The sequence below is a fragment of the Lycium ferocissimum genome, chromosome 3, assembly GCF_029784015.1.
Source record: "Lycium ferocissimum isolate CSIRO_LF1 chromosome 3, AGI_CSIRO_Lferr_CH_V1, whole genome shotgun sequence".
NCBI classification, from domain to species: domain Eukaryota; kingdom Viridiplantae; phylum Streptophyta; class Magnoliopsida; order Solanales; family Solanaceae; genus Lycium; species Lycium ferocissimum.
In genome coordinates, this window is record NC_081344.1 from 11899821 (window position 1) to 11971909 (window position 72089).

General features: G+C 36.2%; 1 protein-coding gene and 1 pseudogene across 2 annotated transcripts; both read left to right on the forward strand.

Annotated features, from left to right (window-relative positions):
• Window positions 1-3296: 3296 nt before the first annotated feature.
• LOC132049733 (scarecrow-like protein 9) lies at window positions 3297-15218 on the forward strand (annotated as a pseudogene).
• A 4276-nt stretch (window positions 15219-19494) lies between these two features.
• On the forward strand, window positions 19495-22739 carry LOC132049734 (scarecrow-like protein 9). 2 transcript variants are annotated; one of them, XM_059440651.1, is made up of 3 exons: window positions 19495-19648; window positions 20035-22466; window positions 22563-22739. In XM_059440651.1, exon 2 carries the CDS (start codon window positions 20097-20099, stop codon window positions 22377-22379), a length of 2283 nt encoding a protein of 760 aa, XP_059296634.1. In that variant the 5' UTR covers window positions 19495-19648; window positions 20035-20096; the 3' UTR covers window positions 22380-22466; window positions 22563-22739. The 2 variants fall into 2 exon arrangements, with proteins under 2 accessions (XP_059296634.1, XP_059296635.1); XM_059440652.1 differs by having other exon boundaries at window positions 19498-22466.
• The last annotated feature ends 49350 nt before the right edge of the window (window positions 22740-72089 follow it).

Sequence of the window (72089 nt, forward strand, 5' to 3'; positions counted from 1 at the left end):
CTCTGAATACTTTCATATAGTCTTTTGGTTCCCCAATTAATCTTTCGAATAATAATGAGCTTTTTTCATGAATGAATGTCGCTTATTGCTGTGTCTGAGTTGATGCTAATACATTTACAGTATTTCTTATTGATCCTGAAATACATTTACTAATATTTCTCACGATTGTGAATTGTGAGATAATATATGCTACATACAATCTAAATGAAAAGAAAAGGAATAGCTTTATGACAAATAATATTGAAAATGTTGTAGTCAGCAAAGTCTAACACCAGAATTTTTGGCATGGTCAATGACAGATTCTTATACAATTTGCTTTGCTTTCTTTCTTTTTTTGTTTCTTAATAGAAAAGGATTAGTATTAAATTCAGCGAGGTTTAATAAGGCCGCGCGAAGCGCGGGCAATTTTACTAGTATAGTTCTAAAAATAGTCTAAATATAACAAATGGAAAAGAGCATGAATCAGGTGTCCTCTTGGATGTTCCAAACCAATTGATCCTTTTTATTTATTTTAAATCCATACATATAAAAATTGAATCTATATATAATATAAAGCTAGGCATAGATAAAGTGATGTGGCACCTCTCTATGGCCACCAATGGTATTTATCTTTTTTCTCCTTTTTTTGGCTTTTTCCCTATTTTTTCCCGTTTATGTGCTATGTAAAAAAAAAAACAACACCAATTACTCATTAAACTCTCTTTACTATGGTAAATGTGCTGAAGTTTTTACTTCCACAGATGAATGAATCGTTTTGCAACAACTAAATGGCACATCACTTAAGGTAGAAAATAGAAGTTACGTCACCAATTTTTTCTTTCATATTGTGCAGTTCCTTACCCATTAATCTTGAGTATTTACTTGCCCATTAATTTTTGAGTATTTAGTTGCCCATAAAGATTCATCTTTGCTCTGCCTAATAAAGCTAACCGTTTGATTTTGAACTGGAAAGCCCACGCAGAAATATTAGCACAAACACATTCTTTCAATTAGTATGGAAAATGGAAGGACTCCATTCTTAATTATGGAATTTCAAAGGGTTTTTAGCATCAAATCTTGAACATGTTATATATACAAACTTATCTTTCAGCTTGTTTTGATACGCGCGAGTAAGTGGATTTCATCCCTTTTTTGTTTTCAGCTTAAATTCTTATAAAGTGTAAATTTTCTATTTGTTTCATTTCAACTAATGGTCATTTTATGCTTTCTTATAGGTGCAAGATATGCGTAGAGTGGTACATGTATCTTTTAAAATTCAGCTCACAAACTCATGCGCTCCAATTGTGTTTCTATCTCAGATTTCAAATGTTTTGAATGAGCAATAATCATTGTGGCATTGCACTCGCTAAATACTTATCCACTCGATGTTTACACCAAATCATGTAATTTACTGTAGTTAAGTGATTTAATGAGCTAAGAATGCATTTAGTTAATCATGTTAAACTTCTATATGCAAAAACATCATGCATCGATTAACTTGGTCTAAACACTGAGTACTGATGAATTTTTTACCTTTGTACATATGGTGATTACTTGGTTCATGGATAAGTTATAGATGGATTCTAATACTGATTTTACGGTCAAAGAGCAATATTAATTATTGTGTTTCAAAAATTGATTTTGTCATGTTCTATAATTTTTTACAACTTATGCTTACAATAGTCGTGATGAAAGATTGTTGATATTGTTTCCTAGACTTAAAAGATAAAGTCAGTTTACCCTTTCTTTTTTCTTTAGGAAAAAAAGGTAATAAAAAGAATGGTTGAAAAGAGTAAGAAAAAAGAAGCAAAAAAGAAAGTAAAACACAGAAGGGAAATAGCAAATTTCCTAGAGTAGGAGCTTATTTATGAATGGAGAATTGAGAGGGAGATCAAGAAATACGAAGAGAAAGAAAAAAATAACAATATATAGAGAAGGAAAAAGAATATGAAAAGAAGTGGTTTTCTTTCATAAAGCAAATGCATATTTTTTTCTTATGACCGCGCGAAGTGCGGGCTATTTTACTAGTTTAATAGTAAGACTAATAACGATTGGGTTCCACATAGTGTACCTTTTCCTTAAAAAGAATTATACTGACAAAATAAGCCACATAACAGCTTTAAAATATTCTCTCTCTCTGTTTTAAATCTGAATTTATAGATATCGGATCTTTGGTGTAATTATTTAGAAGTATAATTTAGGTGGAACTTTTCCTTTTTGAGAATGAATCCCACGAATCCCATTTTTTAATGATATTGGTGCTCAAAAGTAGTTTATTTTTCGTCATGCTAATCAATGAGATTATAAGTGCTACAAAAGTTTCTTATATTGTTGTGCTACAAGAATTAGGTGCGACAAGCAAGCCATTGTGTTTCAAGTGACGAATTTGGTATGGTACTCTTATAAGTAAAAATAAATAACGTTGAGTGTTGAATCCCAACATCATTTTGAATATAAAATATTTTTATTTATTTAATTGTATTTTTAACACGAGAACCATTACCAACTAAGAAAAATGTCAATATGCCATAGTGCAAAAGAGATTCCCTGTTCCTATGACTTTTCTGGAGCTGCAGACAAAATATTGGAGTATTTAAAGTTGAAACAAACATTTAATATCTGGTTTTGAAACCTGACAAAGGTAAACTAATCATTTTCATAACGATCAATAATTGGCTATTTCTTTAGTAAGCTGACCAAGACTCATAAATTTCTACAAATTTGAACTCACTTCTTCCAAATTTTTCCCAGTCAATCTATCACTCTGTTCCCTAAGGCTTGTTCCTTTTAGGTTTGAGATATGTCCTTTTATCATTTCCTTCATATTCTTCATCTTGAAATAATACCATAGTTCTTATATGTGAGCTCAATTATATGCTGAAATCATTAACTAAGGCTGCTTATGGAATGTAGAATTGATAGAGTGATGCATGTTTTATCTACCCTCTTTATTTTTCTTAAATCTTATGTAAGGCGAAGCTAGAGTTCAAAGTTTATGGGTTCTGAAATTGCCACTGAACCCATAGTTCCTTTTAGTAACCGGATTAAATATTTATGCATATTTAATGGATTTTTAATACAAAAATAAGGTCTAAGCAAAAGCTATTGGGTTCGTCTTAACCTGTATTGTAGCTCCGCTCCAGAACCTATATTGGACAAATATTCGATCTTGTTTATGCATTATTTGAAGTTTTTTTTTTTTTCCCGTGAATTAATCTTGTTAATGTCTTTATCTTTTCTTTTGATGACCCTGTAGAGCAATTACCTGTGTTTATTACCTTTATAGCTTAGAATTTATAGTTTAACTTAGATAAATGTACCACCAGTTACAATTGGCACCTTTGACATTATAAATCTTTACTTAAGAGATTGAGCTTATGAATTACTAGGTTAAAATGGATCCTAAGTTATCACCAAGTTCTCGGAATCCGTTGAAGAGTAATGAACCCAGATTTGAAGCTATTGATCCAGACCAGACACTAGTCAATAGTCCAAAACCTGAAAATAGTGAAAAAGCAGCAGTTTATACAGAATCAACAGTTCGTTCCGAGGAGTTTGATAGGGTCTTGTTGCATAGCACAGGCAAGGGGTGGGATGAAGTAGCTGCTTATCGCGAGAGTTTGAAGAATGCTGCAAGTATACAAGCTAGTAAGAAGGATGTCGTAGATTTAAATGCTCTTCTGATAAGTTGTGCAGAGGCTGTTGCTGCTGACGATTGCACGAATGCTACTGAACTATTGAAATCGATCAGGCAGCATTCGTCTCCTAGCGGAGACGGAAGCCAGAGATTGGCTCATTACTTCGCGAATGGTCTGGAAGCACGCTTAACTGGCGCTGACAGCGATATTTATAAGGCCCTTATCGATAAAAGAACATCAGCCGCTGATTTCTTGAAAGCCTATCATTTGTGTCTTGCATCGTGCCCGTTTTGGAAGATTTCGAATTTCTATCATTTGTGTCTTGCATCGTGCCCGTTTTGGAAGATTTCGAATTTCATGTCAAACAAGACGATCTTGACAAAAGCAAAAAGCGCTACGAGGGTCCATATCATTGACTTTGGTATCCTCTATGGCTTTCAGTGGCCTGCATTTATTCAACGTATTACAGCAAGAGTAGGTGGGCCACCAAAGCTTCGCATTACTGGTATAGAGTTTCCCCAATCTGGCTTTAAGGCCAGGAGAAAGGATTGAGGAAACAGGACGCCGTTTGGCTAATTATGCTGAGAGCTTTAATGTTCCATTTGAGTTCCAAGCAACTGCAAAGAAATGGGAAACCAGTACACTTGAGGATCTAAAGCTTGAAAAGGATGAGTTTCTTGTTGTCAATTGTTTGTATAGATCTAAAAACTTACATGATGAGACTGAATTAGAAGAGAATTCGAGAACTATTGTTCTCAATCTCATAAGGAAGATCAATCCAGATATTTTCATCCACGGGATTGTCAATGGGGGCCTATACTGCTCCAACTTTTTTCACGCGGTTTGGTGAAGTCTTGTTCCACTTTTCAAAGACTTTTTTGTGATATCTTAGAAACTAGAAACCGCTAAGAGATTCCGAGAAGAATGTTAATTGAGAGAGAGATATTTGGGAAGGAAGCCATGAATGTCATAGCTTACAAGGGGTGGGAAAGAGTCGAAAGGCCGAAAGGCGGATAGACCAATGTCATGACCTAAACCGATAGGCGATACGGGAGTTTGACCTCTAGGACATAATCATGCGCGAATATCAAAAGCCCATAAATGGCTTAAACTATTCTTTTAAGAGGAATCAACATACACATACACAACATGCGGAAGAACACGTAACTGCGACAATCAACATACACATACACAACATGAAGCTAGGCTGCTACATAAACTGTACACAAAAGAATAGAAGCCGACAAGGCTACATCATCTGACTACTACATACAACTGTCTACAGACCTCTACTGGAATAAAAGCTGTAGAAAAGACGGGACAGGGCCCCGTCATACCCATATGTACACATCCAAAAAGGGGCATACCAAAACTGACTGTAGCTCCGGATCAAATGGAGCGTACTGACCACTGCTAGATCTAGAGGTCCTACTGAGCTAGACCACCTGTCTGTCTCCCTATACCTGCGGGCATGAACGCAGCCCCCCGAGCAACGGGGAGTCAGTACAGATAATGTACCGAGTATGTAAGGCATAAGAACAACATATAAACATAAGAATCATGGATAAGATCTGAACTCATAACTGAAATGACTGACTGCATGATCTTGTATGAACTAGTATCTTCCTAAATCTGCATAACTGACAATGCCTCTGTGGGCACATGATATGCATGCTCATACCTATCAATGATGGTCGTGCATCTATATGAGTGCGTATATAACGCCTGATGTATGTGCGTATATAACGCCTGTAAGCCTCTATGGCATCTCGTCATATCATATTGGCTCCTCTGTGGCCATAATCAATATCATCATCATAGTAGTAATGCGTATATAACGCCTATATCTCTTCTCATACTTTACATATATCTAATATTCGCGTATATAACGCCTGATATGTGTGCGTATATAACGCCTTCTAGTCACGGGTCAATATACATAATATATAATAAATGTAATGCATGAATAAACTGTATGCACAGAACTGGCTACATAAGACTGGACCCATGAACAGAAGGATTACTCATAAATGGGGTAAATGAACATCAAAGACTGAAGTACTCCTAATACTTCTAAGAGTAGAGTAATATGGAATCTCGCTTACTCGCTTGTTGGATCATATCATTGGATCATGCCAAAATGAAGGAAAGGTTAGCCTTAACATACCTTGAAGTATACGCAATCACCCAACTTCTACCTCTTGAACTTGCAAGTCTACAATTAAGATAACATAGGGCTTAATTAGGCTATTTACTTCGCTTACTAACCATCCTCAAATGCGTATAAAGCTCAACGAACTATAGACAATAATTTCCTTGTAAGCTTACAACTCTCCAACTTCTCATTCGATCCCACATCAACTAACACACACACACACACACACACACACACACACACATATATATATATATATATATATATATATATATATATATATATATATATATATATATATATAAATCCATTTCCAATCATCTCTTAAAATAGCCCTATATCACTACATTGTCTTTCATCAACTTAACACTTCCACAATTACCTTCTCTTCACTTAACATCACTAAACTCTTGATAACCAACTTAAATATAAGGGTAGAAATCATGTACATACCTTGAGGGGTCAAGAATCCCAAGAATCACTCCAACTTCAACTCCCCAAACTTTACAACCTTGAAGAAACCCTAGAAGCAACCTTCCTCTTCACCATCTCGGGTTTACGGGGTCCGGGTCTTGTCAAATCTTCACTAATATGATGGAAAATATTGGGAGAGAATATCTTAGGGTTTTTCTGATTTTGGAAGGAGGAAAATATGAAATAGGGTCGTGGACCACCTATTTATACTTGGAAGCCAAAAAGGCTACAGCGTCCGGTTCGACGAGCGGGTCGACGGCCCGTCGACATGTCGACGGTCCGTCGACTTGCTCCGTCGACCTCGTTGCCTGCGCGCGGATGCAAGGCTGCGGGATCCCATCGACGCCGCACATCGACGGTCCGTCGAGCATGTCGACGACCCGTCGATGATGACTGGTGTTCTGCAGATTTTCTGATTCAGTTCCGATCGCGTCGATTCGATTCGCTCAACTTTTAACTCTATAAATTGCCAGTTGGTACCCTTGTACACGGGGTAAGACATTTTCTACCTCCAAACTCGAGCTCGGGTCTCTATTCCAAGGGCATACCCGACTAGAAAATCATAGGTTCTACCACTACGAACACGAGGGGTGTAACATTCTCTCCCCCTTAGGAACATTCGTCCTCGAATGTTCGAACAATCCTGGGTTATAAAAATTTTGGCAGAGTTTCCCCTGTACTTATACCAATCCACCCTGCACGCAACAACCCAAAATAATACCACAGAAGGCCACATACTATAACAAACAATGCCATGGCCTCACAAGACCAATCACGACAACTACAATGAAATAATACCTGGGGGCGATAATGCCTTAGATTGAACCTCTTGTACTGCTGGGAACAAATGCGGGTACTCAATCTTCATTGCCTCTTCCGCTTCCCAAGTCACTTCCTCAACATTCTTATTCCTCCACAAGACTTTAACCGAAGCTACATCCTTGGTCCGCAACCGACGGACCTGTCTGTCCAATATAGCCACTGGAACTTCTTCGTATGATAACTGCTCGGTCACCTGGATGTCATTCACTGGTATCACTCTTGAAGGATCTCCGATACACTTACGAAGCATTGATACATGAAATACTGGATGTACCGATTCTAACTCAGAAGGCAATTCTAGCTCATATGCCACTGTACCCACTATACGAATGATCTTATATGGCCCAATATATCGAGGGCTCAACTTACCCTTCTTACCAAACCTCATCACTCCCTTCATAGGCGAAACTTTCAGGAACACCCAGTCGCCTATCTCGAACTCTAGCTTACGTCGCCGATTATCCGCATAGGATTTCTGTCGGCTCTGAGCTGTTAGCAACCTCTCTCTAATCACTTTCACCTTATCAACTGCTTGCTGAATTAAGTCTGGGCCTAGTAACTGATTCTCCCCGACATCGAACCACCCTATGGGCGATCTACATCTCCGCCCATATAAGGCCTCATAAGGAGCCATCTGAATACTGGAATGGTAACTGTTGTTATATGCAAACTCGATAAGAGGCAAATGATCATCCCAACTGCCTTGAAAGTCAAGTACACAAGCTCTAAGCATATCCTCAAGGGTCTGTATAGTACGCTCCGCTTGTCCATCTGTCTGGGGGTGAAACGCCGTACTAAGACTCACCTGAGTCCCCAATCCCTGCTGAAAAGATTTCCAGAATTTAGCTGTGAACTGTGCTCCCCTATCTGAAATAATGGCTGAAGGAACACCATGAAGTCGTACAATCTCCTTAAGGTAAAGCTTTGCATAATCCTCGGCTGCATAAGTAGTTCTGCACCGGCAAAAAGTGAGCTGACTTTGTAAGCCTATCAACTATGACCCATATCGAATCACACTTCCGCTGAGTACGGGGCAACCCTGTAATAAAGTCCATATTAATTACCTCCCACTTCCATGTCGGAATCTCCATAGCCTGCAATAGACCTCCAGGCTTCTGGTGCTCTATTTTGACCTGCTGACAATTTGAACACTGAGCGACAAATTCTGCTATATCTCTTTTCATACCATCCCACCAATAAACTTCCTTGAGATCATGGTACATCTTTGTTGAGCCTGGATGAATAGAATAGCGGGAGTAATGTGCCTCTCCCATAACCTGCTGACGGAGTCCTGCAACACTAGGGACACACAATCTACCTCGATACCTGAGTACTCCATCACCTGTGATCACAAAGGGTGTCTTTTCTTTCTGAGGGGTTGTATCTCGGTAATGAACTAGAACAGGATCCTCATACTGACGCTCCTTTATCTCTACTACCAAGGATGATACCGCTGTGTCTTGAACAGTAACTCCTGCATCACCTGAATCTATCAATCGAACTCCGAGGCTAGCCAATCGATGAACCTCACGGACCATTTCTCTTCTCTCTGGCGACACGTGAGACAAGCTACCCATAGATTTACGACTGAGGGCATCGGCTACTACATTAGCCTTCCCGGGATGATACAGAATATCCACATCATAATCTTTTAACCTCTCCAACCATCGCCTCTGACGCAAGTTCAAGTCCTTCTGCGTAAAGATGTACTGGAGACTCTTATGATCAGTATAGATATCAACATGGACACCGTATAAGTAGTGCCTCCATATCTTCAAGGCATGAATCACTGCCGCTAACTCAAGATCATGGGTTGGATAATTCTTCTCGTGCTTCTTCAACTATCTAGAAGCATAAGCGACAACCTTACCATGCTGCATCAACACACAGCCCAATCCAACACCTGAAGCATCACAATATACCACATAGCCATCTGCTCCTTCGGAAGAGTCAAAACTGGTGCTGAAGTTAACTTATCCTTCAACGTCGAAAACTCGCTCACAAGCATCCGTCCATTGGAACTTAGCTGATTTCTGAGTCAATTTGGTCAATGGGGCTGAAAGAGAGGAAAATCCTTCTACAAACCTTCTATAATAACTTGCCAAGCCCAAGAAACTACGTATCTCCGTTGGTGCCGTGGGCCTTGGCCAATTCTTCACAGCCTCAATCTTCTGGGCATCCACTCTAACGCCTTCCTCTGAAATAATGTGACCCAGAAAAGCCACAGAGTTCAACCAGAACTCACACTTAGAAAACTTGGCATACCACTCTTTACCTCGAAGAATTCCAAGCACTGTCCGCAGATGTTCTGCATGATCGGCCTCTGACGGCGAATAAACCAGAATATCATCTATGAACACAATCACGAACAAATCTAGAAAGGGCCTGAATACACGATTCATCAAATCCATGAATACAGATGGGGCATTAGTTAGCCCGAACGACATAACACGAAACTCATAGTGGCCATATCTAGTCCGGAATGCCGTCTTCGAATGTCCTCTTCCTTGACCCTGACCTGGTGATATCCTGATCTCAAGTCTATCTTCGAGAAATATTTAGCGCCTTGCAACTGATCGAACAAATCATCGATCCTCGGGAGCGGATACTTATTCTTTACAGTCACTTTATTCAATTGCCTATAATCAATACACATTCGCAAAGAGCCATCCTTCTTTCTTACAAATAACACCGGCGCTCCCCACGGTGATGTACTAGGCCTAATAAAGCCCTTCTCGAGCAAATCTTTCAACTGTTCCTTCAACTCTTTCAACTCCGCAGGTGCCATCCTATAAGGAGGGATAGATATTGGCTGAGTGTCTGGCAATAGGTCAATAGCAAAATCAATCTCCCTCTCTGGGGGAATGCCTGGAAGCTCATCTGGAAACACTTCTGGAACTCATTAACCACAGGAACAGACTGAAGAGTCGGCGACTCTGCTTGCACATCTTGAACTCGAACTAGGTGAAAAATATACCCTTTTCTGATCATCTTCTCTGCCTTAAGGTAGGAAATAAACCTACCTCTAGGCGAAACAACATTGCCCTTCCACTCTAGGACTGGCTCGCCTGGAAACTGGAATCGAACCATCTTTGCTCTACAATCAACATTAGCATAACAAGAAGCTAACCAGTCCATGCCCATAATAACATCAAAATCAATCATATCTAACTCAATTAGATCTGCTACGGTATGGCGGTCACAAACTATAACAACACAGTCTCGGTATACTCGCCTAGCTATAACCGGATCACCAACTGGCGTAGACACCTCAAAAGGTTTAATCAACTCGGGCTCTATCCCAAACTTTCCGGCAACAAAGGGCGTAACATATGATAAAGTGGAACCTGGATCAATCAGTGCATAAACATCATGGGAGGAAACTGATAATATACCTGTAACAACATCAGGAGACGTCTCGCGGTCCTGTCTACCAGCCAATGCATACACGCGGTGCTGAGGACCGCTCGAGCTGGATGCTCCACTCCTCCCCCTACCTCGCCCTGCTGGCGTCTGAAAAACCTGCCCTGGAGGGCGCACTGCGACCCTGTAGGCTGAACCATACCTGAACCAACCCCCATCGGGCACTCCCTCATCCTGTGGCCTGGCTGTCCACAAGCATAGCAAACATCTGAACCCAACCGACACTGACCTGCATGTAACTTGCCACACTGGGTACATCGCGGCAAAGGGGGCCTCATCTGGCCTGACTCTGGTCGGTACTGAGAACCTGACGCTCTAGAACTCTGGCCCGCTCCAGAATAAGAAGACCGGTCAAATCTCGGACCTGGGAACCGCGGAGGTGCACTCCCTGCCGGCTGATAAGAATACCTGGGATGCTGTTGTCTCTGTCCTCCCCTGAACTCACTAACCATATCAAAAGATCTAGCCCTCTTACCACGGCTCCGGTCACGCTCGCGCTCTATCCGCCGCTGGCGTTTACGATCCTCCAAATTCTGTGCATACGCCTGTATACGGGAGATATCCATGCCTGGCTGTAATGCAGCAGTCGTGCACTCATCTATCAAGTGTGGCCCTAACCCAGCCACGAAGCGATGAACTCTATCCTCCATCTCAGCCACCATAGATGGGGCATACCTAGCCAAGGAATCGAAGTGTACACAATACTCTTGCACATTCATACTACCCTGCTCAATACGTAGGAACCTATCTGCTCGGGCCCGTCGGACCTCTGGAGGCAAATAATGGCGAAGAAAAGCATCTGAGAACTCTCGCCACATTACTGAAGGAGCATTTTCTCCCCTAGATAACTCCCATGCCTGATACCACTGTATCGAAATATCCCGGAGTCTATATGAAGCCAACTCTACCGACTCAACCTCATCCGCGTGCATAACCCTCAAGGTCCTCTGCATACCATCAATGAAATCCTGGGGGTCCATATTTTGCTTTACCACAGAAAACTCAGGAGGACCTAACCCAAGGAAGGTCTTAACCCTCGAACTACTAGCCCTGTCTGCTGGGTCAACACCAACTCCCTGCCGCTGTGCCTGGGCGGCTACTAATCTGGTCAACAACCGTACAACATCCCGTACATCCTGGGCCTCTGCATCCGGCTGAGGAACTGGGGCTGGTGCTGGAGGCGGGGTATGCGATGTCTCAGACGGCCCCTCACTCTGAATCTCATCCTGGGCCCTCGTGGCCTGTCGAGTATGACTAGTGGCCTCACCGGCCACCTCTTTGCCCTTCTGGGCAGCTGTAGCTTTCTTGCGGGGCATCGCTGAAATCAGAACAATTCATCAGAAGCGAACGCTTAACACAGGGCTCTATCGCACAATCTAAGAGAGAAAGAATGACATCATCCTAAATGTCCTGTAGCCTCCTATTTATAAGTGTGGTGCACAACACGCCCATAAACAAGACTCTACTAGACACGGTCTGTAGACAACCCTAGGACGAAACTGCTCTGATACCACTTCTGTCACGACCCAAACCGATGAGCCGTGACGGGAGTCTGACCTCTAGCGACCAAACACCCCTAAACACTTATCTGAAACATACTGAACATCAAAAGCCCATAAATGGCATAAACTAATCTCATAAGAGGGAAACATCAGAACTCTGTACAATCTGCATATATATATATATATAATATGCGGAAGAACGATGTCAAGCCCGGCTAGGTCCTATATATATACTGTACACAAAAGAATAGAAGCCGACAAGGCTACATCATCTGACTACTACATACAACTATCTACAGACCTCTACTGGAATAAAAGCTATAGAAAGGACGGGACAGGGCCCCGTCATACCCATATGTATACACATCTCAAAAGGGGCATACCAAAACTGTAGCTCCGGATCAAATGGAGCGTACTGACCACTGCTAGATCTAGAGGTCCTACTGAGCTGGACCACCTGTCTGTCTCCCTGTACCTGCGGGCATGAACGCAGCCCCCCGAGCAACGGGGAGTCAGTACGGATAATGTACCGAGTATGTAAGGCATAAGAACAATATATATATATATATATATATATAATCATGAATAAGATCTGAACTCATAAACGAAATGACTAATCGCATGTACTTGTATGAACTAGTATCTGCCTAAATCGCATAAATCGCGAATCGACAATGCCTCGTATACATGGCACATAATATGCATGCTCATACCTATCAATGATGGTCGTGCATCTATATGAGTGCGTATATAACGCCCGATGTGTGTGCGTATATAACGCCCGTAAGCCTCTATGGCATCTCGTATATATATATTGGCTCCTCTAAGCCATAATCAATATCATCATCATAGTAGTAATCGTATATAACGCCTATATCTCTTCTCATACTTTACATATATCTAATATTCGCGTATATAACGCCCGATATGTAATGTGTATATAACGCCTTCTAGTCACGGTCAATGTACATAATATATATAATAAATGTAATGCATGAATAAACTATATGCAACGAATCGGCTACATAAGACTGGACCCATGAACAGAAGGATTACTCATAAATGGGGTAAATGAACATCAAAGACTGAAGTACTCCTAATACTTCTAAGAGTAGAGTAATATGGAATCTCGCTTACTCGCTTGTTGGATCATATCATGGGATCATGCCAAAAGAAGGAAAGGTTAGTCTTAACATACCTTGAAGTATACGCAATCGCCCAACTTCTACCTCTTGAACTTGCAAGTCTACAATTAAGATAACATAGGGCTTAATTAGGCTATTTACTTCGCTTACTAACCATCCTCAAATGCGTATAAAGCTCAACGAACTATAGACAATAATTTCCTTGTAAGCTTACAACTCTCCAACTTCTCATTCGATCCCACATCAACTACAATACTCACATCAACAATGACAACACACACACACACACACACACACACACACACACACACACACACACACACACATATATATATATATATATATATATATATATAATCCATTTCCAATCATCTCTTAAAATAACCCTATATCACTACATTGCTCTTCATCAACTTAGCACTTGCACAATTACTTTCTCTTCACTTAACATCACTAAAATCTTGATAACCAACTTAAATATAAGGGTAGAAATCATGTACATACCTTGAGGGGTCAAGAATCCCAAGAATCACTTCAACTTTAACTCCCTAAACTTCACAACCTTGAAGAAACCCTAGAAGCAACCTTTTTTTCACCATCTCGGGTTTACGGGGTCCGGGTCTTGTCAAATCTTCACTAATATGATGGAAAATATTGGGAGAGAATATATTAGGGTTTTCTGATTTTGGAAGGAGGAAAATATGAAATAGGGTCGTGGACCACCTATTTATACTTGGAAGCCAAAAAGGCTACAGCGGTTCGGTTCGACGAGCGGGTCGACGGCCGACATCGACGTCGATCCGTCGACTTGCCCGTCGACCCGCGCTCGACTTGATTCGCTCATGCAAATATCCGGGTACCTTGCGGGATCCCTATCGACGCCGCACATTCGACATACCCGTCCGTCGAACATGTCGATGACACACGTCGACGATGACCAATTTTAGGTGTCCCGCATTATTTATCTTTATCGATTTATATACACAAATCGGTAGATTTGTTTAGTAATGTTCTCTTTTAGATACTCCTAAGATTAAAGATCGCATCGAAATTTATTCTTTAAAACGATTCGCTCAACTTTTAACTCTATTTAACTATTTATAATTTGCTATTTAAAAGTTTTATTACTACTTGTGTGATGTTTTAAAATTTTGTACTCATTAATATTCGTGTGATGTTTTAAAATTTAGTACTCAAGAATATTTGATACGCACACAACGGGCGTATCAAGAAATTAGTACGTAAAGAAAGAGGAAGAAAAAAATGTCAAGAACTAATTATAGCAAAATAGAGTCAATTTGGATTAATATAGAATAGCAAGTAAAAAGATTTTAGAAGAAGACAAAAAATGAACTCTCGCAGCAAGCCAGCAAAAGATCAAGCAAAAATAAGTGTTGCAGACCAGATTCGAACTCCCGTCAATTTTGTGGCATGTTATGTCATTTGCCAGTGGCACTATCGCCTCATTTGTTATTCCGGGTGGCAAGATCTTTATATACTCTATTTCTTATACATATAAACCTATATACAAAGTTTCATCCGAGGCGTTCGGGTGCCTTGGCATCCCCACCCTTCCACATAGATCCGCCCCTGCCTATAAGCAGTGGCAAAGCCGTAATCTGAGGGCAATGTTTACAGATACCTTTTGAACGGTAGATCATGAATAGGGCAATAGATAAGGTGAGGTCGAGCTATCACAAAGACTTTGTAGTCAAAGAAGATGACCAGTGGCTACTGATGGGATGGAAAGGGAGAATAATCTATGCATTATCTTGTTGGACACCTACTTAAGAAACCTGCAAGGTAAGCTTTTTCATGAAACTAAAGTTACCATATATTTGGAGAATTCCACAACAGAAGTCTTCTTACCCGTTTACCATGTTCTCAGGTTTCCGTCTGTATTCTTGGCAAAGATGATGAAGTTGAATGACTAGAACATAATCATTGCCATACTGTGTTTCCGTCTATGTAGTATTGTCGTGAACCTGAAAGTTTGAGTACGAATCCGAATTGTATTTTGTTTGTTTCGTTTCTTTATCCATCATTTGGATTTGCATTATGAGAAGAGAGAAATTTTAGATATCCTTTATTTAGGCTGTCAAAGGGTGTGTTAACTGTCAAATAGCACAGATGCAGAATTAGATGCAACGAGATCCCTTCCCAGTTCAATCCACTGACCATATGAAAAAAGCTGTAAGTTCGAAGCACATAATCCTTTACATTTATTAAAGTTGATCACATATAGTCCACTTAACGGACGGCCTAACAGAATGGTTAAAAACGAATGGAGCCTGTTTCAAGAACTAACTATGGTATCATTTTAAGAGCTAACTATCAAATTTCACTGAAGCATCAAAGCTATATAATCAATTTTTAAAGAACCTTATCTTCTATCTTCAGACTAACAAAAGATGTAGAAGGAGAGTAAAAGTTAGTTGCTTTAATTGTTTCCTTTTGATCATTTGAAGATGGTTCATGATATTTTTAGCATAGACCATAGTAATATGAGTAAGATAATTACTTCATTTGGTCAAACTCTTTTCAGCTTCAAGCTTTTGTAGATTGGTTGCTTTTATTGATTCAGTCAAATCTCAGTCTGATAGCAAGATTGCTACTTGGTCCGGGAGTGCTTGGCAATTGTATCATATTCTGCTACATCTGTAAATGTTCTTTTTGTTTAAGTGTTTATGAATCCTCACTGAGCATATTCTAATTGTTTACTTATCATGGATTATAATGGGTTGGTGCTGCTAGTGCTCGCCACAAAAATGTTTTGGATGAACTAGCAAATCTTAGAAGCTCAGCATTAGGATATTAGAATTTGGACTTACTTTAATTGGTTATAGCTTGAGAAGGATAGTGGCTTCACCTAAGTGATGAATTTAATAAAAGGCATGATATCAAAATATTGTGTGTGCATATGTGCAGACTATTGATCGATGGATACACATTCTTTATAAATAGAGGTCCACCCCCTTTTTTCTAGCTGTGGGAATCACTGTGATAATAGTCTCGTCCCATCAATCGAGTTATTCGGCTTGTACAAGCGCGATAACTAGTAAATTGTAATAATTGGTTTTATGCTTAACCTCTGATCGCCACGATATAGTAGTAAATCGTAATAATTTGTCTTATGCTTAACCTCCGATTGCCACTATATGCTGAGTTAATGGAGATGAACAATAATTTTATTTAAACCTAAGTAGGTTCCTTTTTTGCCAGTGGACCAACAACATAATTTGTTAATGGATTCCCAATTCGTAATTCTTATATTTATTGAATTTCTCAATACAAATACAGAATCAACGCAAAAGTTACCGATTCCCTGAAACCCCTACCCAATACCCTAAATCCGCCCCTGCGTCTATGGTTGCAAATCTTACAAAGGAGTCAAAAAGAGCATTATGTGACTTCCAACTTTTTTGCTTCAATCTATACACTATACGCGTGGAAAGGACACTATCATAAACTGGTTGGAATTTATTCCAAAGGTAGTTTCTAACCAACGGACTGCTTTTCATGTGCATCTCCGTTAGGTTTAAACCAATAGAGTTTATGTTAAGTGCATTATATGTACTCAACTTTTTGCAAATTGAAAGCATACATGTGCTCATGATAATATAGTAAGGATTAACTTAGATAGAACCGTTCTCAAGGAAAAACTTCAGTTAAAAAGAGGTCGAGTGGGGTGGTCCCTTTCAACGTTTCTTTTTGCAAAGATCTCAAAAGTATAAATAAATTGTTAAAAACATAGAGAAATGTTAGAATTATGCGAGTGCCTAGGTTCAAAAATGAGTCTAGGTTCATTTAACTTGAATCTGATAACATCTCTATGCATTTGGAAACAATCCAACAACCTTATATCTGGAGAAAATAATTTCTTAGGAACATTTACAATTTGAACGGAAAAAAATAATTTTACAAATATCAACATTACTATATTTTAATTTGGAGATCGTCCATAAAAATGGTCATATAGCTAAAAGAACATTATTAACTCATCATAAAATTGATTTCCCCTTGCCTATAAGTATATGACCCTCATTAGATAAAGTCAGATGTCAATGGTAAAATTATTTTAGCGTGACCTATATGCTAAAGTTCGGTGGTGAAAGGAAATAATAATACTTACATTAGACAGACTCACAACATCACACCCTCAGATGCAAGCTTTTTCAAACCCTACTTATGTGGATGCTTTGCGTTCAGGCTGCCCTTTTATTTGGATACCTCAAACACCAAACATTAGACGACAACAAACAATCAAACCTACGACGCACAAACAAAAGAAGCAATATTTATTTCGTCTTAGTGGTCTCTGTGGCTAATCTCAATCTCCCACTTTTTTCCCCCTCTTTCTCCGTGCACTTGGAATCAAATATTCTAATCAGTTATATAAAATACCATACTATTGGATCTCAAATTCGTTGCCGACAATGAACATGTGGGAGTTATTAATATATACTTTTATTACAAGTTAAGTTTTATATGGAAACATTTACTAAGAAACACATCTATATAACTAAATCACTCAGAAGACAATAACAATTCATTTCTAAGAAATTAAGTATCTTTATGACCTAAAGAAATGAAAAATAATCTACTATAACTGATTAAATTACATAATAAGCTAATCACTTCACCTCTCTTTCTAACCCTCCTTGTTTAATACAGTAACAAGAAACCTTCGTTCTTGGTTTTCTTCCATTATGTGTGATTTCTTAGTAGATTGCCGTTCATTATCAATTTGCTAATTTACCTTTACTCATTTCTTTGATATACTTCACTTTCAGACAAGTGTAAAATATATTAAATCAAAACGAGCTATCTTTCTACTGAATATTGACATTGTTACAAACAAATTAAAAGGGATATAACGCAATTTGGTAGCATTTTGTGCTCCGTAAGAAAGTAAGGGGTTCAAATTTTGTCATCCCTACTTATTCTTGTCCATTGGAGTCTTGATAGGAACAATATCCCTTCTAATTTTTAATAAGCGGAATTACTCTGAACCTAAGGAAAAATCATTATCCAATCGGTATAACTTAAATCTTACTTCTTTCATTTCAATTCATTTATTTTACTTTCCTATTTAGTTTGTTTTTAAAAATAATCTCTATTTTGCTATTTAATGAATTTTTAATCTCGACATTTACATTTTACCCTTAATAATATTATCTTCTAAGAATGTTGTGCTATGTGTAAGATCACAAGTTTTAAAAATTTATTCTTGTTATATTATAAACATTTTTCTAGTTAATATCACAACATTCAAAAATAGCTTTTATATTCTTAAAATTTATAGGCTGCTCAAATTAAAACACTTAAAATGAATTCAAGTATACTCTTGAGGGGCAGGACATCTCAATGCACAAAGCATTCTCGCTTTAGTAGAGTCTGAGGAAGGGTGGCATTTTAAGGAGCGTAATGTAAATAATCTAACCTAATGCAAATTTTAATAGCTGCTTTCATAGCTCGAATAAATAACCCATAAGTCATATGGAGTAACTTTACAGTTGCTCTGGGCTTCCTTTCTCGAATATACTCTTGAGATTTATTGAAAGTTGAGCCAAACTTAAAAGTATGCATCAGGGTTTGTCAGCACCTTAAGACGTGCTGAATACAAAACAACATTTTGTATTGAGCACATGCACCCCACTTTCTGACACTACAATTAACGTGCCCACTCACCATTGCACCAATTTTCATATTACCATTTCCTACAATTCATTGTGAAGCTGAAAAAAGGAGAAGAAACGATTGGGTTCTTTGCTTACACGTGGCTTGCAGTCCTTGGTAAATCACAGCAGTTGATCTTCTTGTCTTTTTCTTCTTTTTCATTGTGCTCGTATTTGAAAGCTGACAACATTAAACATCATTTTCACGACCACAATTGCTGTCCTCCCGTTCCAATTTAAGATTCTTGCCCTTTTTTTTTCAATGTCTATCTTTTTCTATATTTATTAAGTTGATAATTAAATATTTTACATGACAAATTTAAAATCATAAAATTCAAAAAATATTTTAATACATTACATAAATCTTTAATTTAATATCATAAATTTCAAAAATCTCTTGTGTGACACTGTTTGGCTGAGCATAGAATTGGGATGGAGGAAGTATGAAGTATTTCCTCAGTTTCAATTTTATATGTCACTGTTTGTTTGAGCATGGAATTCGATGAAATTTTTTTAAAACTTTTTGTGGTCTTAAATTAGTCTTATACACTAAATTATCTCATTATGATAAAATAAAAGTTTCAAAATCAAATTATTTCTAAATATAAAAATATAACACTTTTCTTAGACATTAATGGAAAATGTGCTACGTAAATTGGGATGGTTGAGTAATACCACCTTTTTCAACTGTTGATTGCTCCCCTTTCCTTTCATAAAAGGTTGACACAGGCTTTTCAATTTTTTTAGTATAGTAACCTCTTCTTGCAGTGTTTCCCCATAGTGCATCTCTCTTTTTCTCCCAACAATTCTTGATCATCCATTAAAATTTGAGGTATGCCCTTTACATCTTTTCCTCCATATTAACTGCATTTTTTTTTTCCTTTTTGGTTTTATGCTTGCCTGTAAATTCTGAGGCTTTCTTGATCATTCAAGTACTTTATATATGACTCAATTTTAAGTCAAATTAGTAAGGTTGCACATAGAATATTGTACTGACTGATTAGTGATGCAAGTTTTTGTTACCCCTTTAACTTTTTTTGTGAAAAAAGAATATGATGGTGGCAAGAATCTGAAGATAGTCCAGATAATCTGTCATAAAAATTCAATCTTGTGTGAATGCTTGATTTTATGTTTGTTTTGTCCAATAGCCTTGTCTATTGTGTTTTTCTTGTGTATGTTTTTTGGAGAATCATGTGTTTCTGTTATAACCAATTACAGGTGGTAGTTGGTGTTATTGACATTGAACTTTAGTATGAGAACTTATGAATTACTAGGTTAAAATGGATCCAAGGTTCAATAGATTTTCAACTTCTGTGAATGGATTCACTCTGGAGAACCAATCCTTACTCAACTTTTCGGATAATTGGACGAATAATGAACCTATATATCCAGATCAGATGCTACTCAATGGTCCAAGATTTGAAAATAGTTTTGTCCAACACAATGTTGGTGGATTTCAATCTCTTTCAAATGACCCTTTACCAACAACAAGCAATATAGCATTGACTTCTGAAATTGGTCATGTTGAGGATGACTATAATGAAGACATTGATTTCTCCGATACGGTTTTGAGCTATATAAATCAAATGCTTATGGAAGAAGATATGGAGGACAAGACACATATGCTTCACGAATCATTAGAACTTCAAGCGAAAGAGAAGTCATTTTATGAGGCCCTCGGTAAAAAGTATCCCCCTTCACCTCAGCAGAACGGTGAGATACCGGATGACTATTGCTCGGGAAGTTTATATAATTGTACGAGTAATGGCATTGACAGTAGTGGTTACCTAATTGATCCGAGGGTGGTAAATATTTCCAATGATCATAGTTCTTCTTATGTACAAGGCCTTTCTGTTTGTAATGGTACTAACTCTTCAATTAGTTCATCGAATAGCCTAAATAATCCTGTAGACGGCTTCTTAGATTCTCCTGTAAGTCCTCTTCATATCCCTGATATATATAATGATAGCCATCCGATTTGGAACTTTAAGAAAGGAGTGGAAGAAGCAAGTAAATTCCTCCCAACTAATAATAATTTGTTGGACAATGTGGCCATCAATGACTTGCTGCCTCTTGAGGAAAGAGGCCAAATTGGTTGTGTGGAAGCTCAGGTGGAGAAAAGATATGACGGAGAGACATCACCTATAGGGCCGAGAGGGAGGAAAAATCCTCATAGAGATGATAAGGATTTAGAAGAAGAAAGAAGTAGCAAGCAAGCTGCAGTTTACACAGAATCAACAGTTCGTTCGGAGGAGTTTGATGTAATTTTGCTGCATAGCATGGGAAATGGAAGAGAAGCATTGACAGCTTATCGAAAGACCTTGAAGAATGCTAGAACGAAAACCACGGTGCAGAAGGGGCAATCAAAAGGATTTACTTTAGGGAAGGGAAACCGCGGAAAGAAACACAGTGGTAAAAAGGAAGTCATAGATTTAAGGACTCTTTTGATAAATTGTGCACAGGCTGTTGCTGCTGATGATTTTCGGAGCGCAACTGAACTGCTGAAACAGATCAGACTCCATTCATCTCCTTTTGGTGATGGCAATCAAAGATTGGCTCATTGCTTTGCGGATGGTTTGGAAGCACGCTTAGCTGGCACTGGTAGCCAGATATATAAGGCCCTTGTGAATAAAAAAACATCAGCAGCTGATTTTTTAAAGGCCTATCATTTGTATCTCGCATCGTGCCCATTCAGGAAGATTTCAGGTTTTGCCTCAAACAAGACAATCATAAGAAAAGCAGGAAATGCTACAAGGGTTCACGTCATTGACTTTGGTATCCTCTATGGTTTTCAATGGCCTACGCTTATTCAACGTATTGCAGCAAGAGAAGGTGGGCCACCACAGCTTCTTCGTATTACTGGTATAGAATTTCCTCAACCTGGCTTCAGGCCAGCAGAAAGGATCGAGGAAACAGGACGCCGTTTGACCGATTATGCCAAGTCCTTTAATGTTCCATTTGAGTACCATGCAATTGCAAAGAAATGGGAAACCATCAGACTTGAGGATCTAAAGCTTGAAAAAGATGAATTTCTTGTCGTCAATTGTTTGTATAGATTTAAGAACTTGCACGATGAGACTGTGTTAACTGAAAGTTCGAGAACTCTCGTTCTAGAACTTATAAGGGAGATCAATCCAGATATTTTCATCCATGGGATTGTCAATGGGGCCTATAGTGCCCCGTTCTTTGTCACAAGGTTCCGTGAGGTCCTGTTTCACTTTTCAGCACTTTTTGATATGCTGGAAGCTAATGTACCTCGTGAGTTTCCGGAAAGAATGTTGATTGAGAGAGAGATATTTGGGAGGGAAGCTTTGAATGTCATAGCTTGCGAGGGATGGGAAAGAGTTGAAAGGCCAGAGACGTATAAGCAGTGGAAAGTTCGACATCTAAGGGCAAGGTTTAGACAAATACCTTTTGATCAACAGGAGATCATGGATTGTGCAGTTGAAAAGGTGAGAACAAGTTATCACAAAGACTTTGTAATCGATGAAGATAACAAGTGGATGTTGCTGGGGTGGAAAGGGAGAACAATCTACGCCGTATCTTGTTGGACAGGTGTTTAAGAAACTGCCAGGATATGCTTTTTAACATGCTTTCTTTCGATAATGAAGTTGTCCTTCCACATCTTTGGAGAATTCAACAATACAGATGTAAGTCTCATAACCGATTTTTTCATCACATATTTTTCTTCTTATTCCGCTTCATCTCTTAACATTTAAAAGTGACAACTGTTTCCACCCATGCAGGCATCTGGTAAGCTCGCTCATTCTGTTATCAAAGCTAGCAGATATTGCTCAATACTCAATAGATGATCAGAATAGTGAAGACTCAGAACAGATTCTTGCCAATGATGATGAAGTTGAATGGCTAGCAGATAGTCATAACCGAAGAGTGTGTAACACGTTTTTTCTTTCTTTTATAACATAGTACTAGTTTTGTTTGGCCCAAGCTAAGCCCGGGCCCAAAATTAATATTAAAATTAAATTTGCAATTATTATTTTTCTCACTCTTTGTGATATTAAATTATTGAAAGATTAGTTTGACCTTTTCTGTAAATTCCAAAATACTAAAGGCTCTCCAAAAATTAAAATTGCACCCAAAGTATTTAAAAATTGAATAAAAGACTTTTTTGTCCTTATTTTAGACTTCTGTTTAGCATTATTTATATATTGAATTTTATTTAGATTTAGACTTTAGAAATTTCGAATCCAACTTAGTTGTGACATCTGTGTGATTAAAATCATCCATTATGAACTATACACTTTCTTTCAAAAAGAAGAAAAATAATTTGGTTCAAGAGACATCAATTATATATGCTACATTTATTTTTTCGTTGAGATGTTAGTAGATGCTATTTTCATTTAAGATATACAAAGTACAATGAAAATATGAAGAGTAATTGACTTTTCTTAATATAATTAAATCCTTTTGCTTTACAAAAACTTATACAAAAACTTATGTGATGAGAAAATGACATTTCTTCCTTTTGTTAGTTTATAAGTGGCACATTATTTTATAAAATGTACATTCTAATCATTTTTTAAACAAAAATAAAGCTTCAACACTTCATGCTTAATTTAATCATGTGTCCCTATGCTAAACAGACATCGCCTAATCCTTTTTTAACACCCCCCCCCCCCCCACCCCCGAAAGAAAAAAACGATACTCAAAAACCTTAAATATGATTGCTCCCTTTTGTTATAATTGTTTGATACTCCCTCCGTAAAGTGTCTTACTTTCCTTTTTTATTTGTGCCAAAAAAAGGTGTCTCTTTCTATATTTAGTAAGTTTGTACAAGTTTTAGACCACAAGATTTAAAAGATTACATACATCTTTAATTTCAGACCATAAGATTCAAAAGTCTCCCTTTATTTTTTAAACTTCGTGCCCAGTCAAACGAAGACACTTAAATTGGGACGGAGGGAGTATTACTATTGCTTGAAAAACTAAAAATTATGTAATATTTAGGTACACAGACATAAAATATGTCATTTTCTTTAATTATACACATCGATTATAGTTGGAACGATTCTAAAGATTTGCAGGTTATTGAGGCTAATACATATATTAAAGGAGGTGATAATTTTAAGTAGTTAACTTATCTATGTAATAGACATTTGACAATACATGCAAAAGTATTTTTAAAATTTAAATAGAAAATGTCTAATAGAAACATATTATCATGTGTTCGGGTGCTCAATTAAAACAAATCGTAATTTATGTGTTCATTTAAAATTTACTGAGAAATTTTTAAAAAATTATTAAGTCAATAAAGCAATATATAGTAGGAGAAAAATGAGGCATATAAAAAAAGCTATAGTAATTCCACATCACCCTCTCAAGTAGATAAGCAATAAAGGACAACTAAAAGGTTGAATTTGGAAGAGAAGCATTTTGGTTAGTAACCATTAGTTAGAATCTAACTAAGTGACTACAAAATCTTTAGATTCTTCCTTATTATAAGTAGTAATATTGACATTCGAGCTTGCATGTAATGGAACAATATCAACACCTTAAAGTTCATAGCTGAACAATATCAACAATTGATTACAGATCTAATTTTATTTTGTAAATATCTCATTTGATTGATTGCAATCTGTTAGTATCAGGAATGTATCTGTAATTTATTATCTTTCCTTATCTGTAATCTTGGGATTCAATTCCCAATCAGCTGTATAAATAGGAGACCATCATAATACAATCAACTAGCTTTTCACTCATTCATCTCCAACTCTTTTATGGTATCAGAGCCTCTTTAACACTCAAACGAGTTAGTTGATCCCCTTCATCTCAATGGATAACACTAACCAGTCTACAACTAAGGTCACCAACTCTTCAAACTTACCAACCATCAATGTCTCTCCAAACCAAAACAACCAGATTATCCAATTCAACCCGGCTTCACAACTGCCCATAAAGCTCACAGGCTCCAGTAACTTCGGCACTTGGAAAGCACAAGTTTATACTCTCATGTGCAAGTATGATCTTATTGATTATCTTGATGGTACTGTTGCCATCCCTCCAAAAACAATACGAAAAGATGATCAGGACATTCCAAATCCTGAGTACCGAATCTGGTTTCGTCAAGACAGCATGATTCAGAATGCTCTTATGGTGTCGGTTAATCCTACCATCGCTCCATCAAGTGCTACTTTTGCAAACTCCAAAGAAGCATGGGATCATTTGCATACCACTTATGCAAACAAATCCCAAACGCGCATATACAATTTGAGAGACATCCTCAGCAAAGTCTCATGAGATCATAAGACAATTACTGAATATCTTCATGAAATTCGCTCTATCGCTGATGAACTTGCAACTGCAGGAGCACCAATCACTAATGAAGAACTTGTGATCAAAATCCTCAATGGTTTAGGACCAAAATATCATGAAATTAGTGTTGCAATTCGAGCTCGTGACACCTCAATCACATACGAAGAAATGTTTGATAAACTTTCTGGTCATGAAATCTTCCTCAAACATGAGGAACAAAAAAAGGCGGCAAACCCCATCACAACTCAGGTTGCTCAACGGGCAACACCACAGAGCAACAATCAAAGTGTTGGTCCTAAGTCATCCCGCAAATGGAAAGGCCAAAATCAACAATGGCGCCAATTTGATATGCCCTTCAACAATTTGAACTTGAACAAGAACTTCGCAAACAACAATGGATTGTTTCCATCAACTTGGCATCCTACTTTTCCATCAAACTCTAAGTCATAAGTTAAATGCCAATTGTGTGGAAAGCTTGGACATGTGGCTAATGTGTGAAGATCCAAGTCTCACAATCACTTAGAAGCCGCCAAGGCGCATTATGCTGCTCGCACCATGACCAACACCGATCCTTGGATCCTGGATACCGAAGCCTCTCATCATATCACTCCTGATCCACAGACTTTAGTCTCACCACATGATTATTCTGGTTCTGAAGAAATCTCAATGGGTAACGGTAATAAGATCCCGATTACACACACAGGATCATCTCTTCTTCAAACTCCTACTTCTTCTTTTTTCCTCCATAATATTTTGTGTGCACCTTTGATTAAGAAAAATCTGATCTCTGTCTCTAAATTTTGTAAACAAAATAAAACTTCTATTGAGTTTTTTCCTTTTCATTTTGTTGTGAAGGCACTGAAAACGGGGGCACCATTGCTACGCAGCCAGAATAGGGATGACTTGTACGAGTGGCCAACTGCAAAACATGCACTTCAAGCCAATCCACCAGAAGCGCATTTAGCTAGCGTCACTCCTTCTCTTACTCTGTGGCATCAAAGATTAGGACATCCAAATAATCGTCTTTTAAATTTTATCCTACATAGTTGTCATTTGCCTTATTCCAATGCATCCAAGTTAGACTTTTGTAATTCTTGTCAGTGCAATAAAAGCCACAAACATCTTTTTTCTACTTCATCTTTACACAGTTCTAAACCACTTGATGTTATTTACACAGATGTGCGGGGCCTTTCTCCAGTGATCAAAAGTTATATTATGTTATTTTCGTCGATCATTTCACAAGGTACACATGGCTTTATACTATCAAAAATAAAAGTGATGTCTCAAAAGTTTTTTTAGAATTTAAACCATTAATTGAGAACTACTTTCAAACAAAACTTCTCACCCTCTATTCTGATGGTGGAGGAGAATTTCAAGCTCTCAAACCAATTTTAGCTCCCAATGGAATTCAACACTTAATTTCCCCTCCTTACACCCCCAGCGTGTAGCTTTGGCTGAACGTCGACATCGACATATCATTGAAACAGCTAGAACACTACTCCACCAAGCATCTTTGCCCCATTCTTTTTGGAGTTTCGCAGTTCAAGCAGCTATTTATCTAATTAATTGATTTCCTTCTTTCAAAAATACTAGAAGTAAACATTCTCCTTATCAAGCTTTATTTGGACAACAACCAAATTTCAAACTAATTCGTACTTTTGGTTGTCTTTGTTACCCATGGTTGAAGCCATATTCCAAAAATAAATTAGAATCTAGATCAACACCATGTGTCTACCTTGGCTTTTCAATAAAATATCACAGTTATTAATGTTTTGATCCAGTCAAATCCAAAGTTTATCTTTCCAGAGATATTAATTTTCAAGAAAATATCTTTCCTTACCAAAATATGTTTTCAAAATTCAAATCTTCAAACTCCAGAATATCATGGCATAATCTTCTCCCATCCAAAAATTCAAAAAACTCTGAATACTCAAATAATTTTCAAGACCCTGCACAATTTGATCTTACTCCACCGATTCCAGTCTCTACACGTGCATCTCCGCAAATGATTACTCCAACAAGTACACCAATGACTGCGTCCAATGCTTCTCCTGAACCTCCAGTGTCGACGCCATCTACTTCTCCAAGGGTAAGTCATTCTAACTCTACTTCTTCTTCTCATGTTAATTCCTCCAGTCCTAGTAATCCGACTACCTCCTCATCATCAGCTAGTTCCGTGCCTTCCCATCAATCTTCACCTCCACCTCCACCTCACCCTTCACATGTACGTATTACTACTCGATCACAAAATAATATCTTTAAACCCAAACATGTCTTTGACTATATGGCCGTCCTACCCTCCCTTCTTCTACCTTCCACGGAGAAGCAGGCATCCAAGGATCCAAAGTGGCGTTTGGCCATGCAAGAAGAGTTTGACGCCTTGATGAAAAACAAATTATGGTGTCACGACCCAAACCGATGAGCCGTGATGAGTGCCTGATCTCTAGTGACCAAACACCCCTATATCTTTGGTATTTGAATAACACTGAGCGACAAAGGCCCATAAATAACTCAATTTGGACCATACTGACTCAAGAAAGGATAATATCATGATCTCTGTACAATCTATATATATATATATATATATATATATATATATATATATATATATATATATATATTGACCGAAAGTGAAAAGCAAAAATATTCAAGCCTCAGTAATATCCACTCATATATATGTATATATATATATATATATATATATATATATATATATATATATAAGCCGACAAGGCTACATCACAAGTCAAATACATACAACCGTCTACAGACCTCTAATGGGATAGAAAACTATAGAAAGGACGGGACAAGGCCCCGCCATACCCATATATGCATATACATCTCAAAATATCATACCAAAATGAACTGCGGCTCCGAATCAAGTGGAGCGCACTGACCAACGCTAGATGAAAGTCCTACTGAGCGTCTGTCTACCTAAACCTGCGTGCATGAACGCAGCCCCCAAACAATAGGGGAGTCAGTACGGATAATGTACTGAGTATGTAAGGCATAAGAGCAACAAGCATATAAAAATCATGAGAGACATCTGAAACGTGGAAGCAATCTCAGTATCTGAATTAATCTGTGGCTGAACATCTGCATAAATCTATATAACATGACAATACACGCGTGAGAGCGCATGATATGCATAGGTCATAATATAACTGTTAGTGCTATGGAACGTATAGCCCAATCCATATCCCATATATTAGTGTTGAGGAATGTACGACCCGATCCATATATCATATAATAGTGCCGAGGAACGTACGGCCCGATCCATTCATCATCATCATCATTACTGTGCACTAGCTGATCAGGTGGTAATGCGTATATAACGCCTATCCCTTTCCCCATACCCCATATGCATATAATACGCGTATATAACGCCTTCTGGTCATAGGTTAATGTGCATATGAATATATATATGCAATGCATGAATAAACTGAATACATAGAACTCTCGGAGTGACATAAGGTCATACTACCTTCGATGAACATCTTTTGAGTTAACATCATCAAGATAAGAACTTTCAAGACCCATGAACAGAAGGAACAATCATAAAAGGGGTACAGGAACATCAATGACTGAAGTTCTCTTAGTGCTTCTAAGAGTAGAGTAATATGGAAGCTCGTTTACTCGCATGTTGGTTCATATCATAAGATCATGCCAAAAATGAAAGAAGGGATGGCCTTACCATACCTTAACGTCTCCTTAATCACTTAACGTCTCCTTCCAAGTTCACAAAGTCTACATTCAAAAGGAATTATACTAAGATTAGGTTTAGAAAGCACTACTTAAGTTCAAACTAGCGTAATTTAATGAATTAACGAAATTTGGGCAGCATTTCCCTTATTTTATCGATTCCCACTATATCATAAAACAGCTCCCAATCAACAATGACATTATCATCAATTTCATAATCAAGAGGCTTCATTAAATGTCCAAAACTCCTTTGCATAATCAACACATAACAACAATTCCAACACAACTCTATATACACTCGTATATCATACTTCCTCATCATCACTACCACCATTCATAACAAGATTATACTCAAAACATCCCAACAATTATAGCTCAAGTCAATTTATTACTCATAATATCATCAAACCCATATTTGAGCTTCCTCTTTTACTTTCTTCCCTCAATCAAGTTATTCAACAACTAGACATTCTTAATAACATGAAAGTAGATGTGAAAACTTACCTTGATCATACAAGAGCAAGCTTTAAATCCACTATCCCACTTGAGTGAAACCCCAACTTCAATACTAAAGAAATTCTTGAGTTCTACAAACCCTAGTGAGCCTCCACCACACTTGATCCTCTTGATTTACCTCTTGATCTTTGATTTCACTTGGGTTTGTTAAGTATAATAGGGAGAAAGTTCTAGAGCTCTCAAGAAGTTGGAAATTGTTGGAAATGAAATAAAATAAAGGAGGGTCGGGTATATATAAAAAAAAATAAAAAGCGGCCGACTTGGTTTTACGGTCAACTATACGGACCGTAAAAATTTATATGGTCCGTATAATTGGACTTTAAAACTTGACCAGTGATTCCCCTATTCTGGAATCACTTTACAATGGAAGCCAGCCAATTATACGATCCGTAAAACATTATACAGTCCGTATAATTGGACCATAAAATCTGACCAGTGGCTCACCCTCTCTGGAACCAATTTACGGTGGAGGTTAGCTAGATATACGGTCCGTAAAACATTATACCGTCCGTATATCAGGCCGTAAAACCCCCTTTTTCCCTAAAACATTTTCTCTTCAAATTGTTTAACTTTTAATCCGATCAATACCTGCTAAACATGAACTTAACCCTTTTATAGGTATGAGATAAACTTGCCCAATCTTATTTGACCTTGATAACCCCCATATCCAATTATTAGAACCACTAAGGCACGGCGAATCTCAAAGTATAAAGCCACGGGGTGTAACATTCTCCCCCTCCCCTTTGAAACATTCGTCCTCGAATGTTAGACTCTTAGGGATTCTACAGAAATTTCGCCAGAGTTTCTCCTATAAATGTATCAATCCAACCTGTACACAAAGAACCCAAAATAACGCCACACAGGGCCACATGCATACCATAGCCTCACACGACCAATCACAATATCTAAGAATAAAATCAGTTCCTGGGGAAGATAATGCCTCAGACTGAGCCTCCTGAGATGGCGAAAATAAATACGGATACTTAGGCTTCATCTCCTTTTCAACTTCCCAAGTCATTTCTTCAACTTTATCATTTCTCCAAAGCACTTTAACAGAAACCACATCCTTAGTCTGCAATCGACGAACTTGTCTATCCAATATAGCTATAGGGATCTCCTCATATGATAACTGCTCAGTTACTTGGATATTATCTATCGGTACAACTCTCGAAGGATCTCCTATACACACTTACGAAATGGACACACGAAATACGGATGCGCGTACTCCAACTCGTAAAAAATCTCTAACTCATATGCCACCTTACCTACTGTACTGCCCAATGTATCGAGGGCTCAACTTACCCTTCTTGCCAAATCTCATCACTCCCTTCATAGGTGAAACTTTCAGGAAGACCCAATCGCCTACCTCAAATTCTAGCTTACGACGCCGATTATCTGCATAGGATTTCTATCAACTCTGTGCTGCTAGTAATCTTTCTTGAATCACTTTCACTTTGTCAACTGCTTGTTGTATTAGGACTAGGCCTGCTAGATGATTTTCTCCAACATCAAACCATCCTATAGGAGATCTATATCTCCTCCCATATAAAGCCTCATAAAGAGCCATCTGGATACTGGAATGATAACTATTATTATAGGCAAACTCAATAAGAGGTAAATGATCATCCCAACTACTTTGAAAGTCAAGTACACAAGCTCTCAACATATCTTCAAGTGTCTCAGATAGTACGCTCGCCGCTTGGCCATCGCGCATGAAAGTGATATTAAGGCTCACCTGAGTCCCCATCCATTCTGAAAGGATTTCCAGAAATTAGCTGTGAACTGTGCCCCTCTATCTGAAATAATGGCTGTAGGAACACCATGAAGTAGCACAATCTCTTTAAGGTAGAGCTTCGCATAATCCTCAGCTGTATAAGTAGTTCTGACAGGTAGGAAATGAGCGGACTTTGCAAGCCTATCAACTATGACCCATATTGAATCATACTTCCGCTGAGTTCGGGGCAACCCTGTAATGAAATCCATATTAATTACCTCCCATTTCCATGTCGGAATCTCCATAGCTTGAAATAAACCTCTGAGCTTCTAGTGCTCTATCTTGACTTGCTGACAATTTAGACACTGAGCGACAAACTCGCTATATCTTTCTTCATACCATCCCACCAATACACTTTCTTGAGATCATGAAACATCTTTGTTGTGCCCGGATGGATAGAATAGCGAGAATAATCGGCTTCCCCTATAACTTGTTGGCGAAGGCCTGTAACATTAGGAACGCATAATCTACCTCGATACCTGAGTACTCCATCTGCTGTAATCACAAAGGGTGTCTTTTCTTTCTGAGAAGCTGTATCTCGGTAATAAACTATAACAGGATCCTCGTACTGACATTCCTTTATCTCGGCTGCCAAGGATGACATCGCTGTATCCTGAATTGTAACTCCTGTATCACTTGAATCTATCAGTCGAACTCCCAAACTGGCTAGCTGACATACATCACGGGCTAGCTCCCTTTTCTCCGACTGCACACATGACAGGCTACCCATGGATTTTCTACTAAGAGCATCAGCTACTACATTAGCTTTCCCAAGATGGTACAGAATATCAACGTCGTAATCTTTCAGCAACTCTAGCCATCGCCTCTTACATAAATTCAAGTCCTTCTGCTTAAAGATATACTGGAGGCTCTTATGGTCAGTATACATATCCACATGGACACCATATAAATAATGTATCCACATTTTCAAAGCATGGATCACCGCAGCTAATTCAAGATCATGGGTGGGATAGTTCTTCTCGTGCTTCTTCAGCTGTCTAGAAGCATAAGCGACAACCCTGCCGTGCTGCATTAATACACAACCCAAACCAATACCCAAAGCATCACAATATATCACATAGCTGTCTGTTCCTTCTGGAAGAGTCAAGACGGGTGCTGAGGTCAACTTGTCCTTCAATATCTGAAAACTCCACCCACATGCATCCGTCCACTGGAACTTAGCTGATTTCTGAGTTAGTTTGGTCAACAGGGCTGAAAGAGAGGAAAATCCTTCTACGAACCTTCTATAATACCCAGCCAAACCCAAAGCTACGTATCTCCGTTTGTCGCGGGCCTTGGCAATTCTTCACAACTTCAATCTTTGAGTATTTACTCTAATGCCTTCACGAAACAACGTGACCAACAAAAGCCACAGAGTTCAACCAGAACTCACACTTGGAGAACTTGGCATACAACTCTCTATCTCGAAGAACTCTAAGCACTGCTCGTAGATGTTCTGCATGTTTAGCCACTGACGGCGAATAAACTAGAATATCATCTATAAACACAATCACGAACATGTCTAGAAAGGGCTTGAATACGTGATTCATCAAGTCTATAAACACAGCTGGAGCATTAGTTAACCCGAATGACATAACATGAAACTCATAATGTCCATATCTAGTCCTAAATGCCATTTTCGGAATGTCTTCCTCCTTCACCCTGACCTGATGATACCCCGATCTCAAGTCTATCTTCGAGAAATATTTGGTACCTTGTAGTTGATCAAACAAGTTATCAATTCTCGGAAGTGGATATTTATTCTTTACAGTCACCTTATTAAATTGCCTATAATCAATACACATCCACAAGCAGCCATCCTTCTTTCTTACAAATAACACCGACGCTCTCCACGACGATGTACTAGATCTGATGAAGCCCTTCTCAAGTAAATCCTTCAATTGCTCCTTTAATTCTTTCAACTCTGCAGGTGCCATTCTATAAGGAGGAATAGATATTTGCTAAGTATCTGGTAATAAATTGATAGTGAAATCAATCTTCCGCTGCGAGCGACGTTCGGAAGCTCCTATAGAAACACCTCTGGGAACTCGTTAACCACAGGGACAGACTGAGGGTCGGTGACTCTGCGTGTACATCCTGAACCCGGACTAGGTGATAAATGTACCCTTTTCTAATCATCTTTCTTGCCTTAAGGTAGAAAATAAACCTACCCCTCGGCGAAGTAGTGTTACCCTTCCACTCAAGGACTGGCTCGCCCGGAAACTAGAATCGAACTATCTTCATTCTGCAATCAACATTTGCATAACAGGAGGCCAACCAATCCATACCCATAATAACATCAAAGTCAATCATATCTAACTTAATCAAATCGGCTAGGGTATAGAGATTACAAACTATTACTGAACAACTTCGATATACTCGCCTAACTATGACTGGATCACCAACTGGCGTGGACACCTCAAAAGGTTGGATCAACTCGGGCTCTATTTCAAACTTGCCAGCAATAAATGGAGTAACATATGATAAGGTAGAACCTGGATCAATCAGTGCGTATACATCATAGAAGGAAACTGAAAATATACCTGTGACAACATCAGGGGACAACTCCTAATCCTATCTACAGGCCAATCCATAGATGCGGTGCTGAGGCCCACTCGAGCTAGACGCTCCACTCCTCCCTCTACCACGTCCCCACCAAAGGCCCCGGAACCCTTGCCCGAAAGGCGTACTACGAAGAAAAACCGCCCATGGACCCCGCAGACCGAACGATGCCGCACCACCCCTCATCGGACACCCCTCATCTTATGGTTCGGCCGACCACAAGCATAACAAGCGTCTGATCCTAATCGACACTGTCCAGCGTGTAATTTACCACACTAGGCACATAGCGACAAAGGTGGTCTCACCTGGCCTGACTCCGATCTGTACTAAGAACCTGATGCTCTAGAACTCTGGCCCGCTCCGAAATAAGAAAACCGATCAAACCTAGGACCTGAGAACCCCGGGGGTGCACTTCCTACCGAATGAAATGGGTACCGGGAATGCTGTTGTCTCTGTTCTCCCCTGAACTCACCACCCATATCTAAAGATCTAGCCCTCTTACCTCGGTCTCGCTCACGCTCTGTCCTCCGCTGGCGCTTACGATCCTCTAAATTCTGTGCATATGCCTGTATACGGGAAATATCCATGCCCGGCTGTAATGCAGCGGTCGTACACTCATCAATCAAATGTGGCCCTAGACCTGTCACGAAACGATGAACTCTGTCCTCCATCTCAGCCACCATGGCTAGGGCATATCTAGCCAAAGAATCAAAATGCACACAATACTCCTGAACACTCATACTGCCCTGCCCAATATGCAAGAACCTATCTGCCAGGTCCCGACGGGCTTCTAGTGGCAAATAATGGCGAATAAAAGAATCTGAAAACTCTCGCCAAACGGCTGGAGGGGCATGCTCTCCCCTAGATAGCTCCCATGTCCTCATACCCCCGCACCGCAACATCACGCCTATAAGAAACCGCCCACCGACTCGACCTCATCGGCGTGCATAACCCTCAAAGTCCTCTGCATACCATCAATAAAGTCCTGAGGATCCATATTTTGCTTCAACACAGAAAACTCTGGAGGATCTAACCCAAGAAAAGTCTTAACTCTCGCACTACAAGCTCGGTCTACTTGATCAACACCAACTCTCTACCGCCGAGCCTGAGCGGCTACCAATCTAGTCAATAGCTATATAGCATCCCACATATCCTGGCCCGATGTATCTGGTTGAGGAACTGGAGGTACTGGGGAAAGTGCTGGAGGCGGGGTATGCGAAATCTGCGATGGGCTCTCACTCTGAGACTCACCCCGAGCCCTGGTAGCCCGCTGAGTACGACTAGTAGCCTCACCGATCGCTCTCTTGCCCTTCTGGGTAGCTGTAGCTTTCTTGCGAGGCATCGCTGAAATCAGAACAAATTATTAAAAGGCGAACTCTTAACACACGGCTCTATCGCACGATCTAAGGGAGAAGGAAGGACAATTTCCTAAATGGCCTGCAGCCACCTGCTTATAAGTGTGGTGCACAACACACCCATAAACAAGACTCTACTAGACATAGTATGTAGGCAACCCTAGGATGGAACTGCTCTGATACCACCCCATACGACCTAAATCGACGAGCCGTGACGAGTGCCTGATCTCTAGTGACCAAACACCCCTATACTCGTATCTGAATAACAATGAGCAACAAAGGCCCATAAGTAACTTAATCTGGACCATACTGACTCAAAAAATATAACATCATAATCTTTGTACAATCTGGATATATACATGTATATACTAAAAGAACAATGCAAGCCGACCATGCCCCTACATATGTTGTACACTAAAGAATAGAAGCCGACAAGGCTACATCACAAGTCAAATACATACAACTGTCTACAGACCTCTAATGGGATAGAAAACTGTAGAAAGGATGGGAAGGGCCCCGCTATAACCATATATGCATATACATCTCAAAATAGCATACTCAAATGAACTGCGGCTCCGAATCAAGTGGAGCGCACTGACCAACGGATAAAGTCCTGCGCCGGGACCGGACCCGAACCTCGTCGGTTCGACCGAACCAAACAATAGGGAGTCGGACGGACAATATACTGAGTATGTAAGGCATAAGAGCAACAAGCATATAAAAATCATGAGAGACATCTGAAACGTGGAAGCAATCTCAGTATCTGAATTAATCTGTGACTGAACATCTACATAAATCTATATAACATGACAGTACCTGTGAAGGCGCATGATATGCATAGGTCATAATATAACTGTTAGTGTTGTGGAAAGTACAGCCCGATCCATATCCCATATATTAGTGTCGAGGAACGTACGGCCCGATCCATATATCATATAATAGTGCCGAGGAACGTACGACCTGATCCATTCATCATCATCATCATTACGGTGCACCAGCTGATCAGGTGGTAATGCGTATATAATGCCTATCCCTTTCCCCATACCCCATATGCATATAATATACGCGTATATAATGTGCATATAAATATATATATGCAATGCATGAATAAACTGAATACATAGAACTCTCGGAGTGACATAAGGTCATACTACCTCCGATGAACATCTTTTGAGTTAACATCATCAATATAAGAACTTTCAAGACCCATGAACAGAAGGAACAATTATAAAAGGGGTACAGGAACATCAATGACTGAAGTTCTCCTAGTGCTTCTAAGAGTAGAGTAATATGGAAGCTCGTTTACTCGCTTGTTGGTTCATATCATATGATCATGCCAAAAATGATAAAAGAAGGGATAGCCTTAACATACCTTAACGTCTCCTTAATCACTTAACGTCTCCTTCCAAGTTCACAAAGTCTACATTCAAAAGGAATTATACTAAGATTAGGTTTAGAAAGCACTACTTAAGTTCAAACTAGCGTAATTTAATGAATTAACGAAATTTGGGCAGCATTTTCCTTATTTTATTGATTCGCACTATATCATAAAACAGCTCCCAATCAATAATGACATTATCATCAATTTCTTAATCAAGAGGCTTCATTAAATGTCCAAAACTCCTTTTCATAATCAACACATAACAACAATTCCAACACAACTCTATATACACTCGTATATCATACTTCCTCATCATCACTACCACCATTCATAACAAGATTATACTCAAAACATCCCAACAATTACAACTCAAGTCAATTTATTACTCATAATATCATCAAACCCACATTTGAGCTTCCTCTTTTACTTTCTTCCCTCAATCAAGTTGTTCAACAACTAGACATTCTTAATAACATGAAAATAGATGTGAAAACTTACCTTGATCATACAAGAGAAAGCTTTAAATCCACTATCCCAATTGAGTGAAATCCCAACTTCAATACAAAAGAAATTCTTGAGTTCTAAAAACCCTAGTGAGCCTCCCCCACACTTTATCCTCTTGATTTACCTCTTGATCTTTGATTTCACTTGGGTTTGTTAAGTATACTAGGGAGAAAGTTCTAGAGCTCTCAAGAAGTTGGGAATTGTTAGAAATGAAATAAAATGAAGGAGGGTCGGGTATATATCAAAAAATATAAAAACTGGGCCGACTCGATTTTACGGTCAACTATACGGACCGTAAAAATTTATACGATCCGTATAATTAGATCGTAAAATCTGACCAGTGATTCCCCTATTTTGAAATCACTGTACGATGGAAGCCAGCCAATTATACGGTCCGTAAAACATTATACGGTCCATATAATTGGATCGTAAATATCGACCATGGTTTACCCTCTCCGGAACCAACATGGAGGTAGTCGGATATACGTCCGTAAAACATTATACGGTCCGTATATCAGGCCATAAAACCCTTTTTTTCCCTAAAACATTTTCTCTTCAAATTGTTCAAATTTTAATCCGATCAATACCTGCTAAACATGAACTTAACCCTTTTATAGGTATGAGATAAACTTGCCCAATCTCTTTCGACCTTGATAACCCCCATATCCAATGATTAGAACCACTAAGGCATGGTGAATCTCAAAGTATAAAGCCACGGCGTGTAACACATTGGAGCTTATACCTCCTGATCCTAAGCACAACATTGTTGATAACAAATGGATATTTCGTATAAAACGAAAGGCTGATGGATCTATTGGTCGTTATAAAGCACAGTTAGTTGCCAAAGGATTTACACAACGTCCTGGTGTTGACTTTCATTCCACGTTCAATCCCGTAGTCAAGCCCACAACGATACGCATTGTGCTCTCTCTTGCCACTTGCTTTGGTTGGCCTCTTCATCAACTAGATGTCAACAACGCTTTCCTTCAAGGTCATCTTGAAGAAGATGTATACATGAAGCAACCAAAAGGTTTTGAACATCCAGACTATCCAAATCATATATGCCTCCTTCGAAAGGCTTTTTATGGGCTTAAACAAGCCCACGGGCGTGGTACAATGAACTCAAGGACTTCTTTGTCTTGCTTGGTTTTAAAAAGTGACACTCTGATATCTCCTTGTTTATTTTTCACTCAATGGGTATAATGATATATCTTCTTGTTTATGTCGATCATATTGTAGTAACAGGAAACAATGTGACAGCTATCAACAATATCAAGGATGCTTTATCTAAACGTTTTTCTCTTAAGGATCTTGGGCTACTGCATTATTTTCTAGGTGTTGAAGTCCTTCCAAATGCAGATGGTTTGATCCTTTCTCAGTCTAACTACATCAAGGATGTGCTCAAAGAATTCTCAATGCAAGAGAGCAAAGGTGTCCACTCACCACTATCTACCTCCACGCAACTTAAGTTGAATGATGGCTCTCCTCTCACTGATGCAAAGCAGTATCGCTCTGCTATCGAAAAATTGCAGTATTTGGCTTTTACACGCCCTGACATAAGTTATGTTGTGAACAAGCTTTCTCAGTTCATGCATCGTCCTACTGTAATTCATTGGACTGCTGTTAAACGTGTTCTACGCTATCTGAAACAAACAATAATGCATGGCCTTTTCTTTCGCAAGCAATCTGATTATGCACTCCATATTTATTCTGATGCTGATTAGGTCCTTACTGATCGATCATCCACCTCTGCTTATGTTATTTATCTTGGTCTAAATCCCATTAGTTGGTCCTCCAAGAAACAACGCTCTGTTGCTCGTTCATCCACAGAAGCCGAATATAGAGCAGTTGCTGGAGCGGTTGCTGAAGGAATTGGATAATGAATTTGTTGAATGAACTCTGGATTCCACTTCCCACTATTCCAAAAGTTTACTGCGACAACATTGGCACCACCGATCTCTGCCAAAATCCAAAGATTCCACAGCCGGATAAAGCACATTGCAATTGACTTTCACTTTGTTCGTGATCAAGTGCAACAACACCAGATCAACATTGTTCATGTTCACTCTGCTGATCAACTTGCTGATACACTCACTAAGCCACTTCCCACCTGCATCTTTTCAACGTAATCTCATCAAGTTAGGAGTTGTTGACACCTCTCCTAACTTGAGGGGGCATAAAGGAACAATATCAGCACCTTAATCAAAGTTCATATCTGAACAATATCAACAATTGATTACAGATCTTATTTTATTTTGTAAATATCTCATTTGATTGATTGCAATCTGTTAGTATCAGGAATGTATATGTAATTTATTATCTTTCCATATCTGTAATCTTGGGATTCAATTCCCAATCAACTGTATAAATAGGAGACCATCATAATACAATCAACAAGCTTTTCACTCATTCATCTCCAACTCTTTTTGCATGCACTTTGACTAATCTTCTGGATACAACCCACTAGTATTGGTACCCAACAACTCTACTCACCAAGACCTAGGCATATGCGAACAAATCACCTAGAGTATTTTTTTGTCCCTAGCGAGATTTGTTTCCTGGTTGTGGGCTTTTTCCTATCAAGTTTGTTATTGAACATTGCTTTCTTGTTTGTTTCGCTTCTTTGTCCATCGTTCATTCATTTGGATTTCCATTATGGAAAGAGAACAAGTTTTGGACATCCAAGTTTCTTCTCAAGATTTAATCACCTTGATCTTTTTGTTCACAATATGTAAAACTATGGAATTTAATAGTGTTGCATGTTGCAAGTAGGGTGGCCCCTTTTCTACCTTTCTTGCCAAATACCTCAAAAGCATAAAACTTTTAAAGATCAAGAATATTAAACAACCGTATAGAAATAAAGTATTTAGAAATAACGAAGAAACAACTTTATGATGTTATCATTTTTATTGATCATTTTTGGTGTTTGTGTAATACGACAGCTTCAAAAATAGTGACAGAGGATAGCATGAATGAAAATAGAGGTCATCCATTTAAGTGGAGTTAATTTTGCGTAATCAATTATTGTGACTCATTTAATCGAACATTTCCGCTATTATCCTTTATTGTTTCTTTTCAAGCTTTTGGCATTCCTCAAAGTATATATAAATTCATATGAACTTTGAAACAAAATTATATTCTTTTTAATTGCATTTTTCTTTGTTTATAGAACTTTGTTTTATTGAGAACAATTGTACATTCCGTGAAGTATTTAATCGAATCTCAAAAAGTTCCTTTTCTATTTGTTTAACTAGTAAATTTTCCCACGCTTTGCGCAGTCATAAAAGATCTCATTAGATTTATGATTTTATTTTTTTGGTACCAAAATTTAAATAGGAAAATTTTAGATACTTAATAACTAAATTAAAAGTAAAAACAAATTAAATCATCACTAACATTTTTAGTGAAAATAAAAAGATGTTAGTACGGCAGCACAGTAACAAAAAGTCCAATCTCAATGTATCTCTCATGTGACCAAAATATATCAGATGACCAATTTGTCATTGTTGGGCTTATGTTAGTGTAGCATTACCTAAAATGCAATTGACTTTCTAAAATATTCTATTCTTATTTCAGAAAATTTAGATGGTCCTTTTCAGATATTTCACAGAATCTCATTCTAAAAGCCTCACTGGATCAATTACGAACAATTCAAATTCATGGCAAAATATCATCAAAGGATGTGGTGCAGCGGATGAGGTTGCTCCTCCCTTAATCAGAGGTCTCGGATTCGAGCCCTGGGTATGAAAAAATCCTTGGTAGGAAGCGCTTCCCCCAGGGAATGGGGCCCTACGCGGCGCAAATCCAGATATAGTCGGGCTCCAATGCGAATACTAGACACCGGGTTGGAAAAAAAAAAAAAAAAATTCATGGCAAAATGGTTTAAAAAATTCAATGATAAAAGAATACTCATAAATCTAAAGTAAAATCGAAAATAAAAACTTCACTATGGAAAATTTCCTTGTGAGTCCATACCTTGGTTTATTGCCCTGGAGAGAACTATTGTAAATACATGAGTAATGGCAAGCAACCAAAATCCTCAAGAACTTTTCAAAAGTCTATTGCTTTCACTCGTCGATAGGGGCACATGGACCGGATTGGTTCGGATTTTTTAAATACCAAATCAAACCAAATGTGTCGGGTTTTTAAATTTATAAACCAAACCAAACCAATAAAATTCGGGTTTTTCAACTTTGGGTTTTCTCAGGTTATTCAGGTTTTCGGGTTTTTTTTCCGAAAAGTCTTCATATGACTTTTACTTCAAATATTTCTTTAGTCCTAATAAGATACAACTATATAACTAAGGTGTTTCTTAAGAAAATAACACAAATGTGAGATGGGTGATGACATCGTATTAAAATATTCAACAAAAAAATAATAAAATTGGTTAAAATAAGTATTGCTAATTAATAAGCCATAAAGAAAATGACTTTAATCTAAATACAAAGTTATGCTAAAATAAGTACGGCTAATAAGTATTAATTACATGACAAAGAAAAAAAGTAAGCTATGTATTTTTACGCTCTAAACCAATTATGCAAAACTAAATAATAGATATCCAACATTACTGTCATTCCTAGTGTTAGAATTGAATTTCTTTTATCCAACATTACTGTCATTCCTAGTGTTAGAATTGAATTTCTTTTGTTAGCATTAGTGTTTAGTTGATTTTGATTTGGACTTTATTTGAGTTACTAACATCCATGGGATGTAAAATTTATTGGCATTCAAAATTCTAAGTTCAAGCTTAAAATAATATGATAAAAGACAAAAAAACTATGAAAATTTTTAGGAAATATTTACAAATTACATTACAAATAATTATTTTTATGTATAAAATATTTTAAAAAATCAATACACGTAATGTCGGGTCGGTTTGCTCGTTTTGACTTTTTGCTAAAACCAAACCAAACTAATTATGGTCGATTTTTTTTCTTTTCAACACCAAACCAATAGTCGGATTTTTTCTCCTGTTTATCTGTTTGGTGCGGTTTGTCGGTTTGCTTTGTACACCCCTACTCGTCAAAAGTCACTTGATTGAGAGAGAGAGATAGGCTAGCAAACTCAGCAGGATAGAAATATCAAATCCTTTTTAAGTTTGAGGGGATTGTACAATAAGTGTACGCGATATTCAAATTATATAGCTACTATATATGTTGACGACATACAGAGGCGGATTCATGATTTAAACTTTATGGGTTTAACCTTTCAGGATTCTTAGTTGAAACCATTGTATTTTAAAATTTATGGGTTCATGTCTACTATTGATTGCGAATTTTAATAAATTCTTACACATAGATTTATGCTCCGTGTCAAAATTTAGGGGTTCAATTGAACTACCACCTTGAATGATATACACGCGTAATTAACTAATTTTCCATGTTTGATCTGTGATATTCAGAATTTGAAATAGAATGGTTTGAAAAATAAATAAATTGGCTTTGATTCTTCTAAAAAATGTGGTTCAACAGATTATGATGTATTGGGCTTAAGTTGATACCAACTCCAACTCCTCAGCATTTGGCAATAACAACTCCATTGATACTTGATAGTTTTTTTTTTTTTTTTTTTGAACTATACTTGATAGTTTTTATCAGTCCCTTTTCAATTTATACTCACTGTCTCAAGTTTTGAAGTAAATTTACCATGAACTAGATTTACATGATCTGATCGAAGTGAACCAAATTCAACTGAAAATTCCTACCTGTATATTCGAACCAGTGCCGGCTTTGGTGTGAAGCTAATAAAGCTAAGGCCTTAGGCCCCAAAATTTTTAGGGGCCCCATTTTTCACTATGAAAGGTTTATAAATCAGTTTTTGAAAAAAATGAGTATTTTAAAGTAAAAAATATAATTTTTTAATTCAAAAATAAAAGAAAATTTTAAAATAGATTTGAACAATTCGAAGCATATGAAAATTCATAACTAGTGCTATCCAGAAACCGGTGGGTAAAAACAACGAGTGTACATTTCATGCACGAAATATTGTACTGGTCATATTCCAACTAAGTTTATCTCATGGGATGCACGTGCGGTGCACGAGATACACATGTGTGAACTAGTTTTATTGAATATACTTGAGACCTCTTATTAAGATTTGGCTTTAGGCCATCAATTTTATTGAGCCGCCCCTGAGCAAGGAATGAAGCACTGTGAAAGATGCAGGTTCCTCTACCAGAATTGATTTGTGAGCAGACCAAACAGGATGTATATATCGGAGTGAATAGCAAGAGAAAGAGGAAGGAGAGCAGGCAGGGTAGGAGGTGAATAGAGAGTTTTTACCAATAGACATAACTAATTAGATTTATACTTTATGTGTTTGCATATAAATAGAGACTTGAGGAATGCCTTGGTCTCTCAGGCAGTAGTGGATCAGTGTAATATTTGTTCTGGCGATTAATAACGCTTTTTGTTCCCCAAACTTCTTCTATTCATAATAAAACATTTTACAGAATTCTTATGAAACTTTCATTTAAAGCATATCACATGTTGAGTAGAGGTAATTTTTCAATTCATAATCAATGGATGCCTAAAAAGTATATGTCACATGTCATGTAGAGTTAATTTATGAGTCCTAATCATCTATTAGTACAAGGGTCATCAATTATTACTCTAGAAGTGAATTTTTGAATGATAATATGAGGAGGCTGGTCAATGTCATACTCCATGATTTCCTTTTAAAGAGTTCTTTTTGATAGAAAAGAAAATATTTATAGAATAGCATTATATAGGTGCTACGGTTTCCATAAAACATCAATATCTAATATAGTAGCATTACATAGGTCGACCCTTTTAATCATTATTATTTACTTGTTTACGATGCACAGACTTGTTTGACAAATTGAAAATTTTGGTTCTTCAATTCCATATTTCTAGCAATGTACATTTGTACTGTACTTTTCAAGCACGTCAAGTAACTTTTTCCCAGCAGAGATAAGTTTTTACCCCTCATAGTACAGATAAGCAGACATATCAATTAAGTTCGATACTGAAAATGTAAAAAATATCTTCATTTTCTAAACAATGTCAACTCTTTCGAATGGGAAACACCAAAACAAAGTTATAAATTGTACAAATAATTATAAGTACAAAAATTAATCAACTATTACTCCAACAGTCTTCTGTCGATCAGTTAGAAAATACTTGCGTTCTTTTTGCTAGCTTTTTGATCGTTCATTAAAATAAATACTATATAATTTTGTCATCTATCAGTCTCAGTCCAATGTTAATGTTGACATCATCTATCAGTCTCAGTCCAATGTTAATGTTGACATGTAATGTTACTTCATTAATATCTCTTTTAAAACCTCATTGAAAATAAATACACAACAATAATGAGAGACCAAAAGTATTTATGATTTTGCTTAAAAGAGTTAATGATTTATTTGTCGAAAAATTAAACTATCAGTAGAATTTTTTTCTATGGCCATGATTCATGAAGGTGCATTATTAGGTATTTGAATCTTATCAATTTCTCTCTATTCCAATTTATTACGATCATAATTATAACTTGTTCCAAAAGTACCAAATTGACTAAAACAACCATAAGAAAGGAGGAGGAATTAGAAAGAGGAAAAAAGAGAGCTGAGAAATAGAAGGATAGATTTTTTCATTCACAATAACAAGACACTTGTCCTTCAAATTACAGCAACGACCACAACATTGGATTCCATAATCTCTAACTTACTCGACTGGACTAAATGAAATACATTAAAACTTAAGTCGGCAGGTTAAACTGAACAATTAGAAACTTTACTAAAATATAATAGGACTTATGTTTAAAATATACAAAACAATCTTTACTCCAATTGTCAGCTAAACTTCAATAATTATGTACCACCAAATAAGCAGCACGTACAACCAGGGTTGGCTCAAGAAAGTTTGTGGCCTAAAGCCAAACTTTAATGAGAGGCCCCAAATTCTTTGGGCAATTCGCAGAATTGCCCTTCTTTTGGGGTGGTCTTTAAATTTTGCCCTTCATATTTGAAATCTTTAAATTTTGCCCTTCGCTAAATCCTATAGGTTTCTGTGTTCGAACCCCCACACACCAAAATTTTAAAAAAAAAATTCGTAAGGCAAAGTTTAAATTTCGCTATGCCCCCACTCCAGATAGCTTGCCAGAAGGAATTAGCAAAGTTATGCCTAATTCAAGCATACTTATGCCTTATGGGCGTACTTGACATAAGTATGCCTGTTCCCGATAACTTGATAATTCCTTCATAAGTTTACGGATTCCCAAGATAAAAGTTTGCCCATTAAAAGTATGCCCCCATCGGCATAAACTTGTTAAGGATTTACCAAACTTATGCCGATGGGGGCATACTTATGCCTTATGGGCAAACTTTGCCTTGAAGCATATATATGTATTTTTTCAAGCATATATACCAAAGTTACATGGAAAAGTATTATGCTACAACCAAATGTCCATCCCGACATACAAATTCACACTTTGGTCGGCAATACAAGGTAGATTAGCAAGCCCCATCGTCGATAGACTTTAGAAATATTTTCCCATCTTCCGTGGGCGGCACCCAAGAAATATTTTCCCATCTTTATTTTGAATGCTCCATCACAAAAGGATTGTGGTACAGATTGTTGGTATGGTCTGGGTACACTAGAAGAATAGGGGGGCAAGATGAAATCACATGGATCTCACACATTGCTAGACACAAATCAAAGCCACGCTTCCATTACTTGGCTTGATTTTTTTGGTATGCTAGTGGCATTGGTTTGGAGAGAAAGGAACCTACTCGTATTTCAAAATACTCAGCTTTCTTCCGATAGACTCGCAGAGAGATTGCACAACATATTCACATCCAAGGAAGGAACAACTTCAAATGGCAGAGAGGTCAATCGCTATGAATTGCTATCCCTAGCTAAGTGTAGTTGATTAAACTGGTTGTTGTTTTTTTAATGTAATAGTTGCTCCTAGTTTGACTTATACAAGTTAGTGAGTAGGAATTTTACCATGTACGTTGAAGGTCACTAACTTTGTGTTGTACAAGTTTTTTGGATGGAATAAAATAGACTTTCAACCAAAAAAAAAGTTTGCCTTATAAGGCAAAGTTTAAATTTATATGCCCCTCCGCGACTTTTAGTTATGTTTAACTAAAGTCTCCACGGGAGGGGTGCACTTTGCCTTGAGGGGCACTTTTTAGTTATGCCGATCCGGCATAACTTTAACTTTTCTTAAATATTGTATCTTGATCCCAGATACACTCCCTAGTCCCTTTGCGAAATTATTTTTTTATTTTATGCTTGAGCGGGGGTTCGAACCTTAATTTCATGTATTCTCTCATCTTTCCAAGCAAAGGGTAAAATTTAAAGACCACAAATATGAAGGGCAAAATTTAAAGACCACAAATTTGAGTGGCAAAATTTAAAGACCACCCCAAACGAAGGGCAATCCGTGCAAAAAAATGAAATTCTTTTGAAAACTTCATGTATATTTTTTATTTGAGGTCCAATAACCTTTTGAGATGAGTTTTAGTAGAATTGTAGAATAATAGAACATAATTCAAGAGCTTAAATAACCTCATATATATATATATATATATATGTGTGTGTGTGTGTGTGTGTGTGTATATATTGCTTCAATATAGTTATTACAATGCTTGGAACCTTAGAAAACATTCAAAAGAAATGCGTAGTATTTCTGTTCAACAACTTTAAATATATATTTTTTTTTAGTAAATACCACTCATATATAGGCTAAGCTCAATCGAGACTTGAACTTGGATAAATTAAGAAAGGCAGGGAGTATAAAATCAATTGCAACACATATATCTGATGAGAAAAGTTAAAAGGGGAACTTAAAACTCTTAGGCGAACTAAGAAAGGAACTTTAAGAGTTACTTTTCATTTTAAAGCACTCAATATTTCTTAAGACAAAAATTACCCTACTCTTTTTTTAACCTATAAGTCTGCTGTTACCAAAATTAGGGGCCCCCAAAAATTTGGGTCCAAAGCAGTTGCTTTATCTGCTTGGCCCATGGGCCAGCCCTGCGTACAACATCTGCAAGACTATTTGTTGGGCAATTTGCAGGATTGTTCTTTGCTGGGGGTGGTTTTTAATTTTTGTCCCTCAAATTGGTGGTCTTTAATTTTTTTCCCTCTACCTTTGTAAATTTTGCCTTTAGGCAAAATTTCGGCAAAAAGTATCATTCGTACTTAAGCGCATTTGCAAAACCGACCATGCAAATTCTGTCTTAAGGCAGAGGACAAAAATTAAAGACCACTAATTTGAGGGCCAAAACTTAAAGACCATCAATTTGAAGGGTCAAAATTAAAGACCACCCCAAATGAAGGGCAATCCACACAAAAAAAAAAAGCTATTTGTTACGGAAGTTAACTAACTTAATTATAGCTTGCAATATCTAGCACAAGGGTATGGGTCTATTTATTGAAACCCTGATCTTTCGAAGTACCAACCCGCAACAGCTTCACCAATTGTCTACACAAATAAATGTTACAATACAATGTGTTATTGTAACTCATAAAAATTAACAATCATAGGCACTTGATAAGCTTCAAAAATAAAGTGCATATGTTCAAACTTTACACAGAGAAAACAAAAGAATAATTACCTTATGAAGTAATCTTGGACAGGTAGGACCGAACCAGAAACTCGTCGACAGAATTTCACCATGAAAATGGCAAGATGTGATGAAATAACCTGTCACGACCCAACCGGAGGGCCATGACGGGCACCCGGTGCTAACCCACCCGGGCACCTCTTATCGTACCTTCCCATTCACATATAGGTGAGCCACATAGCTTATTCATAATTTCTATACATCAATAATACTAATCTCATTGGGCAGCAACACATTTATATCATCATCGACAACAATGCCCCTATATCCATATACACCAGCCGACGAGGCTAACAAAACGATATACAAAATATAAGCCGACAAGGCTAAAAGACATCTAACCATACACAACTGTCTACGAGCCTCTAAAGAGAGTATGTAACATCATATAGGCGGGGCAGGACCCCGCCATGCCCATATGTATGTACACAAAAGAATAATACCAACAGTTGTAGCTCCGAATGAAATGGAGCTCCTCTATGCAGTCTCTGAACAAGCAGTCTATGGGTCAAGTCTACCTCCCTGTCCACCTGCGGGCATGACGTAGCGTCCACAAATAAAAGGACGTCAGTACAAATAATGTACTGAGTATGTAAAGCATAATCAACATCATAGTGGGAGCATAAGAAATAGCATAAGATAGAAGAATCATGAGGTAATTGAACCCGTTGTACCTCTAGTGGCCATCATCATATTTACTTACTTGACTTTCATAGGAACCTTCCATTTCTAATGCTTACTCATGTATGTATACATATATATATATTAGTATCATACCCGACCCTATAAGCTCGGTGTTTCACGTACCCGGCTATGACAAGGCTTGGTGTTATACATACCTGGCCCTACCAAGGCTCAGGGTTATCCGTACCCAACTGCAGAGGTGCGCGCGCGATAAGTATCATACCCGGCCATATAAGCTCGGTGTTACATAATAGTCATACATACTTAGACACGTATACATAAGAGTCCATAAGTATCATCATCATAATTTCCATCATCGTTTTCATTACATCTATCCTTAGAGGATCAACTATCATATTAGGGAGGTAATAGAATCGTGAAAGTATCGAGGATCATGAGCTTTAGTAACTTTAGAGATAGAGTCATTTGGAAGACATTATGGAACTCATGAGAGGGTATATAGCAAAGGAATCATGCCTTAATGAAAGAAGGGTTAGGCTTACATACCTCTTGGTCTTCTTAACTACTTAACGTTCACCGTCGAAGCTTGAACAGTCTACATTTAGAAGGATTCATACCATGGTTAAGCCTTAATGATACTCTTAAATTCAAACTAGAATAATTCATGACCTAATGAAAATTGGGAAGCATTTCCCCTATTTCGTCAACTTCCACCATATTACAAAACAACTCCCAAACATCCATAATAACATCCACAATATCATAATCAAGTAATCACATTCCATTAAGCCTTCAAAATTCATTCTCATGCTCAACTTATACTAACAACTTCACACCCATTCTTAGCACATTTTCATACAATGCTTCCTCATCACTATTTCTACCTTCCATATCAAGATTATACCCATATCATACTAAGAATCATGACTCAAGTTAGCTTACTACTCAAAAACATCACAAAAGCTACATTTAGACCTCATTTTCTACTTTCTTCTTCTACCCAAGTTTTGCTACAACCAAGCATCCTCAATAACATGAAATAAGCATGAAAACTAACCTTTTATCTCAAGGGAATGGGCTCTAAAGCAGCTATCAACTTATGTAAAAACCCTAGCTTCAATACCTAAGAATCTCGTGTAGTCTACTTGTCACACCCCGACCTTACTAGGGTGTGATGGGCACCCGACCCCACATCCGGAGCCGAGCGAACCCACAGACTCTTATTACGCACATAAATTTTTTTCGAATAAAGCTAAAATGCAAAATACAACTTCCAGAAATATTTTTCCTTTTCGTTGCTTGCAAATTACATAAAATTTGTAGCCAAACCGAACCAACACATATGACGTATCGGTAATGGGCCGCTTTTGAACCGACGACCAACACCCACGACGTTCGCAAAGTCTCTAACATAACTCCGAATCATAACAAACAAACTCGACTTGGCGACCCCGGGAGAAATGGAGCTTGCCATCTCTGCCGGAACATCTTCTATAATAACCAACATTCCGCAGGAGTACTGCGTGGCATGAAAACGCAGCCCCCGAAGAGGGGGGGTCGGTGCGGGAAATGTACCGAGCATGTAAGCGTATGCACGACGGAAAATAGAACCATAACTGAAACAAACAGGACTAAAAGATAAATACATTAGTCAAAATACCAGACGCTTATTTTTTAGACACAAATCGACATACCGTCTATATCGAAAGGAGTACGAGAGAGGTAAGTGAGTCAACGGAAGAGTACTAAAAATGCTTATTTTACAATTACGATCGAATGTCCGAAGAGGTGCAGAAAATACGAGCGCGCGATGATGTCTGCGCACGTCGGACGGAGGGCGAACGTGCGAATGTTCGGACGAGGTCATATATCGGACGGAATACGAACGTGGGAATGCTCGGACGAGGTCATATATCGGACGCGGACGTACGGAGGCTATATCGAACGGACCCGTAATCGAGCCGAGACATGCATAGAGATATACGGACAGATTCGTGGTCGAGCCGAAATGCGAGGCACGATAGACGAGCCTTATCAAAATCGGAGGGGTGCGAGAATAAGACATACAGGTCATTATCGAATCGAAGTACGGAAAATGCATATCTTATCCGAGAATATCAAAATGCATACTTTCGGACCACAAATTATGCATAACGGACCATATATTATCATATACATATGCTAATAACGATCCGGCCCTCTCCGGTGAGGGACGCGCAGAATAACCCCGCTTCTGTACGGGACGCGGTGAACAGACAGAACATATGCCATCCTGGCCCCGTCCCCATATCATCATATCATAAGCATAAACAGAACCCGGCCCGCCTATGAGGGACGCGGTGAACCATGCAGGGGGAACTCCGCGCGACGAACGGTAACCGGGCCCGGACGCAGCGGGAGACACACGGTACGCATGCGCACGATAACGGATCCCGGCCCGGACGCAGGTGAACGGATACATTGAGCCTTGCACGAGCGAGTCGTGAGAAACCATATGCACATAAATCCGGACTCGATGAATACGTACACTTACCGACATTCGTTCGAAGGCCTTTAAAACGAATTTCGGGTTCTTCCAAATTAATATCGGGAAGTTATGAGCGTTTGAAATACGAAACCTCTTCGGGATCGTTTAAGCGATCCGAGATCGTACATGAAGAACATTAAGGCTTATAGAGCATGATCATATTAGAATACTCGGATCGGGACGACTCGTATCCGAATACACGTAAGCGTATACTTATATCGGACGCTCATACCGAGTACTCATATCGGAATTATCATATCGAATGCTTACACCAAAATACTTAGATCGAATACCTATGTCAGAACACATATATCAGAATATTTATTTTTGAATACTTATATCAGAATACTTATATCAGAATATTTACATCGGAATACTTATATCAAAATATTTAAATCAGATCATTCGTACCGAAGCATTTATATCAGAATAGTCGAACCAGAATGCTCATATCTGAGTTACCAGACACTTATATCAAATTCGGAACAATAGTCAAAGGTTTCCTTAATTATCTTACGGAAATAAGGCAAATAGAACAATACAATTAAATCTCGGGGACGTGGGCCCACACAGGGGTCAAGTCGGGTAACGAACATAAAAACGTGGTCATTATGTGCCATTGGATCATCCTCGAAGATTTCAAGGCATTCCGCTTTCATTTTCAAAAGTTACGGACGTTTGAACATTTCTTTACAATAAAGCGTAAGTTATTTAGTTCAATTCTACTTGAATGAAAAAGGATAAATATAAGCTCGGATTTCTAAGAGTAGAGTCATCCCCGAGGCTCAAATCATAGCCTATCACATCTAGGACATGCCAAGAGAAAGAAAGGGTAAGCCTTACATACCTTTTCCGCTGCTTACGCCTCTCCAAATTCAAATCCCGTTTCGCCCAAAATCTACAAATGGTCATGTTTACCAATTGTCAATAGTAAGACTTTTAGAATTCAAATCTTTAATTCACTATTTATCTACAGAAATTTGGGCAGCATCTCCCCTGTAAATTCGCCGCCCCGAGAATTCAACTCGGCTCAGATTACCAACAACCATACCAACAACAATGCTAACAACATCAACATCTAATACAAAACACATTCAGACATAACTAGTCTTCTTTTCTTCATAGTGTCACAACTTCTACTCCAACTTCATACTTTCAGCTAATATCAACATTTTCCATATCCATTAACTAATTCAAAATTATTCAAACATATTTCAATAATATTCCAACAATATTCACGAATTCAAGTATTCCCGCCAAATGCCATATTCCATCCGAAACTTCTACAAATGCGACAAAACTACTAAATCGCATTATTTTCCTCCAAATTTATTAATGACAACAATAATTCTCATTTTTGAATCTTACTTCCACAATTACATAAAATCTTTATTAAAATCACATAATTTCCCATAACAACCCACAACCATTTTCAACACCAACTTGATTCATTAAACCTTTATTTACATCACAAACACCACAACAACACAACTAACAAACTAAATGGAATTTAATTCATCTCTCCTTCATCACCATGGCACACGGCCATGTACACACCCACACACACATACACGGCTATGCACACACACATCACAACTCCATAATCCTCATCTAATTTCAATCCTTATAACATATATACTTATTCCATAACATAAAAATATAAAAATCTTACCTTTCCTCAATTCTTCCACTTGCCACAAAAGGTAGTTTCTTGCCAAAATAATTATATCATCTTGAAGAGGACCTTGAACTTAATAGGAATTCAAGTAGAGACAAGTTTTTGAATCAAAGTTGAAGGCTCCAAGATTTTTTTTTTTCTCTTGGCCGAATGGCCTATGTTGAGCTCTCCAAGTTTTCTTTTTCTTGAAGCTTCTTGAAATGGCATGAAATATTAATGCCCCTCTCTTTTTAAATACTTGGATTAAAATCCCCCATGGGCTTGGGCCATCTACCATGGCCGGCCACTTCATGGGCCCTTTCCCCCTTTTTTTTTCAAGCCCAATTATTTGTGGCTAGTTTTCGTAATTCATGAAACCATTTTCCCAATTTTCAATTTTGCCCTTAGCCTCCCTTGACATTTTTCGCATCAATACTTCCCATGACCAACTTACATGTTAAATAAAAATCAAATATGGCCTTATCTCTTAAAAGCCACAATTATTTCAAATTTTCCGATTGTACAAAAATACGGGATATAACACTACTAACCCTAGCAAGACTTGTAACACATGGGTACTTTGATTCTTGCCTCTTGATCTTTGTTTTCTCTTGGGTTTGGGTGGAATATGCTTGGAGAAGGGTTTGGAGCTCTCAAGACTTGTGGAAATATGAAAAATGAAACAGTTAATTTGGAGGAGAAATAGTGTTAATGTTGTTACTTATCGAGCGAGTGAAGATCGGAAAAGTAGAAGAAAGGCTGAGAGACCATCAGAATAGTGAAGAAGAAAGGCATTACTCACTTTAGTTAGTCTTTATGGTTTGTATATTTTGCAAAGGATACCGCAATTCTCCTTAGTGAGTTTCCATATTTTGTTTCTTTTCCTCTTATTTTTCCCCTTAATTTCTCAATTGTTGTTAAAATTTGTCTTATTTTGGAATGTCCGCCTCTTTTTATTTTTAGTAAGTTGACAATTCAAATATCCTATATGTCAAGTTTATAATCACAAGATTCAAAGATATTTTATTATATTATACACATTTTTAATTTAGAATCACAAGATTCAAAAGTCTATCTTTATTTCTTAAACTCCGTGTCTAGTCAAACTTAGACACTTAAGTTGAGACAGAGGGAGTATATGCCAAATGAAGGAAATAAAAGGACAATTGAGACACTGTGTTAGATCTAATTAACAAAGAAATTTGTAGAATAAACTCACCAAAATTAATAGTAAAACTCTAATTTAAACAGGAAAAATTAAAAGAAAATCTCAAATTTAGAGTACCAACTATATGAACCACCAAGCAGCTAAGAGAAAAATCAGATCCAGCGAGTGAAGACTGGAGAAGTAGAATAAAGGCTGAGAGACCACCGGAATAGTGAAGAAGAAAGGCATTACTTACTTTAGTTAGTCTTTATGATTTGTATATTTTGCAAAAGATACAGCGATTCTCCTTAGTGAGTCTCCATATTTTTTTCCCCTTAATTTCTCAATTGTTGTTAAAATTTGTCTTATTTTAATTATGTCCACCTCTTTCTATATTTAGTAAGTTGACAATTCAAATATCCCGCATATCAATTTTATAATAACAAGATTCAAATATAATTATATTATACGTACTTTTAATTTAGAACCATAAGATTATATGTCAAATGAAAAAAATGAAAGGATAATTAAGACACAACAAACACGTGGGGACTTAAAAAAATAAACATTGCAGCCCAATGTAGAAGCAGAGAACTGGTTCATCTATGAAAGAGCAAATAGGAAAGAGACCGACGGCGTAATACACGTGGTGTGCTAATATATAAAGTAATTCACACGTGTCCTTATGCAATGAAAAGACATGGGATACAAAGGGAATTGTAGAAAAGGTTGAGGATATTAAAAGTAATAAAAAATTGATTAGTTCAATGAAAGCAGCACAAAGTACAAATTTTGGAACAGTTGTTCGTCCTCCAACTCCCACTTCGATATTATAGAAATATAGAAAAGCAATATATATATATATATATATATATTCGTATGACATATTTAACTCGAAAAAGACTTACAACTCTTAGAAAAAACAAGAAAGTTTTTAACTGAATATTATAGATATATAGATATAGTCCATCGCCACGACTTGCATGATAATATAACAATACTAAGTTTAAGAAATAACCTTAATTGGGAAATATATTTCACCAACGACGAGATAGTTAGAAATTTTGAAGATCGCATTAGACATCTAGAACAGAAAGTAAAATTTATCCCATTAGGGTAATGCAAGATAACTATTTAGAGGTAAAACAAGAGTTAGAAAGACTGTACCCAGAATAAGACACTTACAAACAGACCGTATTAGGTAATCTTCATTTTAGACCTACATCTTCATTAGAAAGGAATACTATGGAAAGAATACAATTCGGAGTTAATAGCTTAGTACCTTCCACCATCAAATTGACTTTTTAAAGTATTACCAGAATATGTAATAGACAAACAACAGAGATGTTTGGTAGACAATCTATGGATTTCGCATAATAGAAAAGGCGCCAAACACTTTGTAGCTACTATAAATTCTCTTTGTCAGTATTTTACAGACAGAAATTTAGACAAAAAATTTAAATTTTATGTTGTAATAAACCTATATTCTAAACTATATTTTAGACTATATTTTATGAGAAAACCATTCTCTGCACGACAAAGAAGACAAACCCCTATACCTGTTTATAGATAACATTATATGAGACAACATAATTTTACTAAATATATAAGTCATACTTATCGTATGATATATTTAACTCAAAAAAGACTTACAACTCTTAGAAAAACAAGAAAGTTTTTAACTGAATATTGTAGATATATAGATATAGTCCATCGCCAAGGCTAGAAATAATAAGCGAACTAAGAGTAATAAGTGAGACACAAAAAGAGAAAATTAATATTGAAGCCCCAAAGAATAAAGAAGTTGAAGAATTAATAGAACAATTAAAGAAGGTTGAAATAACACCTCAGAAGGAGAAAGCTAAAGTAATTAGAAAACCACAAAAATGGACTTTCTTCCAATTAGACCAAGAAACGAAGGAGGGTCAGAAAGGCAAGGACAAGAAAGACCCAGAGTAAGTTTTTCAGACAATAGAATTGGTAATAATCTTTTATTAAAAATTCTAAATAGAAGAAGACCAGAAGAAAACAATCAACAGCTAAGTGAGGTAATAGACGTAGATAGAGATATACAGATTTTCCAACAAAATCAATTAAAACTATTAAATCCGAAGACTTTATACAATATAGGGCAGTTCTCAAGTATAGCACAATTATATAGACATTATAGAGAAGAACAATTATCAGCCATAGGAACTAAAGTTACTACAATAAATTTAATAGACCCAGAGGCTGTAAGACAAATAAAAAACACTGGAAGAAGTTTAATGCATATGGGATTAATAGTAGTAGGATTAAAAGGATTAACTAGAAAGAACTTAGGAACTAAAGTTTTAATAGTGATTTATGATGATAGATGGTCAGACATGAAAAAAATCAATAATAGGACTAACGGAAGTAGACATGACAAATAATGGAGGAATTTTTTATATTAGCCCAGACTTTATAATGAATTTAGCAGAATTTGAAAAACACATAAAAATATGAATACAGACCAAGAGATACGAAGAAATGTGTAACGGTAATAATTTATTAATGTGTGTAGGATTTTTAGGAAAAATGACTAATAATAGTAATACAAAATTTAAAATTAAGGTAGAAGACGTAGTAGAAGTAATGGGAAATAGAGGAATAAGACTAATAAAACCCATAAAAATAAATCCCAAGAATATGCAGATGGAATGGAATTTAGAAGATTTTAATAGAAAAAAGATTCTACAAACTGCATCTCACCTAATGTACACTAATTCTAGGGGAGAGACGTCTATACGTTTCACCAATTATAATTATACACCACAAAAAGACATAGAAGAAGAAAGTAAAGAAAGTACTTTAGACGAAAATGAAATTACAGAATCAAATTTTATGAATATAGAACTAATATAAGACGAGTTTGCGGTAGACATAGCTATAGAAGAAGCAAAAAGACTCCATGAAGATAACAAAAATATACTTTTTAGATGTAAAGGATATAAGTTAGGAGAACTAACAATAGAAGAAACTATAAGTCACTTTAAATTATGTGAAGCTAGAACTGATAATTGGGGATATAGAGTAAAAATATATGTACCAAAAGAAATCAGACGAATTTGATAAAATATTAGAAGATATGCAATACAAGGATGAAGAAATAGAAATAGATTCAATAATAAGTCAAAAAGAATTAATGGAATCTAGTGCGTCTAGTTCTAGCCCATTTCAAAGAACAACCGTTGGAGAACAATATATCGTAGATACAAGTACAGAAATGTACCGAGAGAAGAGTTTTTAGAACAATAGGAGAACCCATAGATAGTGTTAAACCATCGGGGAAAAGCACGCCTATAGAAGAACGTATTATCCTTCAAGATGAGGTAATAAAGGTAAAATATTAAATATAAAGACACGATCCACAAAGATGGAATTCAGTAATAGATCTTTGGAAAGGAATAGTAGTAGCAGACTATATCAAAACATATAATGATACAGACGCAGAAACAATGTATAAATACCTAAAAACATTTTTAGGAGAATCAACAAAAGCCTTATGGGAAGCCTACAAAGAAAATTTTCCAATGAAGTTCTAACACTTAGTATCCATGGGAGCAAATCCATATAATTTTACTAATAAAATACATACTTTAATTACAGGGGAAGATCCAAATAGTGGATTATTAGTACTACAAAGAAATGCAGTAATAAAGTTAGAACAACTAAGTATAAGTAGTTGGTTCCATATTAAGAAATTTTTAAACGACTATTTTTATTACTGTACTATTAATGGAAATACTTTTGATCAAGAATTAGGTAAAAAATTATTTAATAAACTACCAGAGCCTTAGGAAGAGAAATAGAAGATAGATGGAATAAGAAAGACGAATAGTACGTAACCCTAATCTAAAATGGTCAATAGGGCAAAGAATACAACATATAATGGATATACTACAAGAAAAATGTACTCATATACGTAGACAAAAACAACTAAAACAAAATGAAATGAACTTTTGTAAAAGTGTGGTTTACACCACTCAAAGCTATGATAAAGACAATTATAAAAAGAAAAAGCATAAAAAATATAAAACACATTATAATAGAAATTATCCTTAATATAATAGAAAGAAATATTATCTTAGAAAATCAGCAGCTAGAAAATCTTACTTAGATAGAAATAGGCATGTAAGAAAATACAGAATAAATAGAAATTATAAAAATAAACTAGAATGCTTTACTTGTGGAAGTGTAGAGCACTTAGCAAATACATGTCCAAAAAGAATAAATAATAAGACAAGAAATTCTCAGCTAATTGAAGATTTTCAAGAAACATTAATAAATGTAGATGAATATATGTGTCGTATACGTAAAGCATATATTCTATAGTAAGTGTAGACACCGAAGAAAAATCAAAACGACTCATCGACTGTAGGTTGTTAAGAATTAATTAATGAAATAGGATTAAAAATCTAGACTTAGAAGCAATAGATAATTTAGCAAATATAGCGGAAGACCGTAACCATGAGTTCGAAAGAAATAAAGGATTGGATAGTAATGCGTGTTTCTTTTATAAATGGTATCCTAGTAGAGACAAACTAAGCAATGTAAAAATTGTTATGTGAAGGATGTATGATGTGTATAGAAAAAGAATTTAAAACAAAAATAAATAAAGAGGAAACGCATAAGAAAATTGAAGACCCTACTATTAATCTAAGAATGATAACATTAGAAACAAGAATAAATAAATTAGAAACTAGATTATGTAAACTAGAAAAAGGAAAACAAAAAGAAACAGATAGCGAAGATGAAGAAATAAGTTTATCGAATATACAACCAATAATGAGACCATTAAAAACAATACCAGAAGATTCTCAAGCAAAATTAATGAGTATAGAAGACCATGAAACATTAGTATGTAATGAAGATAAAAAAAATTAGTGGCCCAAATTACTATATTTCTCCATCCCTTAGACAAAACCCCTCAAGACAACATACAAAAAGACACAGACAAGGTGATTTTTTGTGATCGCTGTTCTACTATGACTGAAATGGTAAAGAGACTAAACTAGCAGAAAGAGACATTGGTTCAAGAAAAAATGAAACTCTTAGATCAAGTAAAGATATTGAACAAAGACTACAAGCGGTTAAGTTCGAGTTAGTGCAATCACAAGAGTTCTCCATCTCGTGCAAAAATGGATGAGACTCGGTGTGCATTCCCCAATGAATGAGCTTAGACCCAATATAGAGGTATGTAAAGATACACTTAGTCCAGCTCAAATGGCCAGAGCTACTTGTGAAGACTCATCAAATTCGTTGATGGTATCACTTTGCCAAAAAGTGAACATGAGGGATGTTCATCTCTCCAGACAAGACGGAGACTACCAAAGACACTTACGCAAGGGGAAACTTCTACAAAGACTAGTGGCGGGACGCCCGTGCTAAGCCCGGGCCCAAACTCAAAAATGAAAGCTTTAATTAGTAAATATATAATTTTTGTCATATTTTTCTATTGAATTATTCGTTAATCATGTCTTATTGATAAGATTTCATAATTATTCAAATTTTTAATTACATAATCGAAATTTTTTCAACGAAGAAACTATTTATGAGGGAGTAGTTTTGGTAGGAAAATTAGCAAATACAAAAAAAAAAAAAAAAAAAAAAAAATCGATAATCTATATGGTAACTTGGAAAATATTTTAGCATTTATGAATTTGTGAGCATATAATTTCATTATTCAAAGATAAAAATATAATTTTTTGGTATTAATTAAGTTTTCATTCATAATTTCATGTCGCAAGGTTTTATGGCTAAATAGTGCGATGTAACTTTAGTTTTAGACAAAATTCAAGAACAAAACTGAGTGTATCAAAATGAACCTTAAGAATCATTTTTGTTCTTAATCTATACTTTATGCTTAAAAAAATTAATTCTCAGTTAACAAATAAAAGATTCAAAAGATAATTTGATCCTGATAACGTTACTTTCCTTTCAATACTGTATGGCATCGGTCAATAATTTCTACTTTCAATATTTTTAAATATCATAGATTCTTCAAAGACGTTGTAAAAATGTCAATTAAAACTTTCTATATAATTAAGAAAAAAGAAGTTCAGAAAAAAATTATTTTATAAGAATCGTACTTTTTCAATAAGAATAAAATATGATCCAACACAAGCACCGAAATTCGGTGTTAATTTTAACCCCTTCTTCTTTTCCTTTTCTTCACCCCTAGTGTAATTACACAAACTCTTTCATAAGAAAAACAAGATTTAATACCAACTCTAAGACAAGAAAGAAGAAAAAAATTGAAAAAAGAAGACGCGTGCATCCAAAGGAAAAAAGTTCTCCAAAATCATAAAATCGAAACATATTGTTCGTTTTGTTTTTGTGAAGAACACGTATCTGATTTCAAATATTTGCTTTCTACTTTTTTTATTAACCCATCTTTAAAGAAAAACATGAAGTGAGGTGTGAATGCATCGAGAAATTAGTGGTAGATGAAATAAATATTTCAAAATTATGTCGTAAAAGCTCACACTTAATAAAATTTAAATTAGTATGTTCCTAATATATAAAAGCAAAACTTCATTTTATCATCTAATATTTTTACTTTCATTGTTGACGGAATTATTTATTTTATTATGTGTGTGTGTCTATATATATATATATATATATCTTGAATTTCACCGCATTAACAAAAACTCATGTTTTCGTCTGCTATAATCATCTAACTGATACACCAAAAATTTCAATGACTTCTAATTTGGACTATAATATTTATGTAACCTTAGTTTAGAATCTTTAAACAAATTAACCTAATAATCTTTTAAGGATATTACTAAATAATAACTCAAGTAAATATATAGGGCATGTTTGGTAAGGATGAAACAATTTTTCGGAGATATTTTTTTAAGTTTCTCATGTTTGGTTTATCAAATATTTTTGAAAAACATTTTCCCTAAGAAAACAAGTTCCTTAAAAATAAAGAAAATTACTTTCCCATGAAAGTAAAAAAAAAAAAAATCATATGATATTCCACATCTCCACCCTCCAACACATCCTATGTCCACCCCACCCCACTCCACCCCACCTCCACCATCTCCACACCCCTATCCCCACGTGACATTCACATCCACATAGTCTTTATCTATATTATATACATATTTTAACTTACCAAACATCTCAAAATACATAAATAAATTCATTTATTTTTCCGAAAAACAATTTCTAGGAAAATATTTTCCTCAAAAAAAATATTTCTCTTCATACCAAATACACCCATAGAGTAAAGTAGTTTAAAACAATACCTGAAAATGTGACTTCAAAATTGTCTAAATTTTATCAAAATATAATGACAAAAAATGTAAAATGTAACCTAATACGACCAAAAAGAGATCCACCAAAAATTACCACTACACTCTACACTTTATAAAAGTCCACGTAGGAATATAGTCTTTAAAGCCGAATAAGGGCAAAAGTGAAAAGTGAGAGTGTGCAGGGAAAAGGAACTGCAGTAGCCACGTGTAGGCTGTAGCAACTTCACAGCATCAGACCCCAAAATAACTAAAATACCCCTGTGAGGACGACCAAAATTTGGTATTCCCGCTTATGTATATTATTATTACTAAAAAGCCTACTTGCAAAAAAGAAAAAGAATGAAAAAACAGAAAATATAGTAAAAGAGACACTAGAAAAAAAAAATCAGACAAAAGAACAAGATAAACATATAGTTAAAAATCCTAGTCCAGAATTATCTCCAAGTCAAGGGATGTCACCACTCCATACCAAATTTCGAAGGAGATGATATTAATTTCTAGACAACATTTCAAGACTCTCAAGATCCGAATGATGCAAGACTTCCTGTGCATGAGTTTTGATTCGGTTTCTCTACACAATTTGGATACATAGACAAGAATTAATGGAGACAATAATGATATCACAAGAAGACAAAATCAAAAAGAAAATATTGCAGAAAAAGAAGACTTTAGCAAGACAAGACAAAGACATTTCAAAAAAAAAAGAAGACTTAGTGGAGGCAATAATGATAGACAAGACAAAGACATCTCGAAAAGAAGACTTTATTAAAGTAGCTTCTAATAAAGTAGTAGCTTTAATAAAAGAACGGACAACTCAAAGAACGGACAAAAATATAAAATATCTTTTGAAAAATTTCACGCGACGACGGGGGCCCAAGAAAGACCCTTGGCCGAACTCAAAAGATTCTTTATAAATTTGAAATACGGAGTTGAAGTCCACTAAACACCTATAAATAGCAAGATTTGTTATACAAGATCATCGAGAAAAAGCATCTAACACTTCTCTCAAGAAAAGTTTCCATATTCCTCTCTCTTCAAAATGCCCCAACTCCTTTTTCAAATAAAAACCTTTGTAATATAAGCTTCCTTGTAAAATAGTATTAAGCCTTCAAGTTATTTTCTATTAGTGTGAAGTAGTTTTCGTGTTCCCCGAAAGTAAACTCTCTCCATCTTCAAATCATGTAAGTTTTTAACTATGTTTTCTGTACTTATCTCCCTACTATGTAAATTATTCCATGTTTAATTAATATATTATGTTTGAGTAATTACTTACTTGTTATTATGAATCTATTACTCTTAGTATATGGTTATTCTCTTAATTTCTTAATATACTCGATGGAACCTGTAAATTCCTAGATATTTGAAAGGCCGTTTTAATGTCCAAATAATAAAGGACGATGTTGACCATGGTGACCAGGGTGTGGTTAAAGAAGAGGGATATTAAGAACTAAGATTAAGAGAAAGAGATGAACAGTGTAATAAGATTCATAACTGGACAGAGTCTAAATTATTAAAAAAAAAACGTAAAAATTGGGAGATAGACAGAAAATTAGAAATATACCTACATGATAAAGAGGAAATCAAGGAGTGAGGGAGTACCGAGTAGGATTGTTTAAAATATTTACTAAAACATCACTCTATATTCCTATCAAAATTTATATTGAAACAAAAAATATATATATATATATATACTAGTTATCGCAGTTCGCGGTTCTCGAGCCCAAACTCAAAATATAAAAGCCCGTATTTTTATCGCACTATTTTTAGTAGACCTTTACGGGCCATCTAATTTCTACATACCACATTGAAATTGTCGAAGCAACTATTTTGCGAAGCACAATCTAATTCAAGCCTAAAAGTGGATTATATTTACATTGCATTTTGCAACAAGCGCTTAGATTATAGTTACAGACTCCCAAGTTGTGCTACTTGACAAAAATACATTTTCACAAAGGGACAAAACTAAGGCTAAAAGCTATAAGCACGGATAGTCCCGTATATTTTAATCGCCGATCCATGACCGTCCGGGTCATCAAAAGTTTGGTATGTACAAGCCACCAAAAGACCTATGTACAAGCTCGCCACAGTCATAGTGAACTGTAAATAGAAATAAGACATGTGATTAGTATCAAATGTAGATAGATAAAATAGAACAAACATGTTAGAGATTTCAATAGAAATAAAAAGAGTAATAGAACAAAGAACTTTTAGCGTATTTAAAGGTGTATTCAGCTAGTCACTTAAGAATTTACCTCTCTTGTTTCATGGAGCAAAAAATCTAAAATGTAAGGTAAATAACATGTTGCAACAGAGAAATTTCTATTAATAGTGTAAATTTCTCTCTGAGAACAAAGTATCTGAGTTAAATCCATGATATTTTTATCCAATATAGAAAATATTGTTTTTACCAATATAAGCAATCCCAATGGCCTGTACAAGGATGCCAAGTCGCCCTTATAAATACGTATTATCCAGAACCGAGTTATAAATTTGTGTACATGGACTAAAGCAAAAAAGTGATCGAACTCACTATCTTTGGCATGGACATGTAATACACAGACACACACTGCTATGATGTAGTATCCTGGATCAAAGATTTGATAAGGAGAATATTAATCTACAATACTTCGTCCGTCTTAGTTTATGTGGTATGTTTGGAATTTCCCATAAACAAAACCATTTGTCTCAAAACCATATATACAACAAAGTTAGAATTCCCAATGTTTACTTTGACTCTTTTGGGTTTTTTTTGGAAAGTGTGAGCAAAAAGATGGATTCTTTATTTTCACCACACATAGCCATCCATACATGTAAAATGTAAGAATAAGAAGATAAACTATTCGTCTCAAACCCATATACACAACAAAGTTAGAACCCCCAATCTTTACTTCGACCCTTTTGATCTTTTTTGTAAAGTGTGAGCAAAAAGATGGATTCTTCATTTTCAGCACATATAGTCATCCATACATGTAAAATGTAAGAATCCAAAAAGGGGATAGAAGGACAAAATGGGAGAGAAATAATGGAAATGCTAGAGATACATCCAAGAAAAATGATAGTAGACTAACAAGACACAATTCAAAAGAAAAATTTATCAAAGATTTTACCTTAATAGATCACTATTAAAATTAGCTATTGATTATAACATAGTCATATTTGTGCTTGACATTTTCCTATTGGTGAGAAGTATTTCTACCGCATCATTCATCTAAAGTGAGGAATAGAGCACGAAGCATATATGTGTACCTCATTGGTTTGCACAAGAATCCAACGGGGAGGTAAAAGGGGAAATATTTCTCACAAACAAATGGTGGTAGGGTAACGGCCAATAAAAAGATATTTTGCAATTGTTAGTGCCTATCGAGCCACCATTTTCTACACTCAAATACCTATAAAAATTCTGATCTGGAACCTCTTATTTATGCACATGATGTACTAAGAAACTCCAATAACTTGATATCTGATTTGATCGACCAGCTTTGAATGAGTAATGTTTAAGTTGTAGCTATTAGCTATCGATAGCCTTCTAAAACCAACCTTAATTAGTTTAACTGTTCTCGTGTAAGATGACTTCAACTCGTCATGTTATTGTATCTTTCACGTCGTTTGATGTTTCTATTTGTAACTGAGGCAAAGTGCTTATTCTGTTTTTCACGTTCCATAAAAACCAAACTCTATTGTTCCAACAAATATTGTTCAAACTACTTTTCTTTCAGAAAAGAAATTTTTCAAACTATCCTTAAATCTTTAAGCGATATAATGAATTTTGTTCTGTAAGCATAAAGAGCACACAAGTATAAATGTAAGTGGCATGATAGAAAGAAGAATAGTAGATACATCATAATATATGCACATACAGGATATATAAATCTGTCATCAAGGTGAACATTTACTCGGCGTAAAGAAGAGCAAATCATTGTTAAACTAAAAGCTTACATGTACAATGCTGACTCTTTATCTGGAACGCCTTTTTTTTTTTTTGTGTGTGTGCATCCAACAGCGAGAAACGATTATAGTCCTTGAAAAATAAAATGAAGTTAATTTAGTAGTCATTTAGGTAAATCTACAAACATAAACCAGAGGATGATTGTTTGTCTATTTTTCAAGTACAAGGCAAATATACTTCTATCTTAACAGAAATTCCCCAAAATAATCTAATTTTATTTTTTAAACCTATCTAGAATATACTTGGATCACTGAATTCATACTAAAAAAAATAAATCCATAATTATAACCTCATGTATCAGATCAATGAATAATTCGAGATATTTAAATTAAAAATCCCGCTTAAATTTAATTATCGGATTATATTGAAGGAACCAAACGGAGTTGGTAATTACCAAGGATTATTCATGGTTTTCCCTCAACCAAACGGGTTGCTAATTACTTAGGATTATTCATGGTTTTTTCCGAACCAAATGGGTCGCCGATTAAACTTGACATAACCATCAAATGAATGCTTCACCTGAATAATAGGCGCTAGTACACTTAAACCAATGTGAGTGCAAACATTAAATAAACCTGAAAAAACCAATAATGTACAAATCAAGTGAATGTTTCAAAGATGCAATTTCAATTAGCATACCACCAACTCCAAAAAAGTTGGCTTCATCGATAACAATAAGACTATAGATACTCCCGAGTTTGTCGCTACATCAACAGATCATACGCAAACAAAAATTTATTCTCAAAATTATGCCAAGAGCTATTACTACTACTGCTGGGCCGCCTATCGCAAACGGAAAACTTCCTAGGCAAATGGATTAGCAAGCTCTCACCGCAAACGACAAACTTCCTAGGCAAATTTCAAAATATTTTTTGGTAGAGGCTTGAGAGGCAATTCTCTAATTTGCGTGGGAATAAACATTACGAAACAAGAAAAGTCCATCTCTCAACCCAATACTTGAACGGGAAGCTAATACTCCTATTAATATTCCTCGTGGGCCGATATTTTGATGCCTTGGCTAAGGTGGCCGTAACATGACAAGCTTAGGGTATGTTTTTTTTCGCTTTTATTTACTAACGTTGATTCACCGTGTTGAATTAAAAGATTATCTTTTTGATCTGTTACCATCCGACCATCAAAGCATTTAAAAAGTTCATAGTACTTTCGGGCCATTTCAAACACAGAGAAAAAAAGATTTAAAAAAAAAATAAAATTGGTGACGTGATACCTATTTGATCTCTTAAAAAAATAATCTAATGTAAAGGTTCTTAATTCGTGCTCCAATTGATTCTCCACTCTATAGTTATGGAATCAATTTTGTAGCTAAATAATGCTAATGTATTACATAAGGCAATGCGAGAAAAAAAAAGATCCAATCAAAGCCGATTATATTTCGCCATAGCCTAACTACGCATAGGGAAAGGACAAACCAAAGAAAAGAGATGAAAGGAAGTCAACACCGCATTAAGAGTAGGAAATACTCCTATGCAAGAAAAGATTATTTTCCTTATGAGCTATGTGCTCTCATAGCCAAATACACATCCTCAAGATTTTGAATATGTTAAGCCTACAAATGATTTGTTCCCTTCCATCTCACGCCCGATTACCATCCGACCACATCCCAATTGATTTTCTTATTTGTGACTATTTTTTTGGTATGTTTGTTTATCTAAAATAAGAACAAATATGTTTATCTAAAATAAGAACAAGTAATTAAAGAGTAAGCCTCAAGGGTGTTAATACAAAGAAGTTACGTGCCTAAATTGGAATTGATTTCACATTGTAAACTTTATTTCTTGTTGCATCTTTTCATTTCTATAGTGAATCAAGATAGTGAGTTGGTATTGCATTTTTCCTCTATAGACCTCTCGAGGAAAGTGTTCTTCCAGCAGAACAAGACATGGCCATTTCTACTCTCGTTACCCTATTTCATCGTTTGGTATTATTCTTGGCGTTAGCGCCAAGCTATAATGTGGAAAGCCTTGGCCACTTCGCCTCAACCAAATTCGGCAACATAAGCATGGATATAAACGTCGTGCTCCGCCTCATCTCTCACAAGCCGCACCGATGGTAGCTTATACACCGAAGATCATTTTCTACTTTGAAAGCGCCTAGAGAGCACTACCACCCGTATGTGAACCGAAAACAACACTTTTCGCTTCAATGACAAACAGGTATACTCGAATACCCATTTCACCTAATGCCTCCATAACCTCTTCACTCAAACCCAATTATCCATAATCAAACAACAAATGTGCGTAAAGCCTCTATAACCTCTTCACTCGAACCCGTACTTCGAACCCGTATGTGAACCCGAAACCACACTTTTCCCTTCAATAACAGTAGGTATCCTAATACAATGAATCTCACTTGTTGTAAATACCCATTTCACCTAAAGCCTCCATAACCTCTTCACTCAAACTCAATTCCTCAAAACTCTTGACTTTCCCTTAAAGTTGTAATCTTTACTAAATGAGACACCAAACAATGTCGGTTTTTATGCCCCAAGAGACAAAATACAGAGCGGTAAAAACACCACTAAAAGAAAGATTATTAATAAGGACTATACTTATATGAAATGTAATTATGACTAACATAAATTATATTTCTTAATATCCATGCTCAGTTAAACTTCTTTAAAATCAAAAACAAATAAGATGAAACAATTTTTAACAATTCAAGGGTAAAGAGATGTATATATACAAATAACCAAACCGATTGCTACCGAACAAACCTCATCTACCAAAAATTATAGTTTCCATAACAATTATCTAGTTCTTGCTTAAACACCTACAAGATACCCACGTATATCAAGAAACACTCTCTAATTCGCAAGCGAAAGAAACACCAAATCTAACATTAAAACGTATTGGAAAACACAAACATATAACGAGATGGCCAAAAAAAAAAAATACAAACGGTAATTAGAGTTCATAGATCGTAAGTAAAATTGTAGAAACAAATTAAAATCATACCGGAGGTACAAGAAAACACCTGTGTTTCGATTATGATGGGGGTTTGTTTACTCTCTAAGGTTAATTTCGATCCTATTATCCGGAAACATTAATTATATTCCCCATATATGGAGAATCTCAACAGAAAGGACCAAAATAAAATAGAATCGAAGCTAAAACCCTTTAATTGATTAGAAGACATTAAAAAGGTGGAAGAGAAAGATTTTACGGCTTGAAAGCATGGAAGATGCTAGTAGGAAACAAATGGAAATCCATGGAGGGTTGAAGAAGGTCGGGAGAAGGTTGAGACCGACATTATTTTTGGTGAATCATCAGCAAAGGACAACAGCTGCAACACATCCATTGGAGGAAATAAGAAGTGAAATTACAAATGTAACCCTGTGAGGACTACAAAAAAAATTTCATTCCCTCTTATATTAAGTAGTAATATATATATTATTCTCGATAAGATAAACAAAAGAATTCTTTTCATAACTTCTAATACATTTTGTATGCATATACTAGAATAGCATGATAAAAATCAAAGATTATGTCCAATTTGAAGTGATCTCAATTGATCCCTCGTTACTGCTCCATACATATATATATATATATATCCTTAATTGTAATTAATTAATTACTGATGTAAATAGGTTTAATCGTCTTTAATAAATCTACCATATTTCTTGGCTTTCAGTGATTCTTCTCCATTTTTTCCATAATGTTCTTAACTTAGCAACGGTATAGAAATAATAACTATTTAGAAATAACAAAGAAACAACTTTATGATGTTATCATTTTTATTGGTCATTTTTTGGTTTTTGTGTAATATGAAAGGTTAAAAAATAGACTGACAAAGGATAGCATGATTGAAAATAGAGGTCCATTTGAATGGAGTTAATTTTGTGTAATCTGATATTGGTGTGTTGGTGAATTATTTTTCTGAAGTACATTTTGTTAAATGCTTTTTTAATTTTAATTTGAAAATTAGTGAAGTATGTGATTAAATTTTGGAACCGGCGATAAGGTCAATTTGGAGCTAACATGAAAAATAATTTAGATTTGTATCTAATGCAAGGAAATTGTACCTCTTCTATGTCTATTAGGTTCATGACGAGAGGAAAGGTCACAAAGAGTGAAATAAATGTAATATCACACTTTCTATTCACATTCGATCTTACATTTCATTTTTTCTTCATAAATTCCAGTTCAAAGAATATATATATACAACCATGCCCCGTAATAAGAGAATTTATTTGATCTTCAAACATGCTCAATAGGATAAATTAGCGTATGATTGTGAGTAATTAGAGTTAAATCTTTCAAGAAAAGAGGGCCCCCAAAATGTTCTAAAAGCGCAAAAAGACAAAACCTTCAACACAAATACAATTATTTTCTTCCATTGATGATGTAAACATTTAGATTGAGGTTTTTTTTTTTTTTTTTCACATTTTCGCCAATTTTTTTTTTCCTGTTTCCTTTTTTTTTTTGTTGAAATTTTTTATTGGAGGTATTCTTTTTGTCAAATCTTTTTATAGAATGTGAAAAACATCATGAAAAGATGGCAACAATCATAAAAAGGATACATTCGATTACTAAATATTTGAATTTTAAAAAAGTTTGACATTGATATTCAATTACATTTTTTTTTGTTTGGCTGCGTGAACCACGGATTGGTATACTAGTTAGTGTATCTACAAAGAATTTAAAAAAATATATATAAACTATTTCTTTTTTCTCAAAAAAGGTTAAAATAAATAAATAAATAATGAATGAGTGAAAGGAAACGACCACTAAAGGAAGGATGTAGTGCGATGCAGATGGATTAAACCGCTCCTCCCTTAACTGTATCTCCGTTTAAAAAGCGAATTGAATTATATTTCTTTTAAAACACTAAAAGGAAGACAACTTATACCATAATCCCTCGGACGATGAATCGAAGTAAGAGCTCCGTTTGGATTGACTTATAAGTTGCTTCTAAATTTGTTTTTAGCTTTTTAAGTGTTTAAGAACTTTAAAGTCATTTTGTCTTAAAATAAGCTCAAAAAAATAATTGGGCCCATTTGACTTAAATTTTATCTGAAAAGCGACATAAAAATAAAAACAACTTATAAACCAAAAAAATAAGTTGAAATAAGTTAGACTACCCCAACTTATTTTTTTAAAACTTATGTTCGCAAAACAACATAGCATAAGCCTATCCAAACAGGCTCTAACTAAAATCTCTGTTTTTATTAATCATAAAACCCACTGACATTCTTGCTATCACTAATAAAAAAACGGTGCATCAAAACCTAAGATAATTTAAACATGGAAAGTTTTTTTTTTGTTTAAGTTATGGAAATTTTTCCAAATTTTGTTGTTTTCTGATATATCTGTAGATTCCTATATTAAAATTATTTATGTCCTTTTCTTTTACTTCAAGTTCAAATTAAAGTATCCTATATACATTCAAACACTTTTACTTCCTCGAAAATTTCTTCCCAGTCCGTCAAAACCCTTTATATACACTTGGTAAGAAGGAAAAAAAAAAAAAAATATAAGCTTTTTTACTTTTGTGTTTCTGGAATTTCAGAGTTGTTGTGCACATTGAGAACAAAAATGGGTCGATTTCATATGCAAAAAAGGTTGATTTTGTTATTGGTTTTGGTGTCACAAAGTTCATCATCATGGGGTTTGTTCTTTTCAACTACAGCAACTAACAAGAATGATAAACAAGAACAAGAAACTGATTCAGGCAAATACTCTTCAAAAAGCCAAATGATTAAGTTGATGTCTGAATTCTCAATGGAAGCTTTTGAGAATCAAAATGGACATAAAGAAAAGATGTTAGTCCCTAAGTCTTGTTGGCAGAGAGCTTATCAGAGCTTAAATACTGTCTATTCAAAGGCTCTTGCTAAGAATTAAGATATATGTTTTATTGGAATTTATGTGATTGCTTCCACCAGCACACTGGAAGGTCCCCGTTGCCTCATTGTGATGCAAAATCACCAATGTCTGAATGTTTCATGGACTTAGACACTGATGTTTTGACAAGTTACTTGGTTCTTTTCTTGAAACCCTGCCATTTGCCATCAATTGGAGTAAGTTTTCATCTTTTTTTTTTTTTTTTTGGTTTGAATGAATTGGAAGGAGATTCTTGGAGCAACGTGAAAAGTTCTGCATGCGATCTATGTCACGGGTTAGAGCCAGAAATCAGCAACTGATACTTGTGTGTTGTGTCAGGGTAGGCTGCCCAGTGGCGGACCCAGAATTTTCACCAAGCGGGTTCAATATAACAGAATAGAGAGGCAGCAAGGAAAAGCAAAGACATAAGAAAAAGGTTCATTATCATTAACTCTTCTATTCTATTATAGAGTTTTAGTGTAACTGTAGAAAAATGGCATCATGCTTGAGAACTATTTTATTATGAAAACTTTCTTTTCATTCTACCTATTCCTTCCATTAGGATGTTTATATTCACCATCCAAAATCCCAAAATCAATTGAAATTTTCTTCCAATTTCAAGTGGTAAGGTTTTCTCAAGTGAAAAAATAAAAACAAGCACAATAATTTTATTTATTTGAAAGTACCCCAGGTAAAAGACAAAGAGGCGAACTTGATCGATGTTTGGTGTTGTGTTGATGAAAGAGCGAACTTGATGATGAAATTCGTTTCAGCTGAGACTTGAGAGAGACGATCGAGGGTTTGGGATTGGGGATTTCACTTTTCAATACTTTTTTGATTGGGATTTGGGTCCTTTGTTATTTTAAGTTCTATTATATTAGAAATTGAAAAATTTTTGGAAAAGGCAGTAAGGGACGAATGCTGCTCACAGGTTATACTTATAATACTACTTGTGTGGTGAAATTTTAATTTTAAATGACTAAAAGAAAAAAAGATCACTCATTTGTTTTAGATAGTTTCGAACTCGCGACCACTTGGTAACTTTTGAGCCCACTAGCCACTGGACTGACCATCGCTCTTCTTTAGGAGGAGTCAAAAAATAAATATAAGACGTCTATTGTTTCAAAAACTGAATAAATATACATATATATCACTTTGTACTTTTTGGCAAGTGGGTTCATATGAATCCACTTGAGACCATGTGGGTCCGCCCCTGGCGCTGCCTACATCACACCCCCCCCAGATGCGGCCCTTCTATGGACCCTATGTGAACGTGGGATGTTTTGTCCACGGACGCTCTTTTAGTGAAAGTTAATGAGTTGACTTCTTATGTTTTCTGTATACTAATATAATTGCAGGATGGATGCATGGAAGCATGAACTAGAGAGGTTGCTGAATAGTTTGAAGGATTCTGGTGAATTTGCTGAACAAAAAATAGAGCACATACAAGAAGTAGGGAGAATGTGCTATTACAAAACTCGAAATATGTTCAAGAATCTTTAGCCTCTATTGATGTTCGAACTCAACAAGTAGCAGAGACTTCCAAGAACATTGAAGGCCA

What these genes read in the sequence shown, in the direction of transcription:
- LOC132049734 (XM_059440651.1), top strand. Translation starts at nt 20,097, where the DNA reads ATGGATCCAAGGTTCAATAGATTTTCAACTTCTGTGAATGGATTCACT.